Genomic DNA, 72,089 nt, shown 5'->3' on the forward strand with positions numbered 1-72,089 from the left:
CAAGATCCATTTCAGAGAGTTCTGCTCCGAGCTTGGCATTGACCACCGCTTCACCTCGGTCGCGCATCCTCAGACAAACGGAGAAACCGAGGTAACAAATCGTACTATTTTGCGGGGTCTCAAAACCAGGCTCGACAAATCCAAAGGACAATGGGTCGAAGACCTATACAATGTCCTGTGGGCTTACCGGACTACGTTCCGCGTCCCCACCGGCGAGACTCCCTTCAACTTGACATATGGGACGGAGGCCGTCATTCCATTAGAGATTGGGCTCCCCTCTCCAAGAGTCGAGCACCACGATGCTAGCTCCAACTCTTCGCAGCTCAGAGGCAACCTCGACCTGATCGAGGAGACAAGGGAGGTCGCCCGAGTGCGTATGGCGAGGTACCAACAAAAGACAGCTCAGTACTATAACGCCAGGGTCAAAGTCAAATCTTTCAGACCAGGGGACCTTGTCCTAAGAAGAGCTGAAACCTCCCGACTAACTGAGCGAGGGAAGCTGGCCCCGAATTGGGAGGGACCATACCGAGTCACGCGCATTCGCCGACCCGGAACTTATCAATTGGAGTCTCTAAATGGGACTCCCATTCCGCGGAGCTGGAGCTCTGAAAATCTCCGCGTGTACCACCAGTAGAACCCTAAGGGGTCCCTCATTATTCAACCATTAAATTCCATTCTATGAATTTCACTCAAGGCGTCGAGACATGAGTAGCGGTTCTCTGACCGGACGAGCTCGGCTCGTGCTCCATCCATTTATTGAGTAGCTGTCCTCTCTGACCGGACGAGCTCGGCTCGTGCTCCATCGATTATTGAGTAGCGGTCCTCTCTGACCGGACGAGCTCGGCTCGTGCTCCATCGACTATTGAGTAGCGGTCCTCTCTGACCGGACGAGCTCGGCTCGTGCTCCATCGACTATTGAGTAGCGGTCCTCTCTGACCGGACGAGCTCGGCTCGTGCTCCATCGATTGTTGAGTAGCGGTCCTCTGACCGGACGAGCTCGGCTCGTGCTCCTACCCCGACCTCGGCCGGGATGCCTCGAGACGTCGAGACGCCCCGGTTCATCGGGATGCCCCGATACGTTGGGATGTTGTCTTTATTGGCCAAACGAGCTCGGCTCATTCTTTACCAGCTTCAACCAACGAGCTCGGCTCGTTCCTTCATCGATGGATTTCTCTGTCGACGTCCTCGAAGAACGGAGTCCGAGCAGAGAAGCGTCTTCAGTCGCCTCGGCGCAAGGACGCACACGGTACAAGGTACCTATTTATTTAATGTTTTTACATTACCTATTATTGGATTTCTCTGCCGACGTCCTCGAAGAACGGAGTCCGAGCAGAGAAGCGTCTTCAGTCGCCTCGGCGCAAGGACGCATACGGTACAAGGTACCCATTTATTTAATGTTTTTACATTACCCATTATTGGATTTCTCTGCCGACGTCCTCGAAGAACGGAGTCCGAGCAGAGAAGCGTCTTCAGTCGCCTCGGCGCAAGGACGCATACGGTACAAGGTACCCATTTATTTAATGTTTTTACATTACCCATTATTGGATTTCTCTGCCGACGTCCTCGAAGAACGGAGTCCGAGCAGAGAAGCGTCTTCAGTCGCCTCGGCGCAAGGACGCATACGGTACAAGGTACCCATTCATTTAATGTTTTTACATTACCCATTATTGGATTTCTCTGCCGACGTCCTCGAAGAACGGAGTCCGAGCAGAGAAGCGTCTTCAGTCGCCTCGGCGCAAGGACGCATACGGTACAAGGTACCCATTTATTTAATGTTTTTACATTACCCATTATTGGATGCTCATGACACCGACACATTGTTGCAAGTCCGGTGAATCCCCGTCACGGGCTGACGGGTATGCAGTCCATTTGTAAGAAAAGAATCCGGTTCGCCCCGGCAACCCGAGGCTCGGATTCGAAATTCGCCGCATTAAGAAGTCCCAAGTCCTAACGACCGCCCTAGGGCTTAGTCGAATTCTGGACTAGGCTCGGAAAAACGTTCCGAGCCCAAATCCTTGGTATAAGCACAAGCGTTGCTACACCATTAGTCGAAGAACCGAGCAATGGGGCTCGGCAAGCCAAACTCTAACTCAAAACTCTGTGGCGGGAAAAGCTCAGGCCCTAGAGCCCATATCCTCGGAACCTAAAACAGATCCGAGCAGAAAAACTTAAACTACAATAGACGAGTTTCCACACAAATGAATATTCATTTCAAAAAGCCCGGAGGCCTAGTACAAGAGCTCGGACCCGGCCTTAATAAAGTATAGAGGCCGCTCCGGCTTACAAAAAAGAAAAAGAAGATAGGAAAAAGGGGAAAACTACACCAAGGGCTCAGGCCCGGCGACTTCAGGAACAGTTGGCTCTTCTGCGGCCGAGGCCCCCACGGTGGCTTTGGGAGCTGCCTCGGTGACCTCGAGAGCGATCTCGCCTTCTTCAGCTTGACCCTCCTGGTCGGTCCCGCCAGAGGTTGGAACCTCTACCTCCGCCTCCGCTTCTGGGTTTTCGACCCCAGCGCCTGGTTGAAGCAGGCTAAGGTCGAAATCTGGGAGAAGTCGCCGCAACTGATTGCGGAAGTCCTTGAAGCCCTGGATGAGACCATTGACGCCTTCCTCTTCCATCAAGTCGCGAAACTCTTCCGATTCGCGGAAGAGCTTGACGGCGTCCTGGGCCTGCTCCCGGGCCTCCTTCTCTCGAGCCTCGTGGTAGGCGGCCTTCCGCTCCAAAATCTTTATCTCTCTCGCGATCCGCGAGCAGAGATTGCACGTCAAGTAGACGGATCTCGAGATCTCGGACCTTTATTCGAGCCTCCCCCACCTCCTGCTCGCGTATAGCGAGCGACGATTCGGCCTCCGTCCGGCGGGCCTCCGCGGCGCGCACTTCAGACATAGTCAAAGAGTGCGCGCCCTTCTCCTCTTCAAGTTCGGCGACCAGAGTCCGAACCTCGTCTTCGGCCGCCCCTAGCTTCGCTTGAAGCACTTTCTGCTCGGCCTCAGACGCGAGGAACTTTGTTTCGGCCTCCTCGCGCCCCCTTTGATGCCTTCGGGCCGGTCCCGATAGTCCTGGATGATGTGAATCATCGTCTCGGTCTCGTGGAGGCGCTGCAAGAGGGACATGTAAGAAACAGTTTTAAGCCGAAACACAAATTTGCACAGAGATAAAAGCTGACTTACTCGGATGGAAGAGCAAATAGCGGAGTCCATGAACTCGCCGTAGTTCATGGACCGAATTTTGGCCTGGTCGGCCGGGAGCAGCGCGACCCGAAGAACTTCGCGCGCCACTTGTGCATTATCGAGGGCCGAGTCGCCCTCGAAAACAGCCCATCCAGGAGCGTAAGGCACCCGCTCCTGAGGACCCGAAGAACCCGCCAGGCCGGCCTCAGCGGGCCTGGGTGCGGCCGACCCCGTTGCTTCTTGGCTATTCCCCGGCTCAGAGCTGGGGAATTGGGGTCGAGTAGACGGCTGACCGGACCGCTGCGTGGTAGAGGTGGGGCGTGCGAGCGCCAGATCTGTTGAGGTCCTCCCTCCCTGGTCGGAATTTGGAGCTTCCCGCCGACCAGTGACTTGCGAAATCGGCACCGGACATGGAAGTGCCATCGTGGCTCCGCCAGAGTCCACGCCCTCTCCCCGACCAGCCTCAGGGCGCACGGGGCGAGAAGCGCGCGCCTCAACTGTTGTGGTCGTCGAGGTCTTCGCCGAGGTCTTTGCTTTCTTCCTCGGCTCGGTCGGTTCTCCTGAGAGTTCGGCCGCCCTCTTCTGGAAGCGGGCGTAAAGGACTTCGCTCTTGGTCACCATTTTTGCGATGTCTGCAAAGATAAGCAAAATTAGAACATTAGAACAATAAGGAAATAAGAAGTTGCTGTAACTATCCTTACCCTGAGGACGTGCCGAGCTCAAGCCCACGTTCACCAGGGCGTCCTCGCTAATGAGGCCGTTCAGCAAAATCCCGTCCCCAAGGCTGCGGATGGTATCGAAGATCTCCTGCTCACGCGGAGAAAGCTGGGGGAGCCTGTTGATGGATTTAAGTTGGGCCGGCCTCCACCTGGGGTCAAACCCCCAGGACCGTTCAGAACCCAGGAAGAAGAATTTCTCCTTCCAACCATGAATGGATGAGGGGGCACCATGAAAAAGTGGCCGACCCACCCGGAGGGCGATGTAGAGCCACTCCCCGTCTCCCGGGTTCGACTTGAAAATAAAAAGTCGCCGGAAGACGTTGACAGAGGTAGGAATCCCCTGTAGTAAATACAGTGACAGGAAACCCATCACTGCCCTCCAAGCGTTTGGAGTGAGTTGCGCCGGAACCAACTGGCATACCGCCAGCAACTCATTCACAAAGCCGTGAAGAGGAAATCGGAGGCCGGCCCAGAGTGACTCCGAGTGCACTCCGATCCAGCCTACCGGAGGATCGGTTACCCGATCCCTTCGCCTGGCGGGTTCCAAACAGAACCCGTGAAGAGGGAAAAACCACTCTTCGGTCATCTCGACCTCCAGGACACTCATGGTGGATACTACTTCGCTAGGCAACGAACCCATTACAAGAGAGGGAAATCAAAAAGAAGGGGGACCTGGGAAAGATGCCGGAGAAAAGGGACTTCGGTCTGAGGAAGACTGGAAGAATAGGAAGCTGGAAGCAGAAAGCAATAGAAAGAGGACAGGGGGCCGGGGGAGAGTTTATATAGACCTCCCCAACGGCCCGGATCAGCGAAGAAAACGCTGCGTCCCGGTTAGATGATAACACGTGTCGGTCTAAAAGACAGAACGACGCATTTAATTAGGGCTAGCGCTTCGAACATCGAAGCGCCCCATCGGATCGTGCGGAAAGGCGTCCGCAATCGAAGATCGTGCGGCCCCATCATGAGCCCACGACGCGAGGACGCTTCGCAAAAAGTGCCCCAATAATGAGGCTTTTCGGGAAGGAAGAGACGCCGCCTATTAAAGGCACCTCGAAGCTTCCGATAATTCAAAACGCGCAGTAAATCGAAATTTTCGGAATTCGTAATGACCCAACTAAAGCTACTTCCCGCGCTCCAGCTGGTAGCCAACTGGAACTCGGAAGTCGGGGGGTAGTGTTGGGGAAAAAACCCCAAGTCATACATCCACGGAGGCGCTCAGCCAAAGAGCGCCGACCGGAAAGCTGCTCGGTCAAAGAGTGCCGAACGGAGAGCTGCTCAGCCAAAGATTGCCGACCAGAAAGCTGCTCGGCCAAAGGATGCCGACCAGGAAGGCGCTCGACTAGAAGGCGCCGACCAGAGTGCGCGCCAAGAGGTGCCCAACCAAAATAAGCTGCTCGGTTAGAAAGTGCCGACCAAAGACAGCGCCGAGGCGCTCTGCTAGAAGGTGCTCGCCTAAAGGGCGCCGACCAGGAGTACTCAAAGCAGCCCCGCCACAGGGCGCCCCATTGGGCGATCAGCTCGGCTCGGCACCCTTGCCGAGCCGATGCCTTAACCAAATGTTCAACCTCCGCCTAAAGTCCAAGGGACTTGACAACTCCTACGGCTTGCGACCTGCCACTATCTCCAAGCCATCAAGGCATAAGATCTCCTCAGGCGTTCGGCACGACCTGCCATTAATGCATGAGACTCCCTCAAGTCTCCGATGCACTCAGGCATTTAATGAACACGGCCCAAGACGATCTCCGGATCACTGAACCATCAGAACGTATGGCTCTCCCTGACCGCCGGTTCATTCGGTAATAAATGCACTTACCATCTACGGACCCCAGGTCCCCCACAGCCGGCGGTTCAACCACTCCAACAGGTCCGATCGACCGTGACAACTCCCTGATTCCGGTCTGATCCGGTCCCGTTCTCCATTACGCCATTAATGGGCCACATGGTGCCCAATTATTACAAAACAGGACAAACCTCCTGTCACCTCCCAGGTAACAAAAATCCTCCTATAAAAGGAAACCTGGAGGAAAAAGGGAGAGAGGACCAAAAACCAGAGAAAAAACCCGGAGCTGGAGAGAACCCTCCTAGACCGGGGGAAAAAGGAAGAAAACAGCACAGACACAATTGAACACGAGATTCTCTTTGTCTTCTCCACATACTCTCTCCCCTGCTCTCTCCACATACTTACCCCCTCTGACTTAGGCATCGGAGGGCCGGAGCCGGGGAGCCCGGCCACCGGTTTTCTTTGCAGGACTTGCACACCCCCCCGCAGCGGAGGACGCAGCCAGCCGGCGCACCGCCGTCCGCCCCCTGCAGCAGCGGAGCTCCTCCTTCCCCGGCTTCACGGTGGCCCCCGGGTCCAATTTCCAGCAACAATGCTCTTCCCTCCTTTGTTCCAACCCTAGCTCCTATCCTCCTTTCCCTCTCCCCTTCACCACTCCCCCTCATCCTCTCTCCAAAAAAAAAAAAAAGAAAAAAAGAAAGAAAAGAAAAAGAGACTAAGCCCCTATAAGTCAGCTACATGCAACTCAAATTATGTTGTAGCTTCAGTTGTAGCATAGCTCCACCTATAGGACTCCAAATAGTTATTTAGATTAACTGACTAAAACTCCTTTGTTTGAAGAGATCACAAACTCAAAATTCGATTAATACTAAGCACATGCAATACTTGTCAAGAACCACATTTTCATGTTGCTTGTTAGATCCTAGATGTTCCATCTCCTTTTTTTTTCTTTTTCTTTCTTGCTTCATGCGAGCAAGCCCTCTAAATTTAGAATCTCAAGTGAGAGTTCCTATTGGTTTTTACTAAAAACACTCGAGTTTCCTAGGTATTAGAAACGTTTCTTGAAGAGTTTGGTTTTATAAAACAGTAAGATACACTCTAGTTTTCTTTCATGATTAAGAGGGATACATTGGAATAAAAGAATTCATCTACAAAAGGGTTTATGACCCTTGTCAGCTTTATATATATATATATAGCTGAGATAGTTGAGATGTTGTGTTCTTGTTTGTTGCACACTTTTTCGCTGTTTATTTCCACTGTAATAGTACCCCAATCATCTGGTTGAATACTGCATTACCTCAATAAACTCCTTTAGCTCATGAACTTGCTAAATGTGTTCTTGTATATACCCTCCATAATCCAAATTACAGAAACTTTTGCTTCAAAATCTTAAACATCCTTGTAACCATCATTAATTTATTGTATTAAAGGCCCCCCAAACCCTTCTTCTCAAGAGGGAAAAAGGTGGTGGATCTGGTGGAAGGATGGAGATCTGCAACAACTAAAATGTGGTCATCCATTTCCAGTGTCATTTCATCCCCCATTCTTGCCATTTTAAAATGCTTTGAGATTATACACCTCTAAGATACAAACACAACAACTCATATTAATAGTGATTCATACTGTACCATCACTTAAGAACCCTGCCTTTTAAAAGAACAAATTTTCTACTTTTACACCGACTTCAGCCTCAAAATACGACCACCTTTTCATATGGGTCCATATCATCGCATCATAGCGTTAGCAACGTAATATCAAACAACAAAGGAATATCTTTTACAAGATCCTAAGGATTTGGATGGTTGTCTGACCGACAGTGGAAAGAACAACTCAAAAATTGGGGGGAAAAAAAAAACAGGACTAAGCTATCTGAAAAATGAAACCCAAGCATGTAAGCATACCATGTGGCATTGGAGAATGTCATGACCCAAATAGTTTTAATAAGAAAAAATGCACCATTCTGAGTGGCTCATTTCAGCATGCTTTGAAGCTAATGGAACATTAAGTACTCATCAAATTTGCCATGAAAACCTACTTACCGAAAGCTAGAATTCCAAGTCAAAAGATACCCACAGAAAAGTGGGGGAAATACCAAGAGATGACAAGAGGACTTCTAGACGCCTGTTTCAAAACCATACAACAAAATTAATAGAGAAGCCTACAGTAAAAAAATCAATGATCACGGTGTCACCACCACTACCACCAATGACTTTAGCCAATATTTCTCTCCGTGATTTGCTCATATAGATACGATTTATTGACAGCGGGCAATATCTAACCTTTGCCTTCAATGTCATAATCTCACAAAAGGGATTCAAAGCATCTATCCAAGTCCTGAAACTACATCAAGATCCCATAAATTATCTGGTAACATGAGCCAAATTGAAGAAGAAGAAGATATGTCAATACTGAATAAAACCTTTCTACTGATGATCTCAATATCTAACCCTTAATTCACAAAAGCCACAGCCTGGTGGTCAAAGGAAGCGGTTCACATTTCTTAAGTCCCATAACCACAAACGTGACTTTATGAATCTTGAGCATCTGATGGTGGTGGCACCCTACCAGCACCGACTCCGGTGTACACGGTCCGGGAAGCAGCACACATGGCCAATTTGACGTAAAAATGCTGAAGATGGCAAGATAAGATCCCTTGCCACATTAGAACAAATTAGATGTCAGTGGCTGCATTTCTTGCCACATTCAAACAAATTAGATGTCAGTAACTGCACTTTGTTCTTAGAAACTGGTCCTGGACTGAGTTTCCTACTTTGGTTTAACCTTTGGCTGCTTGCAACATTGAATCCTAATAAAAATTCCATCAAACTTCAAGTCAGATCCTTAGCAAACAATCATAATCCAGGAGTTTAGGGACCCAGTTTCCTTCTGAGTTTCCTATGTATCCTTCATCCACACCTTTTTTTTTTTCTGGAGTTCCCTGCAAGAACACATCAAAATGCTAATTGTTCAGAGTCCATGGATATACCAGGTTGCTTCTCAAGCTTTACTCTGCATTATCCTGCTTTGTTTTCTCCATTAAAAAGATCTATGTTTCATAATATGATTAGCTCGAGGTACAAAACTATAACAGGCCTTACCCAATTAAATTTTACATCGGCAGGTTTGGCTTTTAAAAGGGTAATAGTGGACTTCAATTGCAAAACAGATATTGATGCATTGAGCCATTCTAACACATGCTGCCCATCTACAAAAAACTGGACCACATATTGACTACGACTTTTTCCCTTTGTTGAATGCAGCTGGCTGCTGTCTTTCTGTGTTATGGCATGTCAATAAGGCCATCATTTATGTTATGTTCTTTGATGAGCTAACTTTGAGGACGAAGTGGGGATCTTTTGAGATGGCATGACATGTGTTGTGTAGGGAAGATGAGACCTGAGGAGAAAGGCATGCAGGATGTAAGTCGAATATCTCAAGAAAGAAGAAAGAGATCAAAGAAGACTAGGATGAGATTGAGACCATAAGTTTGATGACCCTCAACCTTCTGAAGGTTGTGGTCTTGGATCTAAATCAAACGTCATGTGAAATCCAAACCCAGCCGTACAGTAAAAGACTGTTTGGTATTGTTGATGCCATGTTCAATAAATTAACTGGTATATTCCCAATCCCTAGGTTGAAAGTAAGATCATTCAAAATAGTAGAGTACCTAACAATATATGACAAATGGGATTGCAAGCTTTCTACAATCTACATATTCTAAAAGCAGGAATACTTCAACTGGTGGTGTGTTCTCCGAAAAATCGGACTACAAGGAAGATTAGGTTGGCACAAGCCATTTTAAGTTTTGATGCAGCCATCTATTCTAAAGTTGGATAGAATAGGTGACAATTTTAATACTAATTCAAAATACAGTAAATGGAGTTTTGATGGGAGTTTGATTTGAAGAAGAAATAACAGGTAAGTTCGAGGTCCTTACTCTGTTTAATGGTATGGGAAAATTGAAGACGATGAACAACTATATTTCTAACAAACCATGGATTAAGATACTTTCGGGGATGTAAGAGAAGCCACTATCACAATATTGGATGTCAACCAGATAATAACTAGATTACTATAGAAAAGACAGGGAAAGACACGAGTCTTATGATTGGATTCTGACAAGGAGGGCTTAATAGATGTGCATACGTATATGAACAGCTTGATTTCCGACGGAGGAAAGTCAGATGAAAAAATTGAATTCTGAGGTTTGTCTCAGCTTGTAGGGTGATCGGTTATCTGGGATATCCTGTCCCACCATGGAGAAAGCACCCTCCAGTCCTAAGACAACCTCACTGCAAAGCCTCCATTGTAGGATGAGCAGAAGTTTAAATTGATGGCTGCAGGAGCAGGCTACACCCGTAGGGATAGATGATGGATAGATAATGAAGGCAGGACAGGGATTTCACAGATACTAGTAAATTACAGTAGTTCATGAAAGCAAGAGATGCATGAGAGGACATTCAAATGTCTTCTGACCTGGGGTATCCAATGTTTGGATTGAATGAGAGATCAGCTGTACCATTGTAGTCTAAGACCGTGCAAGATGAAAAAATCATTTGGAGATATCAGCCCAAAGATATTAGATAACTTCAAAGACCAGTTTTCTGTAGGCCCTGGTATCTTGTATTTATCATAAAATGGATCAAGCTACAGATTGGTTTTCAAGATAAGGAAAGATAGAAGCGATTTTGAACTGAATGTCCTTGTAGGTTCAATAAATATACCATGGGGCTACAGGTGTGCACTTTCACTGAAAAATAAAACTACTGGTTGAATAAACAGTTGAGCTAGCCCTTGGTGTACATATACTCGCATATTAGGTTTAAATAAAGCATACAAAAATATGCTGGTGATCAAGTTTCTAAGCAAATGGCAGAGATCAATACTATGTAGTATATCAACTCTGTCTATTTGTTGGTTACTAAACTTAGTTTTTAATATTTAGTAACTTATGGTTTTATTTCAATAATTGCATATTAGTATGGTGAGGAGTTACATGTCTTTTGGTTTTTTGGTCATGTGGGAGTTACATGGAGTTATAAGAAATTTATTTAGAGAGAGTTATTTGAGATTTATTTGGGGTTATGAATGGTGTAATGACTAATTCAATTAGGGAGGTTAAAAGACCATCTAAAGTCCCTATAAATATCCATGTACTCTAATTGTGTTTGGATGTGAGTTAAATGAAAATTATTTTTCTTCCAAACTTTCTTCTTGAGTGTTCTTCCTCATATTTTTTTTTTATCTAACAAAGTGGTATCAAGCTAGATTGATCCAATGGCCAACAATACGATGGCATTTTCGGTTCCTCAACTCACCAAAGACAACTACGAAAATTGGTGCATCAAAATGAAGGCACTTCTTGGCTCGCAAGATGCATGGGAGATGGTTGAAAAAGGCTATGCGGAGCCTGAAGATGAGGCGACTTTGACGGAGAATCAAAGGCAATCGCTAAGGGAGTCAAGGAAGAAGGACAAGAAAGCTCTTTTCTTGATTTATCAAGGATTAGATGAAGCCACCTTTGAGATTGTTGGAGCTGCTACAACATCAAGACAAGCTTGGAAATTTCTTCAAAAAGCATACAAGGGTATTGATAAGGTAAAGAAGATTCGTCTTCAAAGCCTTAGAAGTGATTTTGAGTCTTTACAAATGAAAGATTCAGAATCTATTGCTGATTATTTTACAAGAGTTATGGTGATTGTTAATCAATTAAGGAGGAATGGTGAAACTCTAACCAATGTTCGAGTGGTGGAAAAGGTGTTGCGGTCTTTGGACCCGAAATTTGATTTTGTTGTTGCAGCCATAGAAGAATCCAAAGATTTGGAGGAAGTGACAATTGAAGAAATTATGGGCTCTTTGCAAGTTCATGAGAAAAAGCTTAACAAAAGAAAGGAAGAAAAGCCATTGGAGCAAGTTCTACAAACGAAGCTTACTACAAAAGAAGATTATGGGAGAACTCAAGAAAGAGCCCGAGGACGAGGTCGTGGCCGTGGCCGAGGACGAGGAAGAGGAAGAATCAATCGTGGCTCATCAAGCAATGAAGAGAAGGAGCAAGGTTCAAATCCTATAAGAGGAAGAGGACGTGGTAGAGGAAGGCCATATGAAAGAAGGTGGTATGATAAATCTAATATTCAATGTTATAATTGCAAGAAGTTTGGGCACTACTCTTCAAATTGTTGGAGTGCTACTAATCAAGTTGATGAGAATGTTAATTATGGTGAAAAGAGAAATGAAGAAGAAGAGCCATTTCTATTATTAGCATATAAAGGAGAAGAAAGCAACAAAGAGGAAGCATGATATCTTAATACTGGAGCGAGCAATCACATGTGTGGCAAAAGAAGCTTAATTGCGGAGCTTGATGAATCAGTCGGTGGTCAAGTTACTTTTGGAGATTCTTCTAAAATTCCGGGGGGCAAAGGCACTATTTTGATTCGTTTGAAGAATGGCACTCATACATTTATTTCTAATGTTTTCTATGTGCCAAATATGAAGAATAATATTTTGAGTCTGGGGCAACTTTTGGAAAAAGGTTACAATATTCAAATGAAAAATCGTACTCTTTCTATAAGAGATTCAAGAAATAGATTGATTGCAAATATTGAAACGATAAAGAATAGAATGTTTCTTCTAAACATTCAAAGTGAAGTTGCTATGTCTTTGAAAGCATGTTTTAAAGATTCATCATGGCTTTGGCATTTGAGATATGGTCATCTTAACTTTGGTGCTTTAAAGCTTTTATCTAAGCATGATTTGGTGAAGGGATTGCCATTCATAGAAGATCCAAAGCAGCTTTGTGAAGGTTGTCTTCTCGGCAAGCATCATAGAAGGAGCTTTCCAAATGAAGCAATATATCGAGCACGGGAGCCACTAGAACTTGTGCACACAGATGTTTGTGGGCCAATTGTTCCTACCACTTTTGGTGAGCACAAATATTTTCTCACTTTTACTGATGATTTCAGTAGAAAAATATGGATTTATTTCTTGAAAAACAAATCTGAAGCTTTTAGTACTTTCAAAAGATTCAAGATATATGTTGAGAAAGAAAGTGGTTATACTATTAAATCCTTGAGATCCGATAGAGGTGGAGAATTTACTTCTAAAGAATTTGAAGCTTATTGTGAAGAGAATGGAATTCGTAGACCTTTGACGGTTCCATACTCTCCACAACAAAATGGAGTTGCAGAAAGAAGAAATAGAACTATTCTTGATATGGTGAGATGCATGTTGAAAAGCAAAGGTATGCCAAAGCAATTTTGGGCCGAAGCAGCAAATTGTGCCATTTACATCTTGAATAGATGCCCCACAAAAGGCTTGCGGAATATCACACCACAAGAAGCATGGTCCGGTAAGAAGCCTATTGTTTCTCATTTAAAAGTTTTTGGAAGTATTGCTTATGCTCATATACCGGCAGAAAAGAGAACTAAACTTGATGATAGAAGTACTAAATATGTTTTCATTGGTTATGATGCTCGCTCAAAGGGGTATAAATTATATAATCCATGTAATGAAAAAGTTGTTGTTAGTAGAGATGTTGAATTTGATGAAGAAGGCATATGTGATTGGAGTTCTCAAGAAGAAAAAAGGCAATCCGGCACATTTATTGAAGAAGAGCAACCAAGAAATGAAGAGTTACAAGCACCTACACCATCTTCATCTTCATTCCCAGCAGAACCAAGTTCAAGGCCAAGCAAAATGAGAAGACTAAGTGAAATATATGAGGTAACAGAGAATGAAAATAATCTAACTCTTGTTTGTCTTCTTGCCAATTGTGAGCCTATAGATTTTGAAGAAGCCATTAAAGATCACAAATGGAAGAAGGCTATGGATGAAGAAATCAAGGCTATTGAGAAAAATGACACATGGAAGTTAGCTACTTTACCAGATGGGCACAAGGCAATTGGAGTAAAATGGGTATACAAGATGAAGAAGAATGCACAAGGTGATGTAGAAAAGTACAAAGCAAGGTTGGTGGCCAAAGGATATAGTCAAAGGTATGGTATTGATTATGAAGAGGTATTTGCTCCCGTTGCTCGTATGGAAACAATTAGATTGATAATTTCTTTGGCGGCTCAATTTAAATGGCAAATATTTCAAATGGATGTAAAATCGGCATTTTTGAATGGTTTTCTTGATGAAGAAATATATGTTGAACAACCACAAGGTTATATCAAAAAAGGAGAAGAGGAGAAAGTTCTCAAGCTAAATAAGGCTTTATATGGCTTAAAGCAAGCTCCAAGGGTGTGGAACCGAAGAATTGATTCTTACTTTCTTGAAAATAATTTTATGAAGTGTCCTTATGAGCATGCACTCTATAGTAAGGTGAATGAAAATGGAGATATATTTCTTGTTTGCTTGTATGTTGATGACTTGATCTTCACAGGAAGCAATCCAAACATGTTTATGCAATTCAAGAAATCTATGATTCGGGAGTTTGAAATGACAGACATTGGCCTTATGTCCTACTTTTTGGGCATAGAAGTGAAGCAAACTGAAAATGGCATTTTCATTTTACAAGAAGGATATGCAAAGGCAATATTAAAGAAGTTCAAGATGGAAGATTGTAATCCAGCAAACACTCCGGTGGAATGTGGCACAAAATTAACGAAGTATGGTGATACAGAAAAGATTGATCCTACTATGTTCAAGAGCCTAGTTGGAAGTCTTCGTTACTTGACATGCACAAGGCCGGATATATTATATGGAGTTGGACTTGTGAGTCGTTATATGGAGGAGCCAAAATCATATCACTTGAAGGCCGCTAAAAGAATCCTTCGGTACATCAAAGGTACTATTGGACAAGGCTTATTTTATTCTTCTTCCAAAGATTTTTGTCTTGTAAGTTACTCGGATAGCGATTGGGGAGGAGACTTGGATGATATAAAAAGTACTTCCGGCTATGTATTTTACTTGGGAGACACTGCATTCACATGGTGTTCGAAGAAGCAGCCAATTGTTACTCTTTCCATATGTGAAGCCGAATATGTAGCTGCCTCCTCCGGTGTTTGTCATGCAATTTGGCTAAGGAAGCTACTAAAGGAGATACAATGTCCACAAAAACAACCTACAAGATTGTTCATTGACAACAAATCTGCCATATCACTAGCCAAGAATCCCATCTATCATGAAAGAAGCAAGCACATTGATACTCGATATCATTTTATAAGAGAGCACGTGAAGGACAAGGAGATCGAGCTTGTACATGTCAAATCTCAGGATCAAGTAGCGGATATATTCACTAAGCCCCTCAAGAGTGAAACTTTTTGCAAGTTAAGGAGTTTGCTTGGAGTTGCAAAACCAAGTTTAAGGGGGGGGGGTGTTGGTTACTAAACTTAGTTTTTAATATTTAGTAACTTATGGTTTTATTTCAATAATTGCATATTAGTATGGTGAGGAGTTACATGTCTTTTGTTTTTTGGTCATGTGGGAGTTACATGGAGTTATAAGAAATTTATTTAGAGAGAGTTATTTGAGATTTATTTGGGGTTATGAATGGTGTAATGACTAATTCAATTAGGGAGGTTAAAAGACCATCTAAAGTCCTTATAAATATCCATGTACTCTAATTGTGTTTGGATGTGAGTTAAATGAAAATTATTTTTCTTCCAAACTTTCTTCTTGAGTGTTCTTCCTCATATTTTTTTTTTTATCTAACACTATTGTGGACTATGAGAAAAGAACATTTGAAGGTAAATAAGCCCTCCTTGGCCAAAACTCTACTAATTTATCCTGAAGGAGTTTCTCCAGTTCTCCTTATCAACAAGTTCAGAGAAGCTGACAGTAGTCAACCTTTAATTGTTATACTCGCATTTTAGGTTTAAATAAAGCATACAAAAATATGCTGTTGATCAAGTTTCTAAGCAAATGGCAGAGATCAATACTATGTAGTATATCAACTCTGTCTATTGTGGACTATGAGAAAAGAACATTTGAAGGTAAATAAGCCCTCCTTGGCCAAAACTCTACTAATTTATCCTGAAGGAGTTTCTCCAGTTCTCCTTATCAACAAGTTCAGAGAAGCTGACAGTAGTCAACCTTTAATTGTTATACTCGCATATTAGGTTTAAATAAAGCATACAAAAATATGCTGGTGATCAAGTTTCTAAGCAAATGGCAGAGATCAATACTATGTAGTATATCAACTCTGTCTATTGTGGACTATGAGAAAAGAACATTTGAAGGTAAATAAGCCCTCCTTGGCCAAAACTCTACTAATTTATCCTGAAGGAGTTTCTCCAGTTCTCCTTATCAACAAGTTCAGAGAAGCTGACAGTAGTCAACCTTTAATTGTTATACTCGCATTTTAGGTTTAAATAAAGCATACAAAAATATGCTAGTGATCAAGTTTCTAAGCAAATGGCAGAGATCAATACTATGTAGTATATCAACTCTGTCTATTGTGGACTATGAGAAAAGAACATTTGAAGGTAAATAAGCCCTCCTTGGCCAAAACTCTACTAATTTATCCTGAAGGAGTTTCTCCAGTTCTCCTTATCAACAAGTTCAGAGAAGCTGACAGTAGTCAACCTTTAATTGTCTGGCCATTCCAGTTCCTTTTATTTAGTATAGATTGCATCCGAGCTTTGTTGACACTCTTTTGTGGTTACATTACACAACCTTGTGCAAATATCCTATTAAAAGTCAAGGACTGCAAAGGGTGCTACAAAGAAGTGCGCAATAAACCCTTAAACAAAATACAAAACTACTAACATTCGCTAGGAAAAATGGCATTGTTATATTATTGAGCAAAGAATAACTCCCATAATACAGTGCATGAAAGCACTGTCCGGTTGATGTTGATGTTAATTTACTCTAACTATTAAACAATTATTTGCTTGTTGCATGACATAATACTTACTTCTGAAACAGTAGGTTTTAAAACCATAATTTCTGAAGAAGAAACCTAATTTCGATAGAAATCAGTAGGTCCAGGTACTGTTTGAGAGAGCATGTAGATGTACCATGTTTCTTCAGCTAATCAAAAGAAAGTATTACCGGCTTTTGAATTTGAGCAAGCTGTTTGCTTTGCCAGTATGGCAAAACAATGCGTGCTTCTATTGTAGAAAAAACAAAAAGGACAACCAAAGCCCAACACAACCAAACGTATTATGCTGTAGGGCCAGAAATGGACCTAGCAAACCGAGCAAATTCAAAATGTTCTACAGGCTCAACCAAAGCCCAAAATGGATCAATGTAGGCCTATGGGTGTCCCTTTTGTGTGCAATCTTTTCATTACCTGATAAGAAGAGAGGTTCAGCTTTGAGTCTGAGGCACACAATTAGGAGGGGGGAGATGTTTAAAGATTATGCTGGTTCCTTTTAATATGGGTATTATGTGGGCTTCATTTTAACAGATATAGTAATCCATGAGAAAGTCATATGCCATAATAAATGACCTAATGAATCTTATCTATGAACATTTAAGTAATAATTATCTTGTTGAATTCAATTGTCTATAAACATTCTTGATGTATCATTCTTTGTAATTTGAAGTGCATGACAACAATTAGTCTAAAAGTTTTTACACGACATTACAAGCAATTTCTGGTTATTCTTCCTTTAATATCTACTACGTTAATTCATAAGCAAGGCAAGTATGGAATTCAAGAATCAGGAATAAACTCTTATAAAATAAAATACGAAATTGAAGGCAAGGACATTCCAATCAATTTTTGGGGGCAATATAGATATATGAATATGAAATATAAGGAACCATTAGTTTTTCGGTTTATATCTTTCAAATTATTTGGTATCGAATTGCATGATGGTAAAGTTCTCCTTTTGATACTCTGCTCCCACATTTACCAATCAAATTGTTTTGAAGTTGTGACTATAACTGTTGGTTACCCCACTACAAGGATTATATATAATTTTGAAACTGTCGCTATTAACTACAACTATACAAACTTTTTTTTTTTTTTTTTTTTGGTAAAATACAAACTTTTCCATGTATTCTACAATACACATAAGCTATAATGCCCTTAATATGTTTTAGTTCAAAAGATCCATTCAACCATATATAATGGCATCATTCTCAATGAATTTGCATTTTCACTGGTGAGGTTTCTCTTCTCTTATGCAGAAACTTCTTTTTCTCACACAAAATTCATCAGAGAAGAGATCCTGGAGGGAAATTTGATGACATTTAGGAAACTATTAATTAATAAGCCTCAACATGCATCAAGAATATCTGAAATATCTACTCCATCATCACTCTCCTTAGTTTTAAGGCATCAAGCCTTTTTCGATGGTTTCCAATATATAAAACCTATGTTCTGAAAAAGATAAAAAATAGTAAGCAAAGACCTTCTACTCAGATGCATTTATACTCGCATTACTATGTGCATGTTGTGCCTTGGCTGTGGTGAGCACCAAGGAAGGAGGAGAAGAACCTTATGAAAGAACAACCAATATGTTGAAAAATATAGAAGATAAGCAGAACTCTTGGAATTCACCGCAATAAACTCAACAATATCAGAGCTCAAGAAAGTGTCAGCAGTGCTAAATCCTAATCTCCAACCTAATTACATTTCCGAACTGTAGAAAAGTACTTCATACCATTCTTAATCCCAAGCTCAAAATCCTAGTCTCCAACCTAATTATCACAAAAGACAATAAGGAATTGAAAGCATAAAGGAAATAAGAGAGCTGGAAAATGGAAGGGGAAGGAAAAATTACCAAATGCTCGTCGCTTCCTTCGCTCTTCTCCTTCCGTACTGAAGCCGGCCCAATACAGCGAATGCAGCCCGAGCCCTAGGCCTTCTTTTATCCCGGTCCGGTCCGGTCCGTCCAAACCGGTTTAAATCACGCTTCCGTCCGGTTCGGTCGTTTAAGACGTCAGCCTCTGGCCGCTATTCCTCTCCTCCGCCCGGATGTTTTCGAGTCCACAACCAAAACAGCCCGTCAGCCCGACTTCTCCTACCCCCTTCCGGTACACTTTACATCGTATGCTCCGCCGAATACAACGTAACGATGGAAGCTTCTTTTCCACACGCGCTCTATCGACCAACTCCTTACCCGCACCCTGGGTGAGCAGACCCCGCCCTCCCGTCTCCCCCACGCCCCCTTCGCGGCCCAGAACCCTAGGCCCCTAACTTAATCTCTCCCTCTCGAATCTCGATCCTTCTGCGCTTACCATGGATATCCTCGAGTTCTCCCGCCGCCGCCGACGGTGGCTCCTCCTCGCCGCGGCCGCCGGAATCTCCGGCTACGGGGCCTACAAACTCTACCACCTCCCCTCCGTGGCCCGGAAGCGCAGGAAGCTTGCGAGGCTCTTCGGAACCCTGGTTGCCGTCGCTGACGCCGCCTCTTCCTCCGCCGAGACCGTTGCCCTCGTCTCCTCCGACCTCAGCCGCTTCCTCCGCTCCGACTCCGACGAGATCCCCACTAGCTTGAAACAAATCTCCAAGATCGCCCGCTCGGAGGAGTTCTCCGGCTCGCTCTCCAGGGTTTCTGAGGTGCTGACCATCGGAATCTTGCGCGGGTTCCAATCTAGCTCGGTTCCCACCGAGCCGGAATCGGTTTCGGTTTCGAGCTCCAGCTTTTCGGATCGCTTTCTTGATAAGCTCTTCTCCACCGCTGGATCCGGCTTCGCCTCCGTGGTGGCCGGCAGCTTTGCGAGGAGCCTGGTGATGGCCTTCTCCTCGACGGGATCCGATGGTAGAGAGGTCGGCAGCTCGCAATCCGACTCGCCGGCGGTGCCGCGGTGGGTTCATTTGATCTGCAGTGATAAGTGTCGGGAATTGATCGGCGATTGCATCCAGTTATTTGTTAGCACTGCCGTCGCTGTGTACCTCGATAAGACGATGGATATCAATCCTTATGATGAGATCTTCTCTGGCCTCACCAATCCCAAGCACGAGGCGAAGGCAAAGGACATGCTAACTTCAGTCTGTAATGGTGCCGTGGAAACTCTGATCAAGACTTCGCATCAGGTGCTTATCAGATCCAATTCGAGCTCCTCAGTTAACAGAATACCAGGCATTGAGCAAGAAGAGGACTTGACCACGGAGAACGATAGGAAAACTTCATTTCATCATAAGAGCAAGGATGCTAGTGTGTGGTTTCATGAGGTTTCATCCACATTGGCAGTGCCGAGCAACCGGAGGTTTGTGCTTGACGTTATGGGGAGGATAACGTTCGAAACGGTGAGATCTTCGCTTGATTTTGTGCTGTGGAGGATGCGCAATGATGCGAGGATAGGTGTTAATGCTGTTTGTGATGAGGTGGCTGATAGAGGATCGGAAGTGTTGAGATATATCAGTGCCAAGTCTATGGTTATTGTTACGATATGCCTGGCCTTGTGCCTGCATGTGCTGGCCAGTACAAGGGATTTGATGCCGGCTTAAGTTGGCTGTGGAATCCTCCAACCTGTGTAGCAACCTTCAAATTATGTAAGAAATCTTGCTCTTATGCTTCAAAGAGGCCTTTTTTTTTCAGAGCGTAGAGATGGAGGAGAAAAAACTGATATTAATTCTTGTTCTCAAGACTGCCAATTCAAGAAACAAAAAGAACAAAAAGGAGTTACTATATATTTTTATATGTATTTGAGTAACAACCCTGACCTTTTATTGCAATGGTTTCTCTGTTCATGTAGTTGAAACTTAGTTTGAGGCATCGATAGAAGGAAAATGATGATTTCATCATAAAAGATGAAAATTTGTAAAATGAATGATATGTAATGATGCTCTATACTTGAAGTTTCAGTAACATAACTTTCTGGGAGCAGATATTCTATGCAGGGGATTGTCCAGTGCTATTGATAAAAGAATATGCATGAGCACTGCACTAAAAATTGTTTGGTAAACTCTTTATCCATTCTTGTCACATTTCTTGTTCAGTTTCTGCTCTATAGAGAAATGTTCTCTGAGTTTATTTTCTGTAAGATTGATATTAACTGTCATATATTCTATTTGACCTCTTTCTCCCAGTGGTTACCTATATCTCAAACTGATTTATTTATTAAATGCACTAGTATGCTGCATTGACCTCTGTGTTGTTTTAACTATGAAGAATTACCAAGCTCTTGAATGGAATGAAGTCTGTTATTTGCTTTCTGGTGAAAGTAAGAGCACAATTAATTATGTTAAGAAAATGTATTGAAATTAACAGTAGACACTAGTGAATACTCCTTTTCTGGTAAATTCTTCTTAGTCGAGCATTTCTAAACATATATGCTACATGTGCTTCAATTTCTTCTAATGTGCAGAGATGGGATATGTCTGTTTTTGCTTCTAAGCTCCATGTATCCTTTATAAAGTAATTCATATGATTGTCCTTGCTGTAAATGTCCTCTTTTGGCATGTTTGTGCCAGAGCATTGTGTTTGAAGATGTGAAATGCATTGTTAATAGAAAATGTATTTTTCCATTTGGTTTGCAGGCACATCTTTAAAAACAAGTGAAAAGATAGCATGAATGTCTAATTTGTGGTTACTCTCATTTTCTAGCTATTGTTCTAATGACATGTTTACTGTATCACTATGCAACAGACTGTTCCTATGATTATTTGACTACCTATATACAAAAAGAGAATAAAGGGCTCTTCTTACAGTCTAAAATGCTAAACCCATGACATAGTGACATGTCCATAAAATCTCGTCTCTTTCTGATATGGTCTTCTGCTCTGTAATTCTGTTCAGTTATCTCTTTAATGGATGGAAACAATCTCATTCTATACTTGACCAATCTCTTGTTGCACATTTGACTTATTAGCTAATCTTGATGTGGGAGTTTTTTCATTCCAACTTTTGAAGGCCACACCCATATATTTATAGATAATGGATGCTTGGTTTCAAGGCCTCTTCCCTGCATTAATCGGCCAATGCATTATGGCTTGCCAGATTGGATTCAGTCCATAGTCTAGTCATCTCCATTTCCTGTACCATGTCAAGTCTTGATCATACCTTCAACTCTAAGAAGCAGATATTTCTACTTTCACAGCCTAGCACGCTAGCCTTCAAGTAACCTTGTAAGGTTCTCTTAAATTTCATGTCAATGCTTGCTTGAGAGTTGGTTCAGGCAGTCTATTTTTGAAGGTAAGATGATCCAAAGGTCCATTTCTTAAGTGTATAAATGCATGCATGTATGTATTTTTTGACATGTAAGTCAGATGAAGTTGGTAGGTAACATCATATGGAGTATACTGAATACTCTTGTAATATGAAATTTATTGAAATATGCTTTTTTTTTTTTACATTTCTGACAGCTTGAAAATGTAAAAATTTGTATCCTATGTATGGGCCTATACGCTGTTAGGTTTAGCCCCTCTTCTGATTATTTCAATCCAACATATTAGTTGTCAAATCAAATCAAGTGCCTCTGTAGTTGTATGGAGACTGGTTAATCCTGGAAAGATCTTTCAATTATTAAGTAGTGATTAACATATTATCACTTGGCATAGACCAGCGCTGTTTTAAGCATCACAGTTGTCTGACCGTATATTATCCTTCTTTTCCTTCCACAACAGCTGCTAAAGAAGTCCTGATGATGAATTCACCAGGCCAAGAGAAACTGTCATTAATAGTTTCGTTTTGATATGGCACAAGATTTAGAACTTTCTCATATGACCCAATTTACCATCATCACCTTCCACTACATTGAAGGAAAGATGTGTTTGACATGTTTCTCCCTTGAATGATAAAATACACACATGAAGCAATTTCTGTGCCTCAATTATGATTTATGAAGGTCATCAGACCTTTGGTCAGTTATGTATACCTCTTTCCAGTCATTGGCACTGGCATGGCTCTTTTATTTATCTTTAGAGTTGGCAGACCATATTAGATGGAGATTAGGGCTAGGCTAAATCCAGCAGTCAGCTAGAGAACAGGTCACTTAAATATTCTCTCTTCATCTTGAATCAAGCCGACCCATGAATTGTGAAAACTTGATTGAGGTGCTAATCAAATCCATACCTGGTTATAAGTCCTATTAAATGTAACCTTGTTTGTCAGCCTAGCCACGTTTTGTTTCTCCTACATCATGACATATTAGAAGGTCATCTAAAGGGATCAGTCTGTCAGTCACTAGCTTTTACCCCAACAAAGCCATGAAGAGTCCAAGGACTGTATGATCTACAATTTCTAAAGCACAGGAGCCATGTTTCAACATTTTAGTCAATAAACCCTAAACCCCTGCCAATATTAACCTGTAAAACTCGTTCCAAGACACTGCATTTTGCTCATCTTTCCTTCCACATCCGCCTGCAGCGGCCTATAGATAGCCTGAGGGGCTCCCTTTGGTTTGGATGGAAAGGACAAGTCTATCATAAAAATGTCCGCAGAGAATTTTGCTGTTATGTTTTTTTCTCCAGATCTCAAGATTACATTATATCTCAGTCAGTGCGCTTCTGATGAAGGCCGAGACAGGGGATGATGAATATAATAGCCTTTAGGAGTTAATGAAACAAGTCTGATTCATCAATATTGTAAATATTTTTTTTTCTTTTCTTTAATGTAAGACTTATTAAGTGATGGAGAAAAGATTACAATGATTATACATTACATCTTTGTAGTCCGAATGTTCTACCTCAGATGCAACTATTGTTGCAGAATATCTGCAGAGTGTAGATTGTTTTTCCCAGACCCACTTTCTAGGTGCTTCTTTAAATTCTTTTCTCAATCTCACAGTCTCACACCTACTTTATTGTCATTTTGTTTTTTCTTTTTAATTTTTGGGTGCTTCCTTACGCATTACTGCACCTGTACCTTATTATAGTAACTAACTTTTAACTTTATGTCCTGGTGAACAGGTAACCAATATTAGCGCTCTGTTATGAAAAATATGTTTGTAGACATAGTGATATTGCAAGTATATGCCAGTCACTAGAGCGATGATCTATACAAATGTCCAGTATGCTTGCTAGCTATCATGTTTTGCCGTACCTTTGAAGCTTCAATGTGTCTCTTCCATAATATACATGTCTATGTTAAGTATGACATGATTTAAACGCTTTTCTAGCAACAGACATGATATGTTAGGGTAACTGTTGATATACTGTTTCTTAAGGTATTTAGCACTTTGTAATCAAAGTTGCCTATATTGGGTTAGTGGTGTTCACTAGCTTGCCACTGAAGCACCATCAAGTTATATTTTTAAGTTCTATCTACTGTACACGTATCGCCATGGCTTCACTGGTTAATTGTACCTATTTTGTCTCTGTTTGAATTTGAATTATTGGCTATCATCATTCTTTCAGAAGTGACATTTACTCAAACTAAAATAGGGTGAAGTAATATGTTAATCCTCTTATGTTCTTCATTCTACATTTAGATCATCTGATTGTTCCAAATGCTTGACAAAATTGTGCTTTTTGATAGGATGTGGTGGTTATGTCACGACGATTTAAAATATATAAAAAAGTTGGTATGTCACAGGAGGCGTATGATGCCTCACCAAATACTTGCACTTGATTTGAAAGGTTGGAAAATATCAAAACAATTTTCCTTTTTAAAGATATCAATTCTGCAAGTTGCTGGCCTGACATTATTACGCATCTAAGTCATGAATGTGACAGAAATGATAAGTCATGCAATATATTCGTAGTAAATTATGAATGTTGAATCCATGGTAAACTATGGAAGATGATTTAGATTAGGATGATAATTTTTGCTGAACACAAATTTGATGAGAGAAGGCTTAAGTTGAGAAGACTCCAACGACTGTGTATACTTTTATGACTGGTTATTGACCTGGTGTTTTACCTTACAGTGAATTATTGTTGGAGCATTACATATCATGAATTTAAATTTCCTCAGATATGCAGAACTTCATTAGTTGTCTAAATGTGAAGGCAGTGCATTGGTATGTCACTGCTAGGATTTCAGAGAATCAAAATATTCCAGTATTTATATGAATTTATTTCATGAAATAGAACAAGTTAGTTCAATTCAAATTCTCCATTTTCAGGACATGGATTTTGCCCAACTTATGGTTGGTTGTTTTCATGTTTGTGTTCCTCTTAGTGTAAGCATTATTTTATCTTTTCTGAAGCTGAATATTGTTTTCCTGAGCTGGATATACAAATTTTATGATGGCATAGAGATAACTACATTTAATAAAACCTGATTCCTTGTGGCTGTAATGGATCATTCAATTTTATCTAACTTTGGAGGGGTTTTTACGTCCTTACATATAATACATTGCTCTACAGTATTGCAGCTCTTTGAAACATTTCTCGAGTCAAACCTAGCGTTTATCTGAGAAATAACAGCAGTAATGTCAGTAATTTATTTTTTAATTATAAATGTCTATCATGCTATGGAATTTGGCCTAATTTCATCAGCCAAAACAATTGTCCCTCGAATTTGGAATCAAACGGGGCCTATGTGTTAATATCTGTAAAACAATTTAGCACTATAAATGCCAAATAAAACTCCTTTTCCCCTCAGCTTCCGTTAAACTATTTTTTTTTAAAAAAAATACAGGGACACCCCATTACACCCCCTCTATTTTGAAAAACACCTAACCTACCTTTCAAATTTTTAAAATCTTCTAAAGTGGTTCTACCATTAATCTTCATTAACAAAATAGTGTCGCATGACCGTCACGGGTAGCATAAAATTATTTAATGACCAAACCTATCTTTAGCATTAGTTACTAGTAGGGTGTAAGTTCTGATGCCAAAATGCTCTGAAACATGTGAGATATCATGTGATCTCCGATGATTCCTTTCCAATAACCGTTGTTCCTGCATTCCAGAAACCCTAAATCAAATAAGAAGCAGAGGTGTGGGAAGAGAGAGAGAGAGAGAGAGACCATCCGATTTTTATCTTGTGAAATAAGATGGCCTTAGAGGACCTCGTGGATTCTCAATGGATGAGATGTATTGCTATTTCCATTGAATCCGTTACCACTTTGAAATCTTTCAAAAACTTTGACCAAACATCGGGGGGAATGTTACTGCAATTTTCCGAACATTTTGGTTAGAGCCTGCAGCAAGTGCTGTAATGAATATCGTACCGTTAAATCAAACCGCTAGATTTTGAGCAATCTAGTAGCCACCAATCAGCTGCACATGAAGACAGCTAGAACCAAGGCAGAAAAAAGGAAAACTAATATAAAAGGCTGGATAACCTTCTCATAAATTTGCTTTTTGTTGTCCAAAAATATCAAGTATTTTAGGCATCACACTGAATATTCTATAATGAACGGAACTAGATTCAACCCCATGGCAGGCTCAAATAACAGGCTAGCAACAAGCCACTCCTTGAAACTACTATCCCCACAAAAGAGAATTAGATTAGAGCTTCCTCTTATGCACAAGGCAAATATGTGGCAGAATATATATTGATGCACAAAAAAGAACAGCTAGCTGCATCATCCATCATCTGTACAACGCAAAATTAGATATTTCAAACATGCAAAAATACCAGCATAGCCCTTTTCTTCCCCTATACAATACAGGACATCAAAATCTTCTTCAGGTTGCTGCTAACTGGTCTCTGCTTTCCCTTGCTTTGCTGCCTCTACCCGCTGCTTCTTTGTCCAGTACTCCTCAAGAGGAGGTCCGAATATAAACTTCCCAGAAACCACTCCAATACTGCACAAATTACTAATTTATTTAGAGGCCATGAAACCCGACGATTCCAACATAACAAAAAGGGTATATTCAAACAGACATCAGGAGTCATTGATGCTATATCGTAACCAGGGGAAAAAAACCATGCAAACAGGGCCATTGACTAGTTAGCTAACCAATCTTTCATCAGGAATTTCCATGTCCCAAACTCCAGAGGGGTTTTCCGGAGTGTTCAATATATGTATTTTTCCATCATTTCAGTGAAATGAGAAATGGCAGTCTCACCGTTTTTCTTAGTGGAAAAATAGAATAACAACAATGCTGACAAAAACAAGAACGACAACTACTCGGAATTTTATGATTGAAAGTAACTTTAGTTTCATGCATATTTGCAACCACATCAAAAATGAACAGCTCCACATCATTCAGAAGGTAAAAAATAAATCAAGAACCAGATACTTGGCTCTGTTATCTAGTAACTTCAATGCAAAACCAGGATATGTTTTAGTTTCCTAGAACAATCTTTTTATGCAACATCAATCACATAAATGTCTACAAAAAAATCAAACTATGCTCCAGATTCCTGGCTGTCATATATCAAAAGGACCTGTACAACATGAAAAAATGATCGATTCTGCCATTCTCTTTTTGCTGACTGGTTACAAATTTCTAAGAAGAAAAAATGATTGATAAAAGTGATTTACTTCACACAGAAAATGCTATCAGTCAGGACGTGACTTGATCTAGCAAGGATGGATCCACAAGTCGATATCATTTGCAGGAAAGGGCTTTTCAGAGGCCTCAATGCATGGACAGAAATTGTGAATTTCTTCCTCTTAAGTGTCCGGTGGAGGTTTCCTTTCATGTGCCAACCCTCATCAAGTAGGGATGACAGCAAACTGAACTCACAAGGGAGAGTGATTGATAACACACTAGTAAGTCTCAAAGACCGCTTCCCTAGAGCTAGGGTAATCTACATCAAGGGTTTTAAGTACAAGCACCAACAACTTATCCACATAGTATGGTAGCGCAATGCAAGGTTTTAAAAGTTTCAGTTTCAGTCCTCCGTATAGGGTCGGTTTCAGCAATTTTGGTAGTTTTGATCAAGATAAGCCGTACTGGTACCAGCAGACATATCAATCGCCTATCGGACCGGTACAGTACCAATTTGGACCGGTACCAAACCGGCCAATAGCACGTCGTGTGCGAATGCCACAGCGGGATGTGGCATCCCCTTGTGGCATTAAATGCCACAGGACTCGATGCCGGTTTGCACGGGTCGAACCAGCAGAACCAGTTGGAATCGGACTGGTTCCATCCAGTGCGCTCTTGTACCGGCCGATTCAAGCGGTACGAGCCCTATACCGCTCGGTTCCGGCCCCAATGGGGCTCAAATCGTTTTTCACTGCAGAATCGGATCAGTCCGATACGAGCTGAATAGCCGGTATAGGCCAGTTCAGCATATCATAGTTTTGATAGTCTTGCTTCGCGTTTCAAAGATTCAGTTATAAAAAAAAAAAAAAAAAAAAAAGCAAGACAACATAAAAAAACGAATATAAAAAATAATTAAAATCAAGATAAGTTATTTCATATTATTTTATTATGTTTTAAGCTTTTCTAGGATCATAGTTTTTGTAGCAAGCCTAGTTCCAGTCCGAAATTATTAGAGATCAATGCTTCGTATTCTGTTTTACTACACTTTTCCGTAGCTATTGTAATCTACCTACAATTTTATTAATCACAACAACAAAAAAAACAAAGGGGCTGCCCTAGATCACAGATCTGGCCCCGCATAGAAAACCCTATGCGTGCCTTCCGGAACTCCTTAGGTTAGCCTAGAAAGAAGCGGCATACGGCGTACCTCCCGTCAATCTTCTTCTTCCTCCGCCGCCGCCGGCGTCGCCTCCTCGTCGTCAGCGAAACCTCCGCCCATCTCGCAGAGTTGCTCCCAGATGTCCTCCGGAACGGGGACGACGGAGAGGCGGGGCTGCCTCAGGAGGGCGAAGCCCTTCATCGCCGCCTCCGCTTTGATGTCCTTGAGATGGACGGGGCGCCTCATCTCCCCCACCTCCCGGAGGTCCACCGCACCCTCTTCGCCGGCAGTGGCGTACCAGGGGCGCGTGACCTCGACGACGCCGACGATCCGGCGGTCGGAGGGGCCGGAGTGGTAGAAGAAGCAGCGGTCGCCCTTGCTCATGGCCTTCATGTGTTTCAGGGCCTGCCGGTTCTTGACGCCGTCCCACTCCGACATGCCGCCGTTGGATCGCTGGTCCTCCCACGACCACTCCTTGGGCTCCGTCTTCAGTAGCCAATACCTCCGTTTCCCCATCGTCTCCCACCACCACTCGGCTCCCTTTCCTCTTGTTTTCCCCGTCGGAGTCTCTCCCTGCCTTCGACCCTTCTAGAACTAGAAACGGGAGCTGAGAGTGGAGGTAGGGGGATTATGGCGGGAAACTTTTTTGCCTCTGCTCCAATTAGGTTACGATGCCACGTGTCATTCGCATTCCACACTCCGGACGGGAACAGCTTGGGCACCGTTTCCCGATTTGATGGGCTGCGTCCTCCTAACAGGACTATATACGAATATAGTTAATTTATTCCACACATAATTATTGTTATATTATAGTTTATTTATATAATTAATTTATATAGTTAATTTATTATTATTATTATTATATACTCTAAAATTAATTTATAGGTAACCATATTCTTCTGTGGAATATATAGAATTATATTCCACATATAATTTATTCAGCCTTCTTCACATCTTATCAAAATTAATGAATACAATGGTGATGCCAATGGTGGCAAATAGTTTTTTTTTTTTTTTTTTTTTTTTGATAAGAATGGCATTTTATATAGTTCGAACGATAGCAACGAGCCCACTGGACCGAGCAACAATAGCAGCCCATCTAGCGGAACTCAAAAGGCCAAAGTGCACCACTTCTCCAGGTGGCCACTCATCAACAAAGAGACCCAGCCCTCATAGATAGCTAGATCGATGGAAATATGAAAATCTCAATAAATTATTTGGAAATATACAAATAGCGGAGGAGAGGAAGGTGAAAATAGATTTGCAACTTTTACCTACGGTCCCTCTATTTTAAAAAAATTTAACATAGATTTCTGAACTTACGTTTGGAAGCCAGGGAATTAATTTCGTTGCATGACCATCGGTGTGATAACTTAAAATTACTTTTAGAATTAGAATCCTCTTGTTTTGTGGGTATAAGGTGGCTCAGGGCATTCCTACCCTGTTCTCTTCCTCGCCATTCCCCTGCCACTGCTACTCCGAGAATGCCACCCCCTATCATTGCGGTCGTCCCCGTCAGCGATCCAGCAACTTTGTTCCGGAGGTTGGCTCGTCTCAGTGAAGGCTGAAGAGGAAAGAGACAAAAATTTTGGAATTGTGAGTAGAATTGGGATCAAAATACGTCGTTCCTTCCGGAAGTGTGCCTGATGGTAGGAATGGCGTTCGCCTGCCGCCATTCTTCCAGTTTCAACCTCCCATGGATTCTGTTTACTTGGATGATATCAGGGTTGCATGGTGGTTGTAGAGAGCTGGCCAGAGACGAAGGATCGATCATCCAGAAGGGAGGTAATGGGCACTAACCCTGCTTTTTTCTTCCCAAAAATTAACCAAGTCATATAAGGCCTGTACGTAACCCAAATATGTATTCCCTCCACAGGATCTGATCAAAGAGTCTACTTCTCAGTGGGCTTTCGAGCAACATTTATCTGCTACTTCTCAGTGGGCTTACGAGCAGCAACACTAATCCGCTGATCCGTGGCATGCAGGTTCTAGGGTTCAACGTGGTGCAAGAAGCAGGGGCGAGCCCACAATTGCTCGGGAGATTCATTACGTTAGATGGTTTCTGGTAATGGAATCTACACTATTCGGTTCAGTATGGTTTGAATGAAGGAGTTCGGAGTGCATTGAGAGCTGTGCGGGTGCGATCCAATATCAATCATTCTTTTGCACGAATGATACAACCTAAACCTTTGTTAAATGGACAGGGTTGTATCTTTAGGCGGCGAAAGGAGGGTTCACCTTCCTTCACATGAATCCATCGTTGGATTGTGGAAAAGTCGCTTTGAAAGCTTTGTAGAAGGATGAATGAAGATTTGTGCAGGATTCGATCTCATGGCCCACATCGTGAAAAAAAAGATCAATCATTCTTTCGAGTGATCTAGATACAACCCTAACAGTTGTTAAATGGATACGTGTAAGGATTTACCTTCTGATGCACGAATCCATCATTAGATCATGAAATGGTCGCTTCAAGATTTGTATGGATGGATGAATAAAGAAGTTCGGAGAGATTTGTGCAGGTTCTATTTCAAGATTAGAAAGCTCAGCTCAGCTGATCATGGTAGTCAGGGTTCTATTGTATTTAATTATACAATGAACTAAGCTCATGGTTGTGCATCGGTATACCTTACCTAGAACCCCTGTTATTGAGGTCTAAGGCTCAAAGTCACTTTGACTTTATTCGATTAGTCTCCAGAGAGATGAATCAGAATGAATCGACTTGCTGTTCACAGCTCACTAGCTCATTTAAATTGCTTAGGAGTTCAACTCATCTTCATGACGGGGGACTGATTCTCCAAGCTTTCATCTTCTCTTCCTTGCTCTAAGAAAGTTTGTGCAGTGGATGTTGCTTACAACTTCTTTAGGTGTGTAAGATTTCATGAGATTCCATCTACCCTTGTTTTGGAGGAGATTAATTTTGTAAACCATTTTGGTTAGACTTGTGGAAGAAGATGGGCAGTAAACTGCATTCCTATGACTTATAATCCCCAGATGGAAGGGCAGATTGAAGTCACTTGCAAGTTCAAGGAACTTGTTTCAGTGGATCATAGAAAATTGTGTGGAAGCATGAGATATGACCTTACTACATGTGAGATTTGCATTGATCAGAGTAATCAAGTTTTGGAAGTGGCATTTAGCAAAAGACTCAAGCCTGAGAAGGATGTGGACTTGGGCAACAAGAGAAAGGTCAATAATTTTATTTCCTTTATCTCCTAATGATAACCATATATGAATATACTACAAGAAATTTATTTAGGCTTGCAGACATACCAGAAAATTAACATGGTGAAATGATATGGTCAATAATATCAATGATTAATATGAAAATGGAGCAACAGTACTATAGCTACAGCTAAGATTCTGTCGCGGGTTGATATCTAGGAGCATGGAAATATGAAAAATTTAAGTATTTTTTCAGAAATACTCGAAAGGCAGAGGAGAGGAAGGTAAAAATAGATTTGCATCTTTCTGATGTGCAGGAAGTGACATCCAAGTCTACCATGTCACTTTCTTGCTTCATGTAACTCTTTTATCTTTTTCTCTTTTGTTGTCAAAGTCTTTGCTTAATTAGCACTGATATTTCTTGAAAGCATACAGCAGAACAATCTATATGGGCCAGAACCAGGTTAGCTTAAGGTTAGTTCTCAGCCAAATGATAGGGTTGCCAACTTTGGATAGCCAATTAACAATTTAGTTGACTTGTTTGAACATATGTATGATCCGAACATGAAGAATTCAGATAAGTCACTCTCCTATTTTCTATCTCCTAGGCTATATATTATCTAAAGATAAAGCTTAGGAAAAGGCATCACCTTGGGGTCTATTTCGATAGTTCTGTAGGATCGGACTGAAAGTACCGTAGGATTCGTGAATTGAGCTGCCTATTCATGCATAGCTCAGCACCTTCTAGCTCAAAACCTAAAGAAAGAGAAAAAAATTCTATAGCTTGTTTTTTTTTTTTTTTTTAATGTAGTCCAAAGGCTAGGATATGGGCATGTCCTTATAATTACGAGCTAGGCGGGCCAACAGATCTGATTCTTGTAGGATTTTCTGTTCAATCCCATAGAAATATTCCAATAGGCTTTTATTTTGTAAATGTAGCAAAGAAACATTAAAATGCAATACTAGCCCTTTATTTTTCTTTTTTTTAAAGGAAAAAAGAGTGTAACTTGAGGACATTTTGAAAGCTCACCCATCCTAATACTACTCCAGTCAAAGCATGTTTAACTGCAGAGTTTTGTTAGAATCCGAGACTCGAATGATGGTGTGGTTGCAACACCCTCCCCTTCTCTCCCAATAACACTCTCTCTATCATTTGATATATTCCTTCCTTTCTGCCAAACTAACCAATTTGAACGTCAGCTTCAGAAAGTACTGCTTGCTATCAAAGCTCTTGCAAAGATAACAAGTAGCATGTTCGAAGGGACAGGCGCTATAAATTTTTTGCACATCGCATCCACTTTCAACGTATCTAGCAGGACATTGAGAATCTATTATAGCAATCATGTCGTCACATGAAAAATGCTTAAAGCAAGCGGCTACATTAGAGCAATCAATATTGCCATGTGAACATCTTATGGAGATCTTTTGAGAGATTATTCCTTTTGACTTTTAGAACACAGGACAAAGAACAGTAAGTTAAGAATCATGATTGATAGCTAATGAAAAGAAAACATTAAGTGTTCACGTATTAATAATTGGCACTCTTTGTCCGGCTTTACCATCTCATTGAGAAACACAAAATTGACTAATGCTCTCAATAATTTCTGAGTAAAAGGAGGCCAGTGGGCAATGAGCCACATTAGTCATCAAATTTTATTCGAGAAGAAAGAAACAAGATCAAGTGCAATCCAAGAACAGAGAAAACTGAATGGAGAAGACAAGCTGATACTGGTGAAAAAATAGAATCAGACGCACTTGCAACAATAGAGGAGCAAAAGCAGGAGCATCAAAATTGGTGTCACTCGAAAAATTTAGTTTGCAGCAGCAGGAGATCTTGTGGGAGATCCTAAGAGAGTAAATAATGTGCTGGAACCAAAATTCCATGACAATGTATAAGCTAATGGAACATCAAAATCGACGGGGTGAAAAAGAGCTATGCTGTTATTTTTGAAGGAGATTATGTGACAGTTGTTACATGGTTATCTAGTTCATACCTGTTGAGATTGGTTTACATCCGCTTTGACAATATTGCTAGAAATAAGGGTAGCTCTACAATCTTTTGAAGTCATACATGTTTATGGAGAAGCAAACAACACTGTAGATTGGGTGGTGTTATGTATAACTAATTACATTGGATCCATGTTATGGACGACTTTGTCAAATATTTCCACTGAATTTTTTAGTATTTTATTTGGTGATTTCCACGAATGTTTTTATTTTAGATTGGCTTAACAAATTCGATTTACCATAATAAAAAGAAAGAAAACTATGTTGTTTTAGAGTGCGGCATTTGAGGCGGATGCATATTTCAAACTTGCTCCTGCTCTCGCATTCAAATGATTCCATATAATACTATTTACATCATTGGCTGGTTGACTAGATTATATACCATCCTAATGTCATGGTAGCAAATAAATCTACCATACCTAGCCATCAAAGGTGAAAAGCAACCAAAGCTTAATTGTAGAACTCGTCTAGAAGCCAATTAATTTATTGTCAATATATTTTACACCATTTACATCATTAGCTGGTTGACGAGAGTATACGCAGCTCTCAATGTCATAGCTTAAAATCTAGCTTGCTTAGATTTATCTAGAGAACAATCATATTAAGCACCTTATGCTTATCTGGAAACAGATACATAATCTCAACTTTTATTGATTGCACCTATAAATTAAAGGTCAAAATCTCTCCGCCGCTCATGCAGTCAAACTAACTGCTTGCAAAGCTGAACTTCAAACTCTTCAGCTCTTGACCCTTCTATTATTCTAATGGTCTTCATCGGCCTTCCCGACTCATTTGGATAACTATTAAGCCTGCGAGGGCGACACCTAGACCATGCACCCAATCCTATGTGGATGACACTATTTGCTGCCTTTGAGCTCGTCATCTCATCATTGCTGACAAAATGATTAATTGGTCATTTATTAAATAAGTTTTCGCGATTGCTGTGGGTTTCATATCGTTGTCAGAAGCAAAATATTTCAATTTGTGGGGATAAGTTATCCTCTTTTAACATTGATATGAAAATATATCCCAATCCTAAAGAGTTTTAGATGTCTTTCTTTTGAGAGTTCAAATACTCTACGGTACGATTTTTCACCACAGAACACGTAACAGGGATGAAAAAAATCATCAGTTCGAGATAGATGATGTGATGGCTATTCAATACACTTTGCGGTGAAAAAATTCCACTATAAATGATACCTTTTCTTCTTCTATAATCCAATCGGATTCATCGAGTATGTTTCTACTAAATTATGTGATGATAAACAGACTAGCTCGAGTCCATGGATTGGAATCTGACCTCGTGGAGATTGGTCAACAGTGACATGTATTAAACGGACTGAAAGTAACTCGATGTCCGAACTATGAAATGGTCTAGTGAGACAATTTTGGTCGGCGAGCTAATAATTGGACGGCACGGTCGTGGGGTGTTGCCGACTCCATCCATTCCCTACTTCGAAGAGGCGACCGCCCATTTTGGGCGATTGGGAGTTTTGAGTTCCTTCCGAGGCCGGAAAATGCCACCGAAGGGACTAGCGAGCCAACGAATCGTCTACAAAGAAACATGGAAAGTGAAATGATGAAGATGGCAAAAGTTAACTTCGAAGGTTCTTTCTGGAAGATGTTGCAGCGGCTATCGTTTTTATTGCCTTTATGTATTTATATATGTATTTATTTCTTTGTATGTTCGAATATTTATTTGTATAAGTATATATCTTCAAAATTCATTATTTTTAAAAATAAATTTACGTATTAATTTTTGTATATCAATCTCTCTAATGTCTTTTTTTTTGTTCTTAAGAAATATTAATTTTTGATATCTCTCGACTAATCCATAGATTCCATTTTGTCGAAAGTTAGTGTTTTTGCTGACCTTAGCACTTGATGGCACCAATGAAATGCAAGAACCATATAATGTTTTATTGCAAGAACCGATCACTAAAAGACACGATAAAGGCCACAGAGAATCAAACACAAAAATATGCACTCTTTGGTTATTAGTAGTTTCATGAAGTAGCTAGCCATCATCAAGCAGGGATCGAGTAGAGGGACAAATGGTTTATTTGCCCTCAGAATAAACCTTGCCAGGTGAAGTTGAGGTGTGTTTAGTGCCTTTACAATTCCTCATTCTTCTTCAATTTCCTGTCCTTTTTCCTTCCTTCCAATAGCTTCTTGAATGTATTCCTCCTCTTCCTGTACCTTTTTTTAAAATAAAAGACAAAATGACTGCGTAAAATGTTTCATTTGAATACTCTCTCTTGGCTGGCTCTCTTATCTTTATTAGTTGATGTACACCGATGACCGACGGGTGTAATCTTGTAGGTTGTTTCATGGATAACTACACCAATCCAATCTTGAAAGATACAATGCATGGAAGCGGGCTTTCTTTGCATTCCGAGAAGGAAACCAAGCAGCCAATCAGGTAGCTGTGGAGGCGACGAACACAGCGACGAGAAGCGTACGTACGAAATCTTGTTAAGAAAAAATCCATGAGAAAGTTTCAATGTCTGATGAAAATTTTCATCTGTCCAAGGGTCGAAGTGAAAGTTTCCAAGGCAAAGCTCATAATTAGGCTATTAATGTATTTTGTTAAAGTACCACGTGCAAGTCCTGGATTCCGTCCGTTCAACCGCCTCAGAGCCTTACCACACGTATGGAAAAATATTTTTTTAAAAAAAAACGTTCGCCAATACCTTATCACTATGAGGTGGCATTTTATCGAGCAATTTGCGTGCGAAGTGGGGAAGCAAAGGTTCCAGAAAGAAACAGCGCGAATCCACCGTACGCTTTCAAAGGGAGTCATAGGAGACCAAAAAACGCATGGTTACTAATAGAATCATCCAATGAAGAACAACAACGTAGAAAGGACGTGAGAATACCAACCCCGTTCAGTCTCTTACGTTCGCTACGCCGTCTCTTTTAAGTTCCATCAAAAGAAGAAAAAGCATATGAAAAGCTTTCATGGTTTAATTTTTTTGTATTTGATTCTAGATTACATGGGAAAGCATTAGCAATTCAATAAAGTTTCCTTTATATCTTAGAAATCAACAACTTACCGTAAGAAGGTCTGACTACCCTTTCCCCATCCAACCAAATGCATGGACAAATGAACAAAATTTAAAGACTCTTAACTAACTTCAATTTATGCTATGAAAGGTACCTTGCATATTTAGACATATTACTAGATATGTCTTGAATTTCTTGATCCATCTGACTCCATGATTTAATTCAATAAATTTGGAGAGGGAAAAATGATGGAAATTTTTTTTTCTGATGTTTGTGGTGGAAGTAAGGAGGCCGACCTAATTCCGATATGCATCTTCTTTTATGAAATCTTTGCACCATCCTTTACTCTTAAAAAATATTTATGTTCTGACCATTCGAGAACGAACGTGTTTCGGCTGGTTTGAATAGAGTTGTTGCTCTAGTAGACCTTGCAAAATCATCAATTACTTTAATATGACTTTAGACTAGTTGATAAGGCATGTAGAAAAATGATGCAATACAACATGACGAAAGCAATATATCTTCCACACACCCAAAAGCTTGCTCCAATTCACTTTGGTTTTTGTCTAACGATATTAGGCTTATTATAATGAAACAACATTAGCTTATGCAATTACAAATGCAATTTCTTGTTTCGTTTAAATATGAGATAGTTTTTTTACTTTTAGTAGGTAGGATGGTGGCCTTAGCAAAAAAAAAAAAAAAGAAAAAGAAAAAGAAAAGAAAGAAATGAAAGAAAAACACTCCTGCCTTACTTTTCTGAAAAATAATATAGAAAGAAACATCCAACATGCCTTTCCTCCCAAGCCCTTCTCTCCTGCTTTTCTCTTACTGGTTGTTTACCTCCCTTCCAACCCACAAATTAATAATAAATGATTGGGAAAGTTCTTCACTTTATTTCCCCCTCAAAAAAAAAAAAAAAAAAAAAAACTTCCTCCTATCTGCATAAACCTGATCAACACATCTCTGCTACTAGAGTAATAGAAAAGATTAGATTAACTATTACTTTTATCAGATTTTTATACTTAAAATTTATATGATATAAGTATATGAAAAGGTAATTTTTTACTCTAGTTTGCCTTCCAGGTGGATTGGCATCTGTCCCACAAAGGTTGCTCTTGGAGGAGATCCAGGATTCCAATCCTGTAGTGCTAAAACAAAATTTAATGTATCTTAGATATTAATAAGAGACAATAATCATCCAACTTTGTTCATTGGGAGACCATCTCCAACTAATATTCAAATATTCATAAACTAATAAAATCCTAAAGTAACTGATGGATTGCAGGAATTGCAGAGCTGAACCACCTCTCTCCACCCTTTTTGACTACCCAAAAAACAGTCAAAAGTTTACAATAACAAACCCAAACAGAGATGCAAAAACCAAAAGCAAATACACACACACACACATACCCACAAAAGAAGCCCATTAAAATAAATTCTACCATCATTTGATAGAAAACATCTACAAGATCCCAGCTTGGGTTACAAAAGACAAGCATCATTATTCTAGCAACAAAACTAGAGTTCCTTCTAGTTGTGCTTCTCCTGGGTGTAGATGTAGTCAGCATGGGCAACCAGAGTCCTTCTTATCAAGCATTCATCCTCACTAAGCCCCTCACATCCTTCCACTTTCTCAGGTATCTCCTGCTTCACAGCCTATACAGACACAAAAAAAAAAAACATTTCAAATCAGACAAATCCAACTACTCCCCACTCCTAAAAACCCAACAAAAACTACAATAAGAAAAAAAAAATGAACAAAAAACTAGAAATCAAAGAATTAGAGACTAACATGTGTCAAGGAAAATAGATTATGGAGTACCTCAAGTGATGTTTGCTTAGGATCCGCTGGGACAGGCCTGGAAGCTTGGGTCAGGGACACACAGACGAGGAGGGCTATGAGCACAAGGGTGATGTTCTTAGACATGATGGAGTTTGGGCTAAGGAAAATTGGAAGAGAGGGATTAGGAAGTGAAGGGAAAGGAAGCTTAGGTGGTGGGGAGGAATGGAGGATATTTGGGGGTTTAAATAGCCGGAGAGATGCTGATGGGGTTTGTGGAAAAGGAATTTAATGTGCAAACTGGCCTTTCCGTTTCTTTTTTTTTTTCTTTTTTCTGTTTTGCCTGCTTAAAACTAGAGGCGGAAGGCTTTTAAGCCCCCTCGTTGGTAACGCCGGGAAGCTGGTTGGATTTTTGCAGCTTCTGGGGCCGCGGGGATTGGTGAGGTGGGTGGCATCGGTTTTTTTGGGCTCAAAATTGGTGAGATACAACCGGGATGGAGGAGGATTTTAGGGTTTTCCGGAGAAAAAACATGCATTTAGTCCACCTATGGGTAAAAATAAAAAAAAAAAAAAAAAAAAAAAAGCTCAGTACCATAAATTTATTGAAAAATTAGATACTTTATTGCATATACTATGTGGCTTTGCATGCAGCCAATTATAACTAAATATTTTTATAATTTTACTCCGTCCAATTTGACCATATATATTTATCGAAAAGCAAACTGTATTGCTGAATGGATTGTCTTCTTTACTGCTCATCACTCGAAAAATTTTATTTAGATGAATCACGAGCCTGCACCGAAATATTTTTGTAGTCTTTTATTTTTTAATCTTATTAGCCGCATTTATATCCATCGACGCCATTATATATAAAAAAACAAGCAAACAAGCGGTCGTAAGTATCGGTGTGCCCGGCCATATGATGCACACCCTATAGGATATAATTTCCCAGCTCCATGCACACGAGTAGGAGCGAAGAGGTGCGAGCGTGTGACAAGGGATGGTTGGTTTGCACATAAATTTATTTACTTTTAAATTAAAATATATAGGAAAGTATTGAAAATTAGTGGGAGAGAGAGTAGAATACATATGTCTTGCACCTTAGTGACTCTTACGATCTACTGGTGCCCTTTCTATTTTATCTCTACTCAATCAAACTTTTTTGTTTCAATAAAACAGTATTTGGAGTATAAGAAGTTTCTAGAATATAAATATAAATATAAATTATTTGTTTTCTTAATATCTAACAATTAATAATTTGGAGTCAAACGTGGGTCTCATTCTGTATGGCTTGTGCATGCTAATAACAAAAGAGGAAAATTTGTGTCTATGGATATTTGGTTTGTGAACAAAGCTGGCTAAATTGGAATGAAATTTATTTATTATCTGTTTATTTCTGTAATTAGAATGGATAGGAGCTTGGTTGAAGACCAAGATAAAATAGAATTGACTCTATATCTTTTATATCAGCACAAGAGACCTGCCAACTCTACCATTTCTCACCCTCTTTTCTCAGCTTTATTCAATCAAATAACTTTTTTCAAGCACTAGAGTAAAACAACAATTGGGTAGAACATCTTTTACAGTTATCTAGAAGAAAAATATAAATTTATTCTACATATGTTGTTAATTATCTGATACTAGTCTTTATTTAAACATGGGTCCCACTACATGGATCATGCATGCGGATAAAGAGAGGGAGAAAACTTGTGTGGCGGTGGGCTTGCTCTCTCTTTGAACAGCTTCGAAAGGAGTCAAAAGGGAAAGCATGGTTTTTGAGTCTTATTTGGTTCGCAGAATATATATATATATATATATATATAGTAAAAAATAAAAAAAATATATTTTATATTTAATTAGAGTTTTAAAAAATAGATGGAAAATATTTTTTTTATGGAAATAAAATTTTCATATTTTATGGAATAAAACAATCTATGTGGGATATAGGAAATATGGAGTTTTTTTTTTCCAAAAATATCTTTAAACTTTTAGATAAAATAGGGTAAGTTCTTTTTTTTTTTACTAAAAGTATAACAGATTTTTTATGCAACTTTTCTAAGAACACAGATGCACCACGAAACATAAGCAATTCTAGAATGTGCCACTTTTCATAATCAACCAAATATGCAAAAAAAACTACTTTCTCAAGCATCATATATCTAGGTATCTACTTTTCAAAAAAAATATTTGAGTTATAAAAAATTCTTCTTATGAACCAAATGAATTCTTATTGTATCAACAAGAGAGACTTTACCAACTACGCTAGTTGACACCTTTTTTTTTATTTGGCTTTATTCAGTTAAAGAACCTTTTCGATACTCCAAAAATGTAACAATAAATAGAGATACTTTTGAAAATTTAAAAAAATAAAAAAACCCATCTTTTAATACTTATTCCTCTTCAACTATGTCAAAACTAATTGAAGGGTGAAATCAAATAATTTTATATGGTTAAACAAGAATATGTGCTTGAGCTTATATGAGCTAAGTTTCACCCTTGTTAAAGTCATGCCTAAAACCAAATATCCCCCAAGTAATGCTCCATGAGGAAAGCCTTCATCAATGCGTATCCTAGTTTACATTGGCCAAAATAACAGGTTGGAAGAATTTGAAAAGATCTGGTGTATGTTGAGAAATGAACTGATATATTTGAATCGAGATACTTTTAGGCATCTATTTTGATATTTACCAATAATAATTGTTTTAAACTAGTCAAAGAAAAGATCGAAATCATGATTAATGTTTTGATATTATTTCCAGTGTTTTCTTGGGTTATCTTAGGTTATATTGGCAGATACAAGAAACGCCAAGGTCTTATGTCTCAATGTGTGGGAGCAGATTAGATCACCACATATTTCAAGTCATTATATGGCGAATGGTTAGATGGGGTCTGGATCCGGATCTCATGACTCCTACCAATCAAATCTATACCTTGTGTAGTTTACTAAGCTAATCTTCAAACTCGGGCTGTATGAGATTAATCTCATTGGAATGAGATTAAATCTTTGAATGTCTATGTGGTATTTATATATTCCTTGTTGGTGAAAGCTCAGTAGTGAACTAGTGATATAAATTTGTATCTCCATCATCAAGGTTTAAATTAGGGTGACAACCTTAAAATGAATCCAATCTTGTGACTTGTTATATCCACACTCAACCACATAGCTAGATTCTGATCTAATTTGCAAGATAAAATGCAAGAGAACATGATTCATGTATACCTTTTCCAAGTATAATTTCACTCGCTTCAGAAACTAAATGCGACAAGTTATCAAGTCTTATTTGGGTTCCAAACTGGATTTGATAGCCAATATGCCTCAATTTTCGCTTCAAACAAAAGATTTCACATTGAATTTAGGTTGGAATATGAAGCTGTGCAAACACATCACTCCTGCGAGGACTACCACTGCATTTGTAAATGGACAAAACAATGCCTGGAAATGAAATAAACAAACGCGTCCTTCTTGATGTGGGTCTTGCATGCACATATGGCTAGTGTTTCGAGGGAGAGAAGGGCAGGATATTCACACCAAAAGGAAGTTTTGCTTACACAAGTGGTGACCTGCAACTTGATATATCGATACAAACGATTGCTTAGGTCACCACATATTGAGAAAGCCTTGCTCCCATTTGTGTACCAACTTTTATCTTGTTCTTATTTTTTTGGAATAATGGATCAACAAGGATTTACAAAGCAACTCGTAAGACATCCACTAAAGAGCCTAAGAAAGGAAGGTGCCAACTTAGGTTGCTAGGGAAATACTCTGTTAGTGGTTATACTAGAGGCTATATTTCCAAATTTGCCTTCATTAGAGGTCGGTTGATTCAAGGGTTTTCAGTGAGAGTTACCACATATTGATACAAACGATTGATTAGGTCACCACATACTGAGAAGGCCTTGCTCCCATTTGTGTACCAACTTTTATCTTGTTCTTACATTTTTGGAATAATGGATCAACAAGGATTTACAAAGCAACTCTCAAGACATCCACCAAAGAGCCTAAGAAAGGAAGGTGCCAACTTAGGTTGCTAGGGAAATACTCTGTTAGTGGTTATACTAGAGGCTATATTTCCAAATTTGCCTTCATTAGAGGTCGGTTGATTCACGGGTTTTCAGTGAGAGTCACCACATATCGATACAAACGATTGATTAGGTCACCACATACTGAGAAGGCCTTGCTCCCATTTGCGTACCAACTTTTATCTTGTTCTTACATTTTTGGAATAATGGATCAACAAGGATTTATAAAGCAACTCTCAAGACATCCACCAAAGAGCCTAAGAAAGGAAGGTGCCAACTTAGGTTGCTAGGGAAATACTCTGTTAGTGGTTATACTAGAGGCTATATTTCCAAATTTGCCTTCATCAGAGGTCAGTTGATTCACGGGTTTTCAGTGAGAGTCACCACATATCGATACAAACGATTGATTAGGTCACCACATACTGAGAAGGCCTTGCTCCCATTTGTGTACCAACTTTTATCTTGTTCTTATATTTTTGGAATAATGGATCAACAAGAATTTATAAAGCAACTCTCAAGACATCCACCAAAGAGCCTAAGAAAGGAAGGTGCCAACTTAGGTTGCTAGGGAAATACTTGCTGTAGTTATACTAGAGACTATATTTCCAAATTTGCCTTCATTAGAGTTTGGTTGATTCAAGCGTTTTCAGTGAGAGACTCCGAAATTCCTTTCTCCAAATCAGGCATGCCTCTTCTTCCAATTTGTACTCATCTACGTTATATGTGAGGTGCCGGTGTACTAAAAAAAAAAAGATATTGTTTTTTTGTTGTCCACACTTTTTTTTCTTCTTTTTCTGCAAATGAACCCTAGTGAAAAGATCTTGTCACAGACAAATTGGAGGAAGAGGCGTGCCTGATTTGGAGAGAGAAACTTAGGAGTCCCTTTTTTTAAAGAAAAAAACTGAGCAACCTTATTGTGGCTAAGGCTTCAAAGAATTTTTTTTTTTTGGGGAGCCCTTGCATTCATCAAATTTATGGAGTCACTGATGCAAAACATTGCCTAAACTATTTACTTCACTAATGCACCGATTGCATTTATTCTTTTAGCAATAAATTGGTTGAGGGAACTTCAATTCCCCTACCTCTCGCCAACAACAAAAAAAGGAGAATAAAAGAAGTGGGTGGAGTGCTAACTAATTCCTTTTGTAGAAAAATAAAAGAGATGATGCATCGCGTAGTATGATGAATGTTATGTGAAGATCAATTACACCTGTAACTATTGTAGGCTGGTCAAATAAATAACAAGAGTGTGACGGGTGGGAGAAGCATTAGGTTGAGACCTGTCCTAAGTGATGCATCATGCATGCATTTAATTGCCTGGGTGTCAGTGGTGAGAGGCTCAACAATAATCACAATATCTCGACACACACCCATGCTATTCAACTAGTTTCCTCGTAATCTACTTGTATGGTTCTAATTATTATAGTATACGTAGCCTCGTCCTTTTTTTTTTTTTTTTTGTGAAAAACGGCATCATATAGATCTCTCATGAGTACAGTCTGCCAAATCAAAAGAGAAACGATGATACAAAGGGTGAGGTATATCTCTGACCCTAGTCCAGATCAATCCGCCCGAATGCCAGGCTACAAAAGAGGCGACTCAGTCTGCCGCACTGTTCGCCTCCCTATAAACATGTGTTACCTGAAAAAAGCCTATCTCCCTGGCCACACCGCGGATCTCGCAAAGCAACGGTTGCCCGTCTCCATCCGGGTCCAAAACTCGTATCCAGTCAACCACCGTAACAGAGTCCCCCTCTAAGAATATCCTGTCAGCTCCCAGGACTCTCCTCGCATAGGACATACCCTCTCATGCAGCCTACAGCTCCACCTCAAAGACGACCCGGCCTGTGGTGCGTCACTCTCCAGCTACAATCAGCCTGCTCAGATGATCCCTGATCACAAAGCCCACTCCTCCGTATGCTCCATCCGCCGACCAGCAACCATCAAAGTTCACTTTGAGATTGATCAAGAAGTGGGGATACCTATGAGAAGAAAGTAAACCTAGGCGCTGTGACAGCAGAACGGGTATCCCAGATGTCCTTGGTCGTCTCAGAAGTGAGCAACGTGGTAGTCATGATGATCTCCATCGCCTGGCGGGAGGCCCTGCCCGCCACTGTACTGGGCGATGATCCTCTACCCTCAAACATGCGAGCATTCCTGTCCAACCAGATGTGATAAGTCAGGTATGCCCTCATAATCCCTGTCTAGATCGTGCCGGGTCTTCTCATGGACTCTCTCAGATGGTGTAACAAATCCTCAACTGACTCTAGAGCTTGGTGGAAAGAAGTTGAAGAACTCCCCCAAATCTGCAATGCCCTGGGGCCTTGTCCTTGTGACAACTTCGATTCTAGTTTAGTTAGGAGTATTCCTTTTCCGCAATCACCCTTTCCATGTTTGTATGTGAGACTAGCTCTAACATTATATGTAAAATGCTCAAGGGTCAAGAGGTTCAAATTAAAAGACCTAGTTCATAGTAGGAATTCGGAGAATTATTGAACCCGTTGTGGACTAAATTGGCCATCTAGGGAGGTCTGTACAAGTTTGAAAGAAAGATCCATCGTATCCAAGACCTGATCCAAAAGCATAATTTCGAATGATCATAACTTTGTCATATGATATCCGTTTTCTGTTTTCTAAGCATCAAAATGAGTAGTGTGACTATCTTTTAGAAGTTGGATGCGCCTACTGCACAAAATGGCTCACTCAAAGTAAATATTTTCTTTTCAAATAATATTTTGATGGCTCGTATCTTTTAATCTAGGAGAAGTTAAACATTATAGCATGAGATAAAGTTGATGTAAGACTCACAACTTAATTCATGGATAATTGTTTTCTTAATGTAGATTTCAAGAAATTTTGGAAATATAGTCGTTGTAAATCATGTTATCACCGATTAATAAAAGCAAAAGGGGCTTAAAAGCCTACTTTTGAAATTATCTTATTTTTACTAGAACAAAGTTGACTTTTAGCAGCAAATTACTTATGGTATTTCTTATTGTACATCATTAAAATTTCTTTTGCTGCATTATAGTATAAACGCCGCTATCTTTCGATATGTATATTTTTATTAGTGGTACTTTTTTATAAATGCTACTATAAATTTCTATGCTACAGTATATAACTTGAAATGCTGAGAACTAGAACAATTATTATAGCATTTAACTAATATGCTTAGCATTACTATATATAGAATACTAGTTCGATTGGGCTTGTATTAAAATATTAAGAATCAACAACTATTTAAGATAAACATATAATATAAAAATATTAATATTTTTGCATCAAAATATATTATTACTTTTTATTATAGCATAAATAAAAATAATCATGAATTATCTATTCCTGGAGAGCTTGTAAAAAATTATATATAACTATGGTGGCACACGAAAGTTAATTTTTAATAATCAAACTTTGAAAATATAATAAAGGATAAAATAAAGTAAGTTCATTTTTTATTTTTGTGAAAAATAAAAATATTTAAAATATTTAAATGTACATCAAATAATTGATTAATGAGATTAAAATATATCCATAAGTTAAATAAATCATTCTTGTGTAATAATAATATACCTTGCAGTGCGGTGGCTAAGAGCTTACAATTCAAACAAAGGATCATTGTTTTGAGTTATCCCCCGATATAAATTATACAGTATATAATTTATTTTTGAGAATTTTTACCAGATATCATAGTTTATTACCGGCATATATAATTATAATAAAATATTTGAATAAAATTTTAGGATTGAAACTTTAAGGGCACATACCTATGTTGCTAAAATAAAAATATTGACATTTTTCTGAAAATGTGGACAATTAATTGCCGATACCATCTTAAGATGATAAAGGTATTTGCGGTACTTAAAAATGCTGCCGATGTCTATTTTCGATTATTGTTTTCTGTGAGGTATTCGTGTTAAGTGGATTGAAAGAATTGCTTCATACACTATCAAATCGGATTATAATCATGTATAATTATAGTTAGAATATGCGCCCTTCGACATATACATAGAATGTATAGGATGTATATCCACTGCATAACAACTTGCTAGGTATGGATTTCTCGACTGAATCAGCCTAGCAAATCCAATTTACTACATATACATTGAGCTACACTCAGGATTAAAGATATGTACTCCCAGAAGGTAGGTTAGGGCAAATGCCAACCATGGAACTGTCAACTATTTTATGAAAGAATGCATTGCATTTGAGAGCTGTGAAGCAGAAACAGTCATCTATTCTTGGAAATAATGCACAACAGCACATAATAGCCTGAAAGCAGCAATAGCTAGCATGCATCATGATTTCTGGGATCTTGCTATCTTTGAGTCAATTTGGAAAATTTGGCTTTACATACAATGTTCCAAGTAAATCCAATTTTCCCTTAATCAACGGACGGTCTCACCTACCTTAGAGCTACTTTCATGTGAAAGAAAATTGAAAATTGCATGATGGAAAGACCTTAAAAATTGAAAAAAGATAATGTCGCCATGTTCTTTGATTAGATCCTGAGTTAATTGACTAGATTTCTTCTCCCTTTCAAATAAATCTTGGCGTTATTTTGATTAAGATATTAAAAAAATTTTGCAGTTAATATAATTTAAACGTGGAGGCAGATTTGCTTGCTAGATTTGTGTTTATTTGACTAGTATTAAGTTGACCTCTTGCCTCGTCCCTTATGAAGGTTCAGGCATCTAGTGAACAACATCTATAGATGTTGCTATCATTCCTTTTTTTTTTTTTCTTACCTCAATAAAAATGACATAGGAAGCTTCCATTATTTGTGCCATGCAAGGCTACTTTCGTTGCTGGATTTGAGTGTGAATGTGTGATACCACAAGGTGACAACAATTCACAAAGTTTCCACCATGCATCCAAATGATTCAAAAGAAACGACCCGTCTTACAATCTTAACAAAATTTTCTTCGGGCTTATATGAAAACTAGACCACGTCCTAGATTTAGGATGTTGAATCTTGCACGCATGGGAAAGTTAAGAAACTAGGAGCTTGTCTTTATGGTGGAAACGTTTGACGAGGAGCTCAATTCCTAGAGCTTTGTGTTCAGATGAATCAGATGTTTGTGCCAATGGCCTAATTTATAGAGAGACTATTCTTGGAAAATGAGGTGCCGTCCTGTATCTCACCTCTATGATTCCAATCCTATGTAAATATTATATAGATTAAAAAAAAATATGTGGTATATATTAAGCACTTAGGTGTGAACACCATAAAAAAATTGCCCTTGGTCAACTTGCAGACAACAATGGTTTTCATGGTCAATCTGTAACATAAATCGCTTTCCAGAAGAATTTAAATGGGTGTATGACATTTCATACACTATACACAAACAATGTGAATGGAATCCCAAATAGATCATATATTATTAGTCCAATAACTTAATATATGTAATAGTGAACAAAGGATAACGTCAGCTTGATTTCAGACACCATGGGAACTATTCATTTCACTTTACGTGCAATCCTCTTGTGGTAAAATTAAAGAACGTTAATTTCAAGCTTAGATAATATATCATCCTTCTGCTCAACAAGCATTACATATATAGCAGACATTGTCTCTTTTTCTTCTTCTTCTTCTTCTTCTTCTTGTTTTGATTTGAAGAACATGAACTAAACCAACAATAAATTGATCAAATTGGGAGACTTGGTTTTGTCAGGCCTGGGGTACACTCCATTTGTAATGGTGCCAATATCTGCATGCCAACTTTGCGAACCAATCTGCTGGTCTGTTCTTGTCCCTTCGGATGTACGGGACGAAGAAGCCCTAGATCTTGAGATGTATCTAAGATTTTGTTGCACTGCACATCTGTAATTCTGAAAAGAACATGATTAAGATTGCGATGGATGCGAACTCTCATATCTTGTTAAAAAGCAACAAGTTGCTATTCAATTTAAGTGACTCATCGACCGTGGCACGATCAGTCCTAATAGGAAAACATTCAACAATTTGTGGAGAACCATTATCTAAGCAAAGAAGAAACCTAATGCCGACCATACCATTCAACCTAAGTGACCGGTCGATCACGACTGCCTCATAATGACAGAGGTGTGCAATTTGTCCCTCTTGTTGCCTAATTTATGCTTCATCTGCAGCTCTTTCTATGTGCTTCATTATCTCTTCAGGATTCCTGTTATCACCTTTCACAAAAATATCTAGAATGACTGTGCCCACAAACAAGCCAAACTATTCAAGTCATGAATAATGAATTGCTTGCCCATACCAATTCAGAACTTTGAAATGCTTCGAAAAGGATTTAAATCCAAATTCCACTTTACTAACTGAAGAGTGTTAATTGCTGATCTGAACTTTCACTGTTTTTACTTACAGCATGGCTATGCCATGAGTAACCATTTGTGTGCAGAATCTCACGTTTTGACATGGCCATGCATGCATGATCCCTGGTAAGGCAGTAGTACTCGTGTGATTTATGGGAGTTGTGCGAATCATTCAGCATTTTCTCTGTAATGAGTAGCCATGTATCCTCGTAAAGATGTTATTGGGTATAACCCTTTACTAAACCACCTTTGTATATATCTTGCCATTGCAATAAAGTACATGTTACTAGTGGTCGCTTATAACCATTTATTTCTATATTTAATTCCAAGCAAGATAATGAAGGATGACTATAAGCCCATGACATGAACTCCTCATCCCTTTCATCATTATCCTTTCATCATTATTCTATCTGCAAATCAGCAACAGGAGGAGAGTTGCCAAAATGGTTGCTGCCTCATTTTTTTTTTTGGAGTTGTCGTCATTTGTTTACTAGATACTTTAATGTTTATCAAAATAATGCAGAGAAGTGGACCATGCGCAAGTTGGAATGATGAACGATATCATAGTCATCATCAGGAGATCACCATCACCTTCTTTATCTATATATCTTATCAGAGTCGTTATAAATTAAAGAGTTCAACCTTCAATTTTGCCATTGGAGTTTTGCATGCATTTAGTGCATTTAGGTGGTCGGATAGCTTACTGAATAAGTTCCTTGGTATATGCATGAATCTAATATCCAGGATCTAAAGTACAGGGCTAGACTCTTATGAGAGGAAAGGGGAGGGAGTGTTTAGGTTTTAATAGGCAGGCTCTTTCATTTTGAGCTTGGATAGTGTTAGATTTCATCGGGACCAAGTTTATACAATGAGGATTAAAAAAAAAAAAAGCTTATCTTGAATTTTTTGGAAAAAATACACTATCACATGCCATAAATAGAGCTAAAAAATGTTACAGGTAGCATATTGGTATATCTCTGCATCCGTATCTATTTTTTTTCTAACGGATATGAATACAAATGTAGACATAAAAGGATATTGAAATTTATATCCATACTTATTATAAATAAATATGGGTGTGAATCAGATATAAATATATCCACATTTATTCTAAAAGTATATGAATACAAGCTGGGTAGTAGCTAGTCTAAATAAATATAAGTCTGACATTATTTTAAATATAAATTAAATTTTGAGTAAATTTAATAATAAGAATAACAATAACGAAATAACTATAAAGGATGCGAATGATATCTAATCTTTGATCCAACATCTGGATCAATTGGTCGAACTTGATTTATATTAAAAATATATTCAAAATCAAAATTTAATTAACAATAAAATTATAAATAAATATATAAAATATAATTAAAAACATACTTTAACTCATACGGATTTATATTCCACACTACTCTTTAATTGTAGTATAAATAGAAAATAATCAAAAATTGTTTATGTTTTCAGAAAACTTGTAAAACAATATATAATGTAGGAATATGCAGAAACTTTTGATATTTAAATTATTTTAAATAGTAAAATTTTGAAAATACCTAAAGAATAAAATGAAGTATTTTCATTTTTTACCCAAAAAAGATTGATTTTTTTATAAAATTAATTATTTAAATATCACAAAATACAGAGTTTCAATAAATATAATAAATTATTACTTTAAATCTGTTTTTGAGTACTAGCATGGTGGTGAAGTATATCAATTCAATTCGAACTAGAAATTGTTTGGTGTCATAGAGAATTTATATATCTTTTGATAGTTGCTACATGATTCGATCACGGTGGAGTCGCCATCTGGTCTGCCGGTATTTAGGTGGTGCTGGTGTGACGTACTTACACGTAAAAATGGCTGCCATGTTGATAGGGCTCCCCCGCGGATGGGGAGGGTATGAGTAAACTTATCTGCCCGTATCAAACATTCTCCAGCGAGAAAGGAGCTCAGTGAAGATTGCTATGCGGTATGCGGGTGAGGTCTTCCTCACCCTTCTATAAAAAGAATGAACTGTTAAATGTTCAAAGATGATGCATCATGAATATGAATGGCATGCAATTGATGTTGCAGCTATTTATTTTTATGATTGGATGACATGATGGGGAAAGAAAAAAAAATTTGCTCCATGCAAAACTTTTTCTAGGATAGGGCTAATCATTTATGACCATTTAAGTCACGGGATGGCTGTTGAGTGTTGAGAAATAGAACGACTCATGGTTCATATTTCATGCACGTAGATGCATACGTAGGGGGCGAAAGAAATATAAGGGCAAAAAAAAGAAAAAGAAAAAGAAAATGTTTCCTGCCTACGTAGGCAGGTGACTGTGAAGTGGGAACGGTCCACGGTGTCCCTGCCCCTGAGGCAATACAGGTCAATCCGCTGGTCCAATCCGGATCCGTCAGCAACTACGGACCACACGAACTCAACGAATTGTTGCAATCAGCACCGTCCAATCATGTAGGAGGTACAACTTGGTTGTGGTAGGCCATTCATGACATGGTTGGCACGACCCCTTCACGTGGTTGGACCCCATCACGCCGCCCCCACTGGTTGAATGCGTCCTGCGATTGAACCCAATTCTACCATCGTGCAGGATTACATGCACGCAACGGCACTGTCTTAAATTCTCCAACTCCACAGGCCAAGTGCAGCAGGTTCCTTGCTGGCACATGAGAAAGCCGATTGCTTTTAAATCTGGATTTGAGTTTTATTCTAAAGAGAAATTGTAGTTCTACATCACATTTCGCATTAAAATGCCGAGAACTTAGACTCCATTTGGAGGAGCTTTTGGAGGGCCAAAAAGCACCTTCTCACCCTCCAAAAGCACCTTTAGATTAAAAAAAAAGGTGTTTGGTAAAATTTTGGAAAGTTATTTTTGTTTTTCCAAAAAGCTAAAAAACAGTTTTTAGGAGAAGCTCTATTTTAGAGCTTTCCAGGAAAGCACTTTTAGGTTCCGTCGAAAAGCTATTTTTTTGACCAAAATATTCGTGATAAAATATAACAATTACACAAAATGTCCCTTTATACTTTTAAAAATATGCAGAAGGGTGAAAAATTAATTTACACTAATAATTATAATATTTTATACCTTTATTATTGTATTATATTATAAATATAATATTATATTATATTATATCATAATACATTAATATGTTATGTTAAATAACTTTATATTATATTAAATTATTATGCTATAGTATACAATATTATATTACTATATTATATTAATATTATATTACATTATAGTAATATTATACTATATCATATATTAAAGTTAATATATATTATATTTTATTATGCTTCGTTGTATAATACTATGCAATGTTCTTAATAGTCATTTTATCGTACCAAAAGTACATTTTCAGTTTGTTTACCAAACACATGTTAAAGTGTCACACCACTTTAGAAATATAATTACTAAACAACAAACAACTTCTTATAAAAGCTCTACTTCCAAAAATTCTACTAGTCAACAGCTCCCTCAAATGGGGCCTTAGAATCTAACTTCAAGTAAACTACATACAGAGAGAGAGAGAGAGAGCCTATAGTTTTCATGAGACACTTAAACCACAGCCTATGTAGATGATCACCAAAAATTGACAGAATTTCTAAATTATACAATCATCTAGTTACTAAACATATGTCAAAGTTTCAATTGCTTGGTGATTTATCGGTAATTATTTGTTAATGAAGCATTTTTGAACCCCAAAGAATTATTCCTTCAAAAACTGAATTTCATACACTCTTGCTCTATTTATGTTAAGGTGTTTCATGTTATCATGTGCAACGTTATATGGATGAAGCTATTTTATTATACAATACAATAGCTGGGCGTAATTTAAGGTTCGTTGCTTTTGATTTAACCTTTTTTTCATTTGTATCTTCGTTTTATTTTGGTTCAACCTATGTTGGTTTTTCGTTCTTCCATTTAGTGAAAGTGATTAGACTATGTTTAATATTCCCATGAAAAAATAATTTTCTCAGTCTATTTATTTAATTTCATTTTTATTTGAAATGAAGCAACTTTTTGGTTATCCAATGTCAAGAAAAATTCTTGGAGACAGGGAAGAAGAAGGAAAAAAAAAACATTTTTCTCAAAGTCGAGCTATTCTTTTTCTCTCTCCGTTTTGAGATAGCCAGGACAGGACAGTAGATATTCTGGCTGAAATCTGGATGAGGGTGGGTTTTTTGGTCCTTAGCATAAAACCCTAAAGGAATAAAAACATCTAATTTGCATTTCTATTTGGATTTGGATATGTATTACTTTGAGGCAGGATCCAATTAAGGCATAAATATTTAACTCGTTCAGCAAATGTCAGTAAGCTTCTTCGTGTTGGTCGCATTAGACATTAGCTGGGTCATTTCATTCTTCGAGCATATTCTCTCACGCTGGGCCCTTTCAGCCCACAACGCCAATTGGGTCTGTCGGTGTGTTATGGGCTTCTCAAGGGCATATATACCTCCTTAAGTCAGATATTGGTTGATTAAGGTTTATTTTTCTAAATTTTGATAGTTTATAAGATTAGCATTGAGCAGGTTAGATGCACAAAGGATAGATGGTTGTGATCCAATCTATCAATGTCAACATGTATTTTAATTTTGAAAAATGTTCCGGGTGCACATTTCATGCACACTTGCCCTATGTCATGAGGAGAATGATTCAACTCACCATGAAGTTTTGAACATTGGGCTTTGGGCATTTACTAGTAGGCAAGTTCGCAATTTCGGTATCGACCCCGTACCAGTCTCACACTAGTACAGTATCCATACAATATGGCGTGAAATATTTTTGGTACCCACTCATATCGGGTATCGGTACCGAACTGTTATGGTACAATACGTTTCATACTATCCGATTCGGTTCGGTATGGCATACTATACTCCAAATTTTTTTTTCCATTTTTTTAATAAAAAAAGGGGAAGAATTAAAACAAATGGGCAATATTCTCTCATTCTCAAAATCCAATGGAGGACAAAAGATTCCATTGCAGGGAGGTCCATTCTCTCCCTGCACTTTTGGCAGTCAAAGAGCAACTTGGCAAAGAGGACCAGGGCAAAAGTGAACAAGGTTCCTTAAGAACCAGATGAATTAATCATCCCCAAGAAAACAAGAGTACGTGGATTTCTGTCCTCTGGAATCAGAGAGAGCCAAGTCCTCCCTTGATGTTGTTCTCTGAGCCTCGGCATCAGGCAGTGTCAAGCCGACAAGGTAACCCATCTTAGGAGAGCATATGGTCAAAGGAGGTAGATAGAATCGATTGAGAGAGAGAGGCCCTTAAGGATTCAAAGAACTAAGCATTGGCCATTGATTGATGCAAGGCCACATTCTTGAACTGTTGTTGAGATGAGCCATGAAAGCCGCCCAACTTACAGTCAGAAGTATGAGTCAAGTTTAACAGCCGTATCGACCCATGAAATTGGCATTGCTTTTCGACCTTGGACTTTAAGAAAAAAAATGCAACTCAAAAAATCACTCAGCCGTGTGTTGTATTCGCATTGCTCCCTTTGTACTTACATTGTGAATTTTGAATGATTTTTTAAGTTACCATAGCATTACTCTGAGCTAAATTATTCACTGATTTTGCCGTTGGAAAGTTCGCAATCCATAGGCTAAATTAAGCTAGCCCTTTTCATCTTCTAGAGTGCATGCATGTTCAAGTGTCGACATATGGTGCATGCAAGAACTAGTTGATGGATAAAATAGGCATCCACAATCTAAGGCATCATGGGGATTTCTATCGTTGTCTTTTATTAGTATACATCTTGCAATGAAAAACCATACATTTCAAGGTAGATTATATGCTGTTTACGATCAATGAAAATGAATTCTTCTCACTGGTCAATAGAGCCAACTATATTCCAGTGCAAACACAACCAATCAAAAGATTCTAATAATCAAAGCCAAAAATGTCGAGCTATCTTTTTCTCAAAAAAAAAAAAAGTTGAGCCATGACCACAATCTTACTCTTTTTTTGAGAGAGAGGGAGAAGATTTGCTTGCAATATAATTAACCAAGTTCAAATTTTTGAAGATGCACCGTCCAAGAATTCAACCCAAAATCTCGTCACTAACTAGAGAAATGTAACCACTAAGGCAAGGCCCAAACAATTATTGTAGATTTGTTTGAATGCTTACGATTATCAATTTCTTCAGTTTTTGGTAAGTCAACATGTATAGTATTTAATGACATCAAATGCCATGTTTAGTTATTCAATTTTAATTGATAAAAATCACTTTGGCTTGGTATACTGACCTAGGTTTGAAACCTTGACTATAATTGATGGTCTCAATAAATTTCAATAAGCCTTTAAAATCTTCAGTTCAGAATTTTTTTTTTATTCTTTGCCCTCTAATATTTTTTTGGGTGTATTTGCTCTTCAATATATTGTAGGCCAATACATTATACATAGATGGTAAAGTCTAGCGAGCTTCAAAGTAAAGGGCATATCCCTCATTGTTCGAGCGGTTGCACCTCTTCTCTGGTGGGAGAAGAGCTCATTTTTCAACTTTTGGATAACATTTTCTCAAGGGTTTTTGACAAGGTAGTAATTCTATCAATCTATAAAATAATCGATGACACCTTCCCTCCTTACTTAGATGTATATATTTCTTATGCAACTATTGTAAATTAAAAACAACAAAGAAGCTTTTCACCCGATGATATATTGTAAGGTTTTGACAGCCACATACTTTTTTGGAAGAAAAAAAGAAGAACGAATGATTAGCAATGCTTGTTATTTGGACAAAACTCTCTAATATAAAACTCTTATATAACAACATACTTTGTTTCCTTATTTTCATTGAAAAGAAAAAAATCGAAGCAACCAATCTCTCTTACATACTATGTTGCCATTGAATGCACTGCATCCAATCGGCTAGCTTAGGTACGAAGTTGAAAAGAAATGTTCATCATTTTAATGTCATTATGATGACAACTCCCTGTCTATTCTGGTGGAGAGAAGTTCTGCTATCTAATTATACTCTTGTGGACACACAAAATTTGAGACGGCCAATAGCAACTAGGGGTCCCGACCTTTGATTACCAATCCATTTTCCGTCTTGTCAAAGCACAGATAATGTTCTCTCTTGCTTTATTTTTTCCTTGTGACTGTTGCTTAAGTTCATTGATGGGATTGCAAATGATGACTCCAATTCATATAACGTCCTTAATGATCAAGGAGTGGATGAGTGGGGAAAACCAGTGGCCTTTTTAGGCTTAACCATGCGACGACCCTTATATGCTTGTAAAATATAAGCCAAAGCGAGCCAATATGAACATGGTTGCAAACGTAGGCAGAAGGGCCAAATCCTTGGTTATTAAGCAATGCTATCCAAATTCAGCTGAACAATATCTATCATATGCCTTTAGTGCTAATGATTAGTGTATGGTTTGCATGACAATTCAGAATCTCACCAATAAAAAAGGTAACCAGTAGGTTGGACTTTTTAATCCTGTATACGTGCCCAAGATCTATTTAGGATATAGCTGATAAGGGACTATATAAATATCCGTACAGGTCCTCACATACTCTTTTTGTTTAAGTCCTACGATCAGTCTATAACAACCAAATGAGCCCATGCTGCAGTACTTTTGGCAAGTATGTATGGTCCATGAATGGGGCTCCCCTCTGATATCATTTCTAATTACTCAAAATCTCACTCAAAAAGAATAACTAGATCTCAGTCTTGTATAAGTATCTAAGAACTTAGGTTTCATAGTCTTATATAAATATCCAAGATCTATCCTGAGTATAGCTGATGTGAGACTAAATGCACATACGGTTACACAGCACCTCATAGTTTGAGCACAAAAAATGTAATACAAAAGAGAATTTAATTCATATTTGAACTATGATTGCTTTCAAGTGCCCCTGGAAACCCTAAAATGCACTTGTAAATAGTATCACTTCAACAATATAAACTTTTAGGGGCAAAGAATTAACCATTAAAAATAATAAAATTATTTTTAAAATTTTCATAGAAATAGATTAGCGGTAAAAAAGAGATTTTTTTTTTATAGCCACCCGATAAAAGTTTAGTGAGATCGCATATATTTTGATACTAGAAAAGTTATATACAAAAATAATTTCATTAAGAAATAATTTTTACCCTTGGAGGTATACCATTTTCTAGAGATAATTTTTTTTCATCCCTATATATTCAAACTGTTTTTAAAGACAAATATTATTTACGATTATAAACTTTTTGCTAAAATTTTAATTTTGTAGTGAATATTCCTAACATCATTCTCAAAACCAATCAAATTATGCATATAGCCTCTGAACATCGCACCCTTCCTCTGCCTCGAGGAAGCTTTTAAATCGAATCTAGAATATCTTTAGTTGAACTCAGGCACTTTTAGTTCAATCTAGAATGGTACGCATATGGATGTTTGGATTAGAATATTGTAGTTTGAATGCAAGTTCCTTTCTCTCCATCTAGCAAAATTAATAAATAAATAAATATTTTTTAAACTCATGATGCATATAAATTGCATTCCTTGTCATATACATATACTTTCGTGCATGCAGAACTAATTAAACCGACAAGCGACCACGTGATCCCAACACGTGGGAAAACTCAGGTCGAAACCTCCTACACTTAACCAAACTTAGGCTGCGTAGACGGGGGCGTTTTTTGATTTTTTTTTTTTAGCTGAATAATTTATACAATATATACGGATACATCCAATAAAGTCGAAAAACAAAATATCATGAAGCTCCTGAGGCAGCTTCCCATCCTCCACTCACACGGTGCTATTGGCGTGGTTGGCCACGTAGGTAGCCACTGGCTCTGTAGCTCCATTCACTTCTCTAAACACGTGCTTAGCTTGGACAATCCCTCCATCTTTCATCATCAACTAAATATCTTGAAGCAATAAATGGTTATTGGCAACGACCCTCGATCTTCCCTAGATTCAGTTAATGACCGTAGCTGAGTCACCCTCCATGATGGTTGAACTAGCTAGTAGCACACGCCGAAAATATTGAAGGCCTATCCAAGCATTCCTCAACTCCGCACCAAAAATTGTGCAATCAAATAACTGATAGCCATCTACTGCTGTAATTCTAAAATTTAGATTTTTAATAATAAAATTTGCTTTACTTGTTGTATTTTTATTTAGTATTAATTTATCGAGGTTGGCTTTGAGAAAGCTGGAAGGTGAATCTTTGGTGACGAACTAGGTTCATTCCGCCGTGCAGGTCCAAAGGAACCGAGCAACAAGCATGCGAGCATGAGAAGGAAAAGCTAGCGTCTAAAAAGCTGTATTCTTTTTAGAGACGACAGCACCCTTACCAACGTGAGAAGTTGGTCCAAGCAATGATGACGAAGACCTTTGCCTTTGGGTCTCATCATGTCAGTGCGTTTTATCCAAAGAATAATAACGATGGTAACAAAAACAAAAAAAAAGAAAAAGAATTATTGTATCAGAGAATTTGATACATTAATAACTCATTTGGCCCGATAGAAAAAGAGAAGGCCGAGAAAATATAACTAACAAAAAATAAAAAATAGCACATATTTGAATTTTTTTTAAAAAAAGATTGAAATAAGTTTTTATATTTTATAAAAAAGTAGATTCTCACGTGAAATACGGAAAAACGTGCGCACTAACTGAAAATTAAAATATTTTTTTAAAAAATATATTTAATCTTTTAGATAAAAAATCAGATTAATTTTTTTTCAGATATTATATATTTGATTTGTAGAAAAAATATTTTATTTAAAAAAAAAATTCAGCCAACCAAACACTTTGCTTTATTATATTCTCCTTTTGCAGCTGAAGTTGGTCCGGATAGAAAGAAAGAGTGTTTTAGCGCCAAGGGCTGTGTTTATATATCTTTAAGGATGAAAAAATTCTTGGCTAAATAGTTGCACTATAGTGCAAAGATTACCCTTTTCACATAATTACGAGACACTCCATCATTCTTTTTGATCAGTTCTTATTTAATTGAAACGTTAGGTAGGGCCTTAGTTGAATGGTTGGGATTCATCTGATTGGCCCATTGGACTCTTGTCTCTCAAACAATAACAATTCTGGCAAATTTCTTCATCCCATTATGTGCAGAGTCATTTAACATAGGAGAAGCATTCAGAGGTCTTTCTTCAAAAAATAAAAGGATAATTTTTCCAGGAAAAATATGAAGATGAACACTTTAATTACTTTTCGTCACTATAAGATAATTATATTGAGTTTAATGGAGAACAAAACCTAGTGTCATATTAATTCTTGATGATCCACGATATGATATCGTAGTGATTATTTAGGGGAGTTGCTTTTACACCCTAGGTTGTTCGAAATAGGCCTCGCCCATTTGCTTCCCATCCAAATATGGTCTTAAGTCTGGGATGAGGTTAATATATAGGTTGCATGGTTCACAAGATCCATATTTACAAAGCTATGGATGACAAATATGCAAATTTCGAAGGAAGCTAATTTTATATAGAAAGGAGTTGCATCTTTCGCACGAAAGAAGAATTCATCTTTTTTCATGCAAATCTATTGTTGGATCATGCAATGGTCTCTTTGAGATCTATGCAGATGGATGAATGAAAGAGTAGAAGAAGTGTTTTGAGATTTATGCAGCAGCCGAATGCAATCCAATTGTCAAAATCATAAAAAAAGTTCAATTTTTCTTTCGAAATATACTACCCAAACCCAATCCTATCTATGCAAAAGAAAGCGGATCCTCATGCCATATTTGTAAGAAGTTTTTACAAACAAGGAACATGAAAAGTTTTTACTTGTAAGAATCCAAATATCCTCTCTACTTCACACTACAACAAAAATTCTAATTGCCGACTTTATATTGCCGACACTAGATAGAAGTGTCGGCTTTTTTTTTTTTCTGTGACAAAAAATACGTTGGAAAAAAATAGGTTCGGCCGACAAAGAAAACCCTCCCTACTTCAGTAGGGACTCTTTAGCATTCAGTTAAGAAACCCTGCCCGGAAATCATTTTAGGCCCAAGGGGCAACCCTGGAAACGAGAAACTTTTCCAACCATATGTAATGGAAACTGCATGAGGGCTTTTTAATAAACCAAAGGCAGGTTCTCTTTGGCAATCCCCTCTCCAAGCTTTTCTTTTGGATCCTGTGCTCATGCCTACCACCACCACCTCCTCCCAAAGCCCAAGGTGCATCAGCTTCTTCAGCCTAAGGGGCTGCTCGGCCGGGCCCGGGGTGCGGCGATCTCCGCCGGGCCATGGGCAGCCTGCAGGCTGTGGGAGGATCGACCGCGTGGCCACATGGGTCGGGAACGGCGTCGCCGCCGCCTTCTTCGCATCGTTGGAGCGGTGCTCCTGCATCAACATCGACACGGACGACGACCGCGACGAGGCCAAGGACGTGCCGCTGATGTACGACGATGGGAACGCCCGGCGTGAGGCCGGCGGGCTTGGAAGACGCCAGAGGGGGAGGAGGAAGGGGAAGGGGAAGAAGAGCGGAGGTGGGTGTTTTAATGACTTCATGTATGATGATAAGTAGAAGCTTCGCTTAAACTAGGGGAAAGTATTTGTGATATGCTGTATTCTGTCTATTATTCTTCCATGGATATTGTGGATGTTTGTATGCTTCCGTCAATTATTTTTCTGAGATTCGCCATGTTCTGGATCACTGAATTTTCGGTCATAATTATTAAATTTTGTTCATGCTAAAGTTTTTGAGAAAATATTGATGTTAAAAGTTAAAGATATTGGAATATATATATATATATATATTAAATTGGAGGTAACTGAGATAATATTTTTGAAAGAATAGTTTTGCAGATTGGACTAGTTCATACTTATTGGTATTGCTAGTTCAGTGCCATTCACTAAGTTGATGGGCAAATTACGCCATTATGGGTTGGATGACAACAAGATGGTTGATCCAATCCAGACCTTGGCATGTAGCTCCACCAAGGAAATGATGAAATTTTTGGCTTCAATTTTGTCACTTTGGCTATTTTTATCCATCAACCAAACACCAAAAAAAACATGAGCAAACAGTAAACCCGGTGATCAGAGAATTACATGGTTTGAGTTGGCGTGAATCTCGAAGTTTGGCTTGCATCCTTACTCCATTCCATGGGCCCTCCCATTGCCCTCATGTGAAGGTCAGAATACTTCCCAAGATCAATCCGCCATTTGTTCATCGAAGATAAATTTTCTTAACCAGAGTTATATGCATACTTGGTAGCAATATTTTGTCATGAGTTCGTAAGCTCTCCAATTCAAGCCAACTTCAATCACTAGTCATTCTGTGCATTGTGGAACCATTGATGATTGAATGGCACCTTTCTTAATTGAGGGTGAAATAGCACTTAATTACTAACTAGCATGAAATGCATATCATTTAACATAAGCCATAATTATGGGCACAGACCATAGTTACAAGTGAAACTAGTAACACAATATTCTTTTATTATTATTATTATTATTATATTTTTATTTTTATTTTTTTGGAGCCGCATGATGCAACACTTTGCTCCATATCATCTAAACCAGTTCCATCATGAAGGGCCAACTTGATGTTGATCTACCAACCACTTTTGGAACCTTATATTTATTTAACTAATGGCACATAAAAATATTGCAAACAGTTTCCATCTAGCTTAATTAAGTGTGCCATAAATTGATCCATATTTCACATTCAGACTCAAACGGTCCACACTTATGCATGGCTCATGTCAGGCCTAAATAGTGAACTTTTTATTTCTTCCTTCCTTTCTTTCTTTTTTCATTTTTTTTTCCTTTTCGAACTAATCTATACTTGTCTGGCTTTAACCCCGTGTCCATCATGACTTCAACTGTGACCATGCCCATGCGCGGGAGTCCCATGACCCATCGTTCCAGGCTAGCCAATCATTTTATGGTTCTTCACGTGCAATTCACACGTGATAGCCAACGGAAGCTTTGTACGGTTGGAATCCGCGCACCACCTACCGTTCACCGTTCACGCAACATAGAATGGAACAAACCGCAAAGGAAGGAATCTCCACGACATAATGCAAAAGTCACGTTCATCTCATGGCATCTCAAAATTTCTTTTGAACTTTTAATAGTCTGTTCTTAGGGAAAAAAAAAGCTTTGGAATCCGAAATCAAACCCAGCGGCAAGGGATCACCAAATGCATGCGTTGAAGATGGAAGACAAAAGATCACCTCTTATCTTGATTTTTTTTTTCCAAATATATGCGCATGTAAAATGTCAGTAGTTTTTCGTTTATTTCTCCACGTTAGGAGAACATCTCTACTGTTCCTTGTCTCTGCCTTCTTGTGTATACTCGGAAGTAGTAGCAGGTTAGGACATCTCTCATAAGAGCAAGCTGCAGATTTGCTTTGCTCGAGACCGACTCTTTCGATAAAAATCAAAACATTGCTATTGCTTGAGCTCTAGCTTGAGCGTGAGTTTCACAGTAAAGTTAAAGCCCCGAGTAAAATATGAGTTTTAGCTTGAGCTTACATTTTTTTTCTTTTGGAGCAAAATTACACCAAAATGGAAGAGACAAAATAGCTTTTTGGAGCACTTGATGTAGGTTATTATTTTTTCTTTTTTTTTTTTTTTTTGTGTGTGTGTGTATGTGTTTAATTTGTTGGGGGGGATAGATGCTGCCATGGAGCGATTGCCAACCTTTTCGAGTGATGGAAATAGGGCTGTCAACGAGCCGAGCCGAGCCCGAGCCACAGCAGGCTCGGCTCGGCTCGTTCCATAAAAATCTAGGCTCGGGCTCGGGCTCGGGCTCGGTACCGAGCCCTGTACTGGGCTCGGGCTCGGGCTCGCCTAGCACAGCCCCGGCTCGGGCTCGAGCTCGTGAGGCTCGTTTGCCCGAGCCCGAGCCTGCCCCGGCGGCCGGCGGAGGAGGAAGGCGAGGCCGCGAGAGGGGACTCAGGGGAGGGAACAACGAGCAGCCGAGCTCGGAGAGAAGAACCCAGAAGCCGGAGAGAAGAACCCAGAAGCCGGCCATCCCCATCCCCATCCCCATCCCTGCCCCCATCTCCGTCGCCCGTCGGAGAGAACAACGAGCAGCCGAGCTCGGTTCCGAGTCCCGACGGTTCGTCGTCGGAGAGAAGAACAAAGGAGAGAGAAAAGAAGAAGAAGAAGAAGAGAAGAAAGAAGGAAAGAAAAAAAGAAAAAAAAAAGAGAGAATAGACTCACCTCATCGCGTGCGGCGGCCGCCGGCTTCGGCCGCGAGCACCTGCACCGCCGGCTTCGGCCGCGAGCACCTGCACCGCCGGCTTCTCCTTCCCTGATTCGCCGGTGGAGGAGGGCTTCTCCTTCCCTGATTCGGCAAAGAGAGGAAAAGGGAGGGGGAGAAACGGAGAAGAAAGAGGGGGAGGCGCCTCGCGAGTCGCGTGCTTCTTTCCCAGGCGGCGGAAGGAGGCAGCGAGGCATCGGCCATTGGCGGCGGTCGGCGGAGGAGGAAGGCGAGAGGGGACTCAGGGGAGGGACTGACACCGGGTGCAGGAGCGGGGAGCCGGGAAGATTCTGGAAAAACCCAGAACTCGGGCTCGTTTGGTCGGTGGACAGAGGAAAAAAAAAAAAAAAGAGAGAGGAGGTGGTCGGTGGAGAGAGGGAATGGGTTATTGGTTGGGCTCGTTTGGGCTCGTGAGCTGCTCGGGCTCGAGCTCGGGCTCAGGCTCGGATTTAAACGGGCCTCATTTTGGGCTCGGGCTCGGGCTCGTTTGACTAACGAGCCGAGCCCGAGCCGGGCTTTTACCGAGCCGGGCCCGAGCCGAGCCCGAGCAGCTCGGCCCGTTGACAGCCCTAGATGGAAATGTAGGAACTGTTCCACTTTCTATGTAAGCAAATTGCTTTAAAAGCCTAGCTTCCATGTATCGAAAGAGTTTAGGGGTAATTAATTCCCCACCCTCCAAAAGACCACGCTATAACAAAAAGTTCCAGTTGACTGGTCTTAAAATCTTCCATCCAATATCTTTACCAAGTTTAATTCCCGGTCTTGAGCCCCTTTTATTTTTTTTGAAAAGGCCGAAAATGCCCCTGCCCTCCTCATCTCCCATTCCCAAAAGGAGAAGAAGAAAAAGACGCCACCGCCGACCACGGCCCGCCCCCGGCCGAGCTCCCTCCTACGGCCGCCGCCGGCCCCGACTCGCCTCCTCCCGAGCCCCCTCCCGCAGCCCTGCCCCCGACCGAGCTCTCTCCTGCGGCCACCACCGGCCCCGGCTCGCCCGCTCCCAAGCCCCCTCCCACGGCCCCGCCCCCTCCCAAGCCTTCTCTCGCAGCCGCGCCGCCAAGATTGCCCCCGCCCCTGCCCCCGCACGAGCCCCCTCCTACGGCCGTCGCCGGCCGCAACCCACCCTCCTCCCACATTCGCCACGGACCGGCCCCTTTTCGGAGCCGCTAGCCTCGCGGGAGGAGAGGTGCTTTCCGCTGGCCGGCCGCGGCCGCCGCCGCCGGAGGCCTCGCCCCCTCTCGGGCCGCCTCCCATGGCCCCCTCCTGCAGCCGCCGCGGCCCGGCCCCCTTCCGGCGCCGCCAGCTCGCGGAAGGAGAAGAAAGAAGAAAGAAGAAGAAGGGAAGAAGAGAAGAAAAAAAAGAAAAAAAAGAAGAAAAAGAAAGAAAAAGAAGAAAAGAAAAGAAAAAAAGAAAAAAAGAAGAAAAGAAAACAAAAAAAGAAAGAAAAGAAAAATAAATAAATAAATAAATGCATCAATATATATATATATATGAATGAATGAATAAATAAATAAATAAATAAACAAATATATTTTAATGACATAAAATAATTATAAATAAATAAAGCTGCTGTGGCTGGACCCCCTCCCGCGGCCGCCACGGCCCGACCCCCTTCTGGCGTCACCGGCCTCACGGGAGGGGGAAATAGAAGAAAAGAAAGAAAAAAGAAGAAAAAGAAAAAAAAAAGAAAAAGAAGAAAATAAAAATGAAAAATAAATAAATAAATAAATTCATAAATAAATAAATACATATATATATATATGTGAACGAATAAATAGATAAATAAATATATAAGATATATTGTAATAAAATGATAAATAAATAAATAAAGTGGCTGCGGCTGGGCCTCCTCTCGCTGCCGCCATGGTACAACTCCTTTTGGCATCGCCGACCTCACAAGAGGAGAAAATAGAAAAAAAACAAAAAAAAAATAAAAAATAAAAAAAAAGAAAGAAAAAAAAATTAAGTGTGTGTAGAGAAGATTTAATTGTATACAGAGAACACTTAACTGTATGATGCACACAGTTAAGTATTCTCTGGATATAATTAAGTTTTTTTTGCACATACTTAACTGTGTGATGCCGAGAATACTTAACTGTATGCAGAGAAGGAAAAAAAAGGAAAGAAAAGAAAAAGAAGAGAATGAAAGAAAAATAAAAAAAGGAACGAAAAAGAAGAAAAGGAAAAAAAAAGAAAAGAAAAAAGAAGAAGAAAAAGGAAAGAAAAAAGGAAAGAAAAAGAAGAGAAGGAAAGAAAAAGAAAAAAAAGGAAAGAAAAAGAAGAAAAGGAAAAAAAAGAAAAAAAGAAAACAATAAAAGAAGAAAAAAAAGAAAGAAAAAGAATACTTAAATGTGTGATGCATAGAACAGTTACTGTGTGCAGAGAAGATTTAAGTGTGTGTGCAGAAAAGACTTAATTGTGTACCAAAAATATTTAACTTAAATGTGCGATATACAGAATACTTAACTGTGTACAGAGAAAATTTAAATATGTGCATAGAAGATTTAATTGTGTATAGAGAACACCTAACTGTATGATGCACACAGTTAAATGTTATTTGTATATAATTAAGTCTTCTCTGCATACACTTAATTGTGTGATGCAGAGAATACTTAACTGTATGCAGAGAAGATTTAAGTGTGTGCAGAGAAAATTTAATTGTGTATAGAGAACACCTAACTGTGTGATGCACACAGTTAAATATTCTCTGTACATACTTAACTGTGTGATGCAGAGAACACTTAACTGTGTGCAGAGAAGATTTAATTCTGTACAGAGAATACTTAACTATGTGATGCACACAGTTAAGTGCTATCTGTACGCAGTTAAATATTCTCTGGATACAATTAAGTCTGTGTGCAGAAAAGACTTAATTGTGCACAGAGAATACTTAATTGTCTTTTTTTTCCTTTCCTTCTCTTCTTTTTCTTTCCTTCCTTCTTTTTCTTTCCTTTTCTTCCTTTTTCTTTTCTTTTCTTCTTTTTCTTTCCTTTTTCTTCTTTTTCTTTCCTTTTTCTTCTTTTTTTTCCTTCTCTTCTTTTTCTTTCCTTTTTCTTCTTTTTTTTCCTTCTCTTCTTTTTCTTTCCTTTTTCTTCTTTTTTTTTTTCTTTCCTTCTTTTTCTTTCCTTCTCTTCTTTTTCTTTCTTTTTTCTTCTTTTTCTTTTCTTTTTCTTCTTTTTTTTGTCTTTTCTTCCATTGTATCTATCAATATCAAGAAAAGAAAAGAAAAAAAAAGGAAGAAAAGAAAAGAAAAAGAATAAAAAGAAAAGAAAAAGAAGAGAAGGAAAGAAAAGAAGACAACAAAAGAAAAAAAAAGAAAAAAAAAGAAAAAAGAAAATAATGAGTGAGTGACAGTTAGGTTTGTAAGCTTGGTATACAAGTAATATAGCATGGTTAACTTAACTGTGTGCAGAGAAACCATACTTATGTGCAGAAAATAGTAAACTGTGTGCACAGAATAGAACACTATATTTCGAGGTTAATTAAGTATGTATCATCGTTAGTTAAGTGTGTTTCAAGTTTAATCGACTATGTGCCATGCTAAGGTAAGACTTGGCTCATAAGAACAACCTATATTAAGTATCTACCACATCATTCTAATTGATTCGAAACATTCTACAAAAATCAGATTGCTTAACTTAACTGTGTGCAGAGAAACCATACCTGTGTGCAGAAAATGGTAAACTGTGTGCACAGAATAGAAAATTATGTTTCGGGGTTAATTAAGTGTGTGCACAGAACAGAAAATTATGTTTCCTTTTTCTTCTTCTTTTTTTCTTTTCTTTCCTTTTCTTTCCTTTTTCTTCTTTTTCTTTCCTTTTCTTCCTTTTTCTTTTCTTTCTTTTCTTTTTTTTTTTCTTCTTTTTCTTCTTCTTCTTTCCTTTCCTTTTTTATTTATAATTATTTTATTTTATTAGAATATATTATTTATTTATTTATTTGTTTGTTTATTTATATTTATTTATTTATTTATTTATGTATTTATGCATTTATTTATTTATTTATTTTTCTTTTTCTCTTTTTCTTTCTTTCTTTTTTCTTTTTCTTCTCTTCTTCCCTTCTTCTTCTTTCTTCTTCTCCCGCGAGCCGGCGGCACCGGAGGGGGGCCGGGCCGTTGGAGGGGGCCGCGGGATGGGGCGGGGCCGCCGTCGGCGGCGGCGGAGAACACCTCTTCTCCCGCGAGGCCGGTGGCTCCAGAAAGAGGCCGGACCGCGACAGATGCAGGAGGAGGGTGGGCCGTGGCCGCAGGAGGGGGCTCGTGAAGGGGCGGGGTCGGAGGTGGGGGCATTCATGGCGGCGCGGTTGTGGGAGGGGGCTCGAGAGGCGGCGAGCAGGGGCTGGCGGCAGCCGCAGGAGGGAGCTCGGGCGGGGGCGGGCCGTGGGAGGGGGCTCGGCTGCGAGGCCGCGGAAGGGAGCTTGGGAGGGGACGAGCAGGGGCCGGCGACGGCCGCGGAAGGGGGCGAGGCCGCGGTAGGGGGCTTGGGAGGTGGCGAGCAGGGGCCGGCGACGGCCAGGCCTTTTTCTTTTCCTTTTGCTTCTGAGAACAGAAGATTAGGTGGGGAAGGGGCACGGGACGGGGCGGGGCCGCGGGACGGGGCTCGGGAGGGAGCGAGATGGGGCCGGTGGCGGCCGCGGGAGGGAGCTCGGGCGGGGACGGGCCGTGGTCGGTGGCGGCTGCCCCTTTTTCTTCTTCTTCTTCTTCTTCTTCTTCTGGGAATGGGATATCAAAAGGGACAGGGGCATTTTAATATTCTTAGGGGGTATTTTCGTCTCATAATAAAGTATTGAAATATGGCTGGACTGATTGTTAAACAATCAGTCAACAGGGATTAAACATTACAGTCCGGTCAAAGAATGGACCGGACATTAGTTTCCCCAAGAGTTTATCTTAGTAGGGATATTTATCAGTTACATCAACTGTACATAATCTGTCAGCTTAAAGCTTATCATATCTTGGATGGTGGCATGGATACTAATGGAATGACTTTTTGATGGAGGATAGGTGATGAGTTATGCTTTTGCATGGCCAACTTTGAAGCCCAGTGATTAATTGATCGCGAACAATTTAAATTTTGTCCCTTGCTTGAGTATTAGCTAGAGCTAATCATAGACCGAGCCTCGGGTCTAAACTCCATTTATTTTTAGTTGGGCTTCAGGCCGAGCTTATTTAAAATTTGACATTCATGATTAGCTCTAGTGTTGGTCGACTTCTATGGATACCATCTTCCAGTGCTTGCAAGTGCGTCTCACCGTGAGGAACATTAGCAAGCTGCAAATGGTTAAAAGGCCAATATTATTACCAAAGCTCCACGGTTGATACAAGAAGATGGCCAAGATTTTTTTTGGTTGCTTACAAAGTGCAAGGATCTATCAAACAATTTGTTTGAGGTCTTTCTACACAACATGAGAGCATTTAGGTATTGATGGATTGGCAATACAACTAGAACAACAAAAGCAGACAAAATCATAATAGAAACGGTTGTACCATGAAAGAGACAATCATACTACAAAAGATTTCGAGATTTATGGGGTTCGACCAAACTATGGGCTTGCATCATGTGAAAACAATACAAAGGTAGTCTCTTTCACTATGTAGAGAAAAAAAATAAAGATATGAGGGGAGATTTCACATCAAACCTGAACATGAGGATGAATATACAAGCTCCTTGTGGCTCCCAAACAATGGGAAAGTTAGGACATGAGCAGCCCTCAAGGATGAGAACACCTCGTTCTTGAATAAGCTCCCAAATGCGATCAGGAGCTTGATTTTTCTAAACTAAAGCATGGCATTCTTAGTCTCTCGTCCCATATACTCTCTACTTGATTTTAATTACTCTTTGTCCAACTAATCATTTCAAACTGTTTTCTTTTTTTCCAAATTTTTAGTCTAACTTATTTTAGACTGTTATTTGCTGAGCTTGCATTTTGACATGGTTGCTAGAGGTTTTCATATCTGCATATGGATAGGTTTTCTGAAAAGGAAAAAGGACTCAATCCTTCATGTCTTGCCATGGATGAATGATCCTGGGCGATGTTTTTGCTTGTTTTGATTCAGGCACGCAGTTATTTTTCCACTTTCCTCACAAACTTCTTTGAAACTTTGCACATTTTTTTTTCAACCACAAATTCTTGTTGAATTATCTCTAATGTGGAGCCAATGTTGATGTTATCACTTCAAAATTCTGCACCATAAATCTATAGAATTTTTTATAGAACTTTTTTTTTATTAATATTCTTTGACTTATTAGGGGTCTATTTCTGCTATAATTGCATCCTCAAAAAATATCAGTATTGTTGTTTAAAAAAACTAAATGCGATATTTTCCAGCAAATATATTGCTTAAGAGCTGTTATTATCAATCAAAGTATCATCATTTACTGTGCTTATTAATAGGAGTAGTTTGTGCCGATATACTTTACATATGCATTAGAGGCATTCATTTTACTTCAATTTGCTTGCCCACATTCACTTCTGGTGAAAAAAATAAAAAAATAAAATTTACATAAAAATGCCCCTTGGTGACTTTTCAATGTGCAGGTAGCTTCCCATTTCCTTGCAGAACAAGTAACATCAGCATTAATTTATTTAACAGGTTCAGTACTTTTAAATTTTAATTATATTATAAGTTAAATTTACCTCCGCTGTATAGTGGGTGGCTTGATACGTTGAACTTTCAAGAAATAATCTTTTAATTTGGTAGTTTGTTTAATCTTTTAAAAACTATATATGTTTGTTTCTGACAGGCTTTATCAATCATCTAGTTAAATTAGCATACATTAAAGTATATTGCCTAAGTTGTAAGCTTTCAGCATCACTTTTATGCCATCCTTTGAACTTTGCATGGTTCCTACGGCTCTTTAATTTCTCAGACATATCGTCTTGACTCTATTTTGCATTGTAGCCCCTCTGGGAGGCCTGTAGGTGTTTCAAGTAATACTTGTTCCATTTGAATAAGTCTCCCTTAAAGTTACAATTTGTTGGAAAATATTGTAATCCTCAGAAGAGAGTGTCCCAAAACTGAGGTAAGGTTCCTGTTTGCAAACTGTATAATGTGATCCACCAAGGGGTTCTCTGGTTATTTTTGAGCATTTATTAAAACGGATGAATTTAAACCTTCTGTAGTTGAAAAAGAAAAGAGGTTCATGAAAAACAAAGTGAGACTTTTTTTTCATGAAAATCAATTTTCAGGTTATATTGCCTATTCCAAAAGAGTTTTTATGGAAAAGCATCAAACAAGCATCTTCAAAAAATTCATTAATTTTAGATTTGCCATTGATAGTGTAAAATGATTACTGAATGACTCCTTAAGGGGGGGTGACAGCAATTTTAGTTCCATCTTACCGATTTTCCAATTTTTTGAACTGTTGTTTAGGTGGAACTTAGTAAATAACTCGTAGCTTCACAAGTGTAAATATATGCTTAAATTAACAGCACATATTGGTTGCATTGTTAACTTATCAGAAACCATTAGAGTTAGAGATTTGTTCTAAGGGAATGGTGCACCCACCATCTCATTTTATTGCAACTATCTAGCCCCTATGAAAGATCTCGAACTTCGGCCTTTGTTTTACCTGGTTGTTGATGTTGCTTTCCTGCTCTAATTTTTCTCCACTAAAGGACCGAGGCATGGATGGAAATTTTTGCATTTGGTTGAAGATACAAGCTCATATCTGATAGGGTTATTGCTTCAATATAAGCATGAACCATATGAAAAAAGGGGGATCTCTGGCTTAGTGAAGAAGGTTATACTGGCGATGAATCGGGCATCCTGGAAAAGTTAATATGTTTTGAAATTCTTTCATGAGACAAATGACTTTCTATAAACCCAGTCTTTCTTCTAGTTCTTTTTCTTCTTCCTCTTTTATACTTCTTGATTGCTTCTATCCAAGGAATGAATTGTAGTCCACTTGGTTAATGGATATAATTATGCTTCTTCACACAATAATCACAATTAGCAAGCTCTATCTCATCCTTCTGAGTTCCCTGTATGGAACCTGCTGATTTTAATTTCTTCCATGTTATATGTCATTCTTTAACGATCATGGATTCTTGTCCATAATGTCTGTATTCATTTTATAGAAACAAGTTACTAATGCCATATTCCAGAAACTGTAAGGGCCCTTTATTTTCCATCAGACAAAAACCCAAAAATTCCTCTCAAACTAGCTAGCTATTTGTGTTCTGCCCAAAAATTATTTGTAAGCGATATCTCCTCAGTTTCTCTTGTAAGTGTAACCGTAGAACTTATGTTCTTGATCGCAGCATAATTTGTCAGATTATTCTCACAGTTAAGTAGTGGCCCTACCCATATTCACTATCATGTGGCAGTCGAATGTCATGTTCAATATATAACATGACATCGTATTGTTTGTCTGGTATTATGGCATGCATGAAACCTACATTTTTTGCTACGCTCTGGAATGTGACAATACACCAGATTTTGTTGCACATTTTGATCGCATGTAGTCGACGACTAGTTACTACCTTTTGTACTTGGCGGTTTTCTCATGGAGCTCCCATAAGTTTGTGAACCTCAGTTTTAATGTTACTGTGATGGGCCGGTCAAGGCCGGGTCCCCTTGACCGGCTTGACCCGAGCTTGGCCCAGCCCATACTCCCATCGCAAAAAAAAAAGAATAGGAACAGGAGATTGCGGTCCTCTGCTTGAACGGCTCAAACATCCGCCGCTGAGGCGCGGCCGATGTGAACCCCCCGGGGCTGGTGCAAACAGCCAATAGCCATTAGGGGCTGTTGCAAACGGTGAACGGCCAGCCGGCGCCACCGTTCATCTTAGCTTATCTCCCTCTCCCAAGGATTTCATATAAACCCCTCTCCCCTTTGATCGATCCCTCATGCTTCTTTCTCCTTCCTCCTCCTTTGGTGTCCGGCATGCCACCTTGACCAAATGCCGCCGCTTCTCTTTCTCCCTCTTTTCTCTCCGTTTGAAATCGCGATATCCCATTACTATGCCCATCAAAAATCCGAGCTATGGTACTCGTCGAAGTAGGTAAGAGCCTTGATACCCCTTTCTCTTCTTCTTCCCCAGTAATACGACCCCCTGTCGGCCAAGAAATTGGTCGAAAATCGACTATAAATGACTATAAAACCCCTCCCTTGTTCTGCCTATGATCACTTCTTTTCTTCTCTTTTCCAACCATGTTCACCACCGATGCTCGTCGCCGAAGCTCTCGGCCTCTCCCTTGTGTCAGCCTCTGGCCAGAGCCGGAGCCCCAACCACCAGCGAGCGGCCTAGATTCGACAACGACTAAGCCAAGTCCCTACGCCCTGTTCAACCCTATTTTGGGCTGATTCAGTCAGTCGGCCACCGCCACCATCTGCTCTCTGCTGCCCCTCATCAGCGCCTGTTGCAACCTTGCTCGACCACCATGATCATAGCCAATGGTTTAATCCCTTCCTCCTCTGTTTACGAAGAAAAAGGAGGAGAGAGAGAGAGCTCATCCCTCTCTTTCTCTCTCTTATTTTCTCTCTTCTTTCTCTTCATCTTTCTATTTCTCTCTCTAAACTGACTCATGGATCCCAATGCAGGTCCCGTCTGCCTGTTCTACGGACTTGAGTTGACCCCTGCAAAGAGGCCCTGAATTGCCTGGGTGCTTGAGCAGCCTGTCAAACGATTTCGTGCTCCATGAT

At 39.5% G+C, this 72,089-nt stretch overlaps 2 protein-coding genes and 1 pseudogene across 3 annotated transcripts; 1 reads left to right on the forward strand and 2 right to left on the reverse strand.

The window, feature by feature from the left end:
- The first annotated feature begins 18,552 nt into the window (after positions 1-18,552).
- On the forward strand, positions 18,553-20,482 carry LOC103712285 (protein PHLOEM PROTEIN 2-LIKE A10 pseudogene; annotated as a pseudogene). The gene has a single exon (XR_015968669.2). The product of XR_015968669.2 is annotated as a protein PHLOEM PROTEIN 2-LIKE A10 pseudogene (transcript).
- Positions 20,483-23,027: 2,545 nt separating this feature from the next.
- LOC103712284 (thymocyte nuclear-like protein) lies at positions 23,028-28,722 on the reverse strand. Its single transcript, XM_008798762.5, has 2 exons — positions 28,046-28,722; positions 23,028-26,205 (listed from the first exon to the last, which is right to left on the reverse strand). The coding sequence occupies exon 1, from the start codon at positions 28,511-28,513 to the stop codon at positions 28,052-28,054; it is 462 nt and encodes a 153-aa protein (XP_008796984.2). The 5' UTR covers positions 28,514-28,722; the 3' UTR covers positions 23,028-26,205; positions 28,046-28,051.
- Positions 28,723-37,399: 8,677 nt separating this feature from the next.
- On the reverse strand, positions 37,400-38,206 carry LOC103712283 (phytosulfokines-like). The gene is made up of 2 exons (XM_008798761.5): positions 37,998-38,206; positions 37,400-37,831 (listed from the first exon to the last, which is right to left on the reverse strand). The coding sequence occupies exons 1-2, from the start codon at positions 38,100-38,102 to the stop codon at positions 37,706-37,708; spliced, it is 231 nt and encodes a 76-aa protein (XP_008796983.1). The 5' UTR covers positions 38,103-38,206; the 3' UTR covers positions 37,400-37,705.
- Between the last annotated feature and the right edge of the window lie 33,883 nt (positions 38,207-72,089).

Source organism: Phoenix dactylifera, chromosome 9, assembly GCF_051530095.1.
Source record: "Phoenix dactylifera cultivar Ajwa chromosome 9, Ajwa_hap1_PhDact_Kaust_v1.1, whole genome shotgun sequence".
NCBI lineage: Eukaryota > Viridiplantae > Streptophyta > Magnoliopsida > Arecales > Arecaceae > Phoenix > Phoenix dactylifera.

What these genes read in the sequence shown, in the direction of transcription:
- LOC103712283 (XM_008798761.5), bottom strand. Translation starts at nt 38,102, where the DNA reads ATGTCTAAGAACATCACCCTTGTGCTCATAGCCCTCCTCGTCTGTGTG. An exon ending in CTAAGCAAACATCACTTGAG is followed by an intron (nt 37,832 to 37,997) that starts GTACTCCATAAT and finishes GTGTCTGTATAG; the next exon opens with GCTGTGAAGCAGGAGATACC.
- LOC103712284 (XM_008798762.5), bottom strand. Translation starts at nt 28,513, where the DNA reads ATGGGGAAACGGAGGTATTGGCTACTGAAGACGGAGCCCAAGGAGTGG.